Below are 60,948 nucleotides of genomic sequence, written 5' to 3'. Positions count from 1 at the left end.
TGCCACTGCCGGCCCTGGTGGGTGTTGTTCTGTATTGATGTAAAAGCATATTCTTTCGAGGATTTGTCCCTATTCTGAAGGCTGGCCTTCCAAGTGTCAAAAACTATTCTCAACTTATTAAGCCAGAAGTAGCCTTTAAATTTTCATCAAATACAAAAGTATTCCTAATCTGTGGACCTGGGTAAGGAGGCCCTAAGTAGACATGTATCAATTTTCTTGTTACAAGTAATTTACTGTTGTTTGTCACGATCTTAACTTATTTAATTATAATACTGCATGGTTGTCCTGTCATAAAGGATTAATTCAAATGAACTTTTTTCAAAGCTTGCTTTCTGTTGAAAATAATAATCAGGTGCAGAGTAGAACCTGGCTAACAGCTACTGTAAAATTTGGTATATAAATTGCACCGTATAAACTAGATGCTGTCTGATTTGAAGGATCTTCTGGGGGGAAAGGTTCTAACGGTCTTCCTGTGTGATAAGTAAGTTGATAGAGGCATACTATATGTCGAGTTAGAATGTGTAATGCAGTGTGTATTGTTCGAGTGTGTAGGCTATGTGAGTAGTCTATGTGGTTTCCAGTATTTGCCAAGTTACTGTAAAATTGTTAATTAGTTACAACTTCTAACTAGTACCATTAAAACGTGACTGAACTACTGAGTTACTCCCTGACAGTAGATTATTTGGGAAAGTAACTTTAGCCTTAACTCTCTTAACTTCAACACCTTTACTTTGGAAACTGCTGTTTGTTTTGTGCTTTTGTGACTCTGGGGATATGAGTTATGATAATCTGAGGTGAAGTCAAGACATCAGAAAAACAACTGTTATTAACAGGTTACCACAGAAAGCATTGTTAATAAAATGGACTCAGGGCTTATGTAGCGTCATTGTTATTGGTTAATGAGTTAGAATATAAGACTATATTGTACGGGATTACATTTTAAATTTTAAATATACCAAATTAAATTGAGATCACATAAACTCTTATTAGCAGCTGTCCAAGGTGCTGAATTTAAACTGTGGCCAAATTCTGTCATTCTCATGATGCGTTTAAGGACTACTAAGGACATTTGATATCTTTACAGTCAAAAGGAACTCATAAAGTTGTCAATAGATAAATGTCTAGAAATGTTTATAATAATAATAATAATAATAATAATAATAATAATAATAATAATAATAATCATACATTGTATTTGTAAAAGCGCTTTAAAAGTTTCTCTAAGACACTTGACAAAAAATAAATTATACAATAGATAAACAAAGGAAAGCAAAGCAAAAAACAAACAAAAACAAACAAACAAACAAATCAATCAATTATAGGTTAAAAGCCTTTCTAAATGTGGGTTTTGAGCCCGGATTTGAAGTTGGTGAGTGAGGGACAGAGTCTGAGGAGTTGGGGGAGAGAGTTCCAGAGGGTGGGGGCAGCGACAGAGAAAGCACTGTCCCCCCAGGTTATCATCACATCATTTTTGTTTTTGATAATTTTTTTCAGCTTGTGTGTGCTGCTAATTTCAACACGTTTTGAAAAACGCAGCAGGTTGACAGGAACAAGAACAAGTGTGGAACCTGAAATTGGACATATCTTGTTTTGACTCTCTCTGGACATTGAGTGGCGCTGTTACCAAATCTTTTTTTCTGAAGCGTGTCCCCTGGAGAGAGCTACAGAAAGCAGGGAGAGAGAGAGAGAGAAGAGCTGCGCCCTCTCCCTCTACCTCTCTGTTTCCTCCGTGCACAGCAGACTCTCTCCTCTCTCTCCCCCTCTCTCTCTCGCAGTGTGGATCTACAGGCGGCAGGTGTGTGCCACGACAGCCCACCGAAGGTTTTCATACTCTGAACACGTTTGGAACCGATTTTGGATACTAAACTGAGCCGTTTCCTCATGCTGCAAGTTGGCTGCCTAAAGAAGGCTACACCCTGGCACTGAGGATGTTGCAGTGGTAGACAGCGGAGCATCTTCTCCACTGTAACGCACTCAGCCGGCACCGTCAGCTGTTGCTTTGGCAGAGTGGGAGAGCCTGGAGCAAACCAAAAAGGCCAAACTATGCGACTGACTTTCTACCGGTAACCGTTTCCTGCCCAAGTCAACCGGGGAGCGGATGCGAGCAGAGGTTGTTCCCGAGCCTCTGACTGTTTTCTGCCGTGTGTCGGTGCCGGAGGAGCTGTGCCAATGGAGAAAGCGACTCCGACGCCCCAGCCCCAGCTCCAGCTGTCGATAGCGAAGACTGAAAGTCCGGCGGAGGATATCTCTGGTCTGACTGACGAGGAGCTGCTGAAGTGGACCAAGGAGGATCTGGTTCGGCGGCTGAGGCGGTCTGAGGCCGACAAGATGAGCGTGATTCTGGACCACGGGAATCTTATCCGGGAGGTCAATCGCAGCCTCCAGCTGCACTTGAACGAGATCAGGGGGCTGAAGGTGAGGGGGCGCGCATTGGTGAATGATGAGATCATAGGTTTGGAGCGCACCTGAGAACGCGCACAGCAGGAGGGATGTTCTACTGTTAAGATGTGCTCTGCAAACATATTGTAAGAATAGATGGTATCACTTAAGTTCTTTAGGCCATTGTGCAGGCCTGTAGCATAATTGTATATTGACCATGTGTGCACATATAGGCTATAGAGGCATGCTCAGGCTCTCTTTTGATAACTTGACTTTATTTAAGAGTTGGAAAGCAAGAAAATGTAAATAAACAGGAAAAAGATGCCCAAGACTAAAATCAATGACAGTGTATTCTTAAAACATAAGTTTAAAACATAAAACAAGGACATTGGAAGACAATAAGGCTAAAAATGAATCCAGCTAATACTCTTAAGGTTGGCTTCTCCCTCTGTAAATCTATAGCACAGTTCATTAAGAGCAGCTGGAGTCTGGCCACCAGATCTCTCTCCGTCTGAGAAACACAAACTTCACATTCTCAGAAAAATCCTGCTCATGCATCCAGAGTGTGTGTAGCTCAGTCTGCTTTTAGAACAACGTGGCATTTGCTTTATAACTACAGTACATGACAGCGTCCTCCTTTCTGCCTTCGTTTTCTGCACGCCTACTGAAAGAGATTCAGCGAAAGTGTCCACAATATTTACAGTTAAAGCAGAATCTCTGCCTTAGGTGGCCTGGAGCACATGGGGATCATTTGCCTTTCTTGGAGCCCTTGTCACCTCTCCACCCATCCAAGCTGCCTAATTACACAGGAAAGAGCTGGGGGTAGGAGAGGGAGAGGGAGGAGAGGAGAGAAAGAAGGAGCTCTTGGGAAGGTGAAGAAGGGACATTTAATTACACTTTGCTGGGCGTAAAATGTTCAGGGTGTGTAATTTCATTGGCCTAGCCCATTCTTATTTTTGTATGTGGCCTCTCCATCTCCTACAGAGCATTCTACACGATTTAGTTCCCTTTGAATGGTACACAGAGCCAATGCTTTGCTAGGTAAGACAGCTCGGATTAGGATTTCATTTTATTATGATTGCATAGAGCGTCTGACTGTTATCTAAAAAAGCATTAAAACCAATTGAAATAGGGACATACATGCGGATATACCTGGAACTTAAATCAATTGATGACAAACAATTTAGTTTTGAACAAAATCAAAAGCACATTTTTGATCTCTCTTAACTGATCCGCTCTGTCTCATTTTAGAATGCATCCAAAAGTTAAGTTAAGTATTTTTACACCCCTCTTTTTCTCCCAGGACATTAACCAGAAGCTGCAGGAGGACAACCGTGAGCTGAGGGACTTATGCTGCTTCCTGGACGATGACCGCCAGAAAGGCAAACGTGTGTCCAGGGAGTGGCAGCGTTTGGGGCGCTACAGTGCCAGCATCATGCGCAAAGAGGTGACCCTCTACCTGCAGAAACTGAAGGAGCTGGAGGTCCGTCAAGAGGAGGTAATCAAGGAAAACATGGAACTGAAGGAGCTTTGCTTGCTGCTGGATGAGGAGAAGGGAGTGGTAGGTGTAGGAGTGGGAGGAGGAGGTAGTGGAGTAGGGGTAGGAATGGGAGGTTGCCGCAACTCCATAGACAGTCAGAATAGTTTGCTGTTGGTGCCCGGGCATGGGCTCTTGATGAGAGACGTAGGAGATGGGAGCAGCACCTCCAGTGCAGGGAGTGCCGACAGCTCTGATCACCCTCATCATAAACAGCCTCACCTGGCTCCAGGGGTGGGTGGAGTCAGCAGCAGTGGTGGGGAAAAAGGGAGCCCTGAGCTTGTGCACAAACCCAGGTGTAGCAGCATCAGTGGATTAGCAGGTGGAGGAGACAGAGAGGTGTCCAGTCCCGAGCTTCCTCCTGGGCGCCACCGGAGTACAAGTCTGGAGTACCCGTACACGCTCCCCCAGATCTGCCGGCCCCGCTGTGGCTCCATATCTGTGCCCGACCACAGTCGATACATGCGGGGCCTCAGTCCGGAGAAGTATGGCAGGAACGTGGGCGGGCGTAGTCCAGAACAGCACCCCAAGCACCACAGCTCTGATCTCCTCCTGGGCCAGAGGCAGCACTTCCTGGGTCAGGGGGGCAGCGGGGAGTTCTATCAGAGGCACAACAGGAGCAGCATTAGCAGTACTGGCTGTGGGAGCCCAGAGCCCAGGCTGGCACATTTAGGGACCATTGAGCACCACGAAAAGGTCAAGGGAGGCAGCCCTGAAACTCATAGGCACCAGTACAGTATGAGCCCTGACCACGTGAAGTTTGGCAGCCCTGTGAGGGAGGGGCAGAGGAGGGCGGCCGGAGACGAGCTGTCGCCACATCATCGGAGCATCTACAACGGCATGAATGGTAGGTGTGTGTATGCGTGGCACTGTTTCTGAGTAAGTTAATTTAATGTGACCATCTTTTTTTGTTTTCCAAAAGAGACGAATATTCTAATATGATATTTCTTACTAAATCAAACCTGACAACCTGACATGCACCAGATGACACTTTAGCCCCTGAACAACTCAAGTTAACACAAAATAATCTTAAGGTTCAGCTAGGGCTGGGCAATGATTCGATAACGATAATAAACGTGATATAATTTTCCTCAATATAAATATAACAAATATTCAATAAAAGTTTGATACATTTAAATCTGTAATTACAAAAACATCACTCCGCCTGTACTCCATAGTCACCTTAAAGGGGAGTGCACTACTCACAACAATACTTTATAAATTGATACACAGTTTACAATGTGACATGTATTTCTCGTAATTTTATATCTAATTATGTAAATTACCCCAACCTGAGAAAAATAAGAATCTACACACTAAAACAATCTCATATACACAAAAGACCTGCTCCCTGTCAGCAGCGTCAAAAATGATGGATTCAAGAAGCTAATCAGAAAACTAAATCCAGATACAAGCTAATAACAGAAGTCTGGTTTCTTAAACTTTGAAATAATCTGCCTTTAAATTGAAATGAAATAATGATTTGATATATCCTGATAGTTATCAATATCGACTGATATTTAAAACAGTTAGCGTGATAACATATTTTTCAATATCGCCCAGCTTTAGGTTCAGCTAGGTTGCTATTTCTTCCCCTGTGTGAGGATACATAGGACTAGGGTTAGTGTAGACATCTGTTAGAATTAAAAAAAGCAGTAGAGCAGTGGTGGTGTTATTGGAAGACACCTACTGTATTTGATTGAGAAAAAAGATACTCTTCCTCTTTTTGACTGTTGCAAAATGTACAGCACTATTGAATTTTTGTCATCTCTTGAGGGATGTGGGTTGGCTCAATGGATGAGAGAGAAACTAAATTATTCAAAAATATTTATTTAACATGTCCTGTTTCTAAGTTTAACAGATTCATCTCAAATGAACTGTGATCAGATTTCAGTGTAATGTTTCCACTGTTGGCACGCATAAATAGGCACCCACATGCACTTCTTTGGCAGTAAATAACCCACATATCTTTGCTGCAATTTTGCCGATCCTGGTGAGATCAGTGGGAGTTAAGGATGTCAGAGAGAAGGAGGAATATCAAAGTAGCAACTTGGCTGCTGTTTAAATACCCCACAGTGGCTGATAATGATTTCTAGAGTCCTGGGAAAAAAAAGTGCTGAGTGGCACAGAGCTGGCAGAAGCTAAAGGACAAATTCCTCAAGGTGAAATATTTGCTTGTCTTTGAGGCTGAAATTACAAGAGAAACAGAAACAATCCAAACAAAGCACAACACCACAGGAAGGATTTCCATCCCCTCTCATGTAGTATATCCACAGTTCTGTGATATTAGTGCTCATATCCCTGAATGCTGAGTCATTTTAGACTTATTGATCACTTAGGGTGACATGTTTTGTTGTAAATAAAAAATAAAGCTCATACACAAGTTACTGGTAACAGATTGGGCTATCTGTGCTTTAGCATTCAACACATGAGATCAGATTACTCAACAAGAGGAGTAATGCTCAGTCGCTGAAACAGTTGTATAATGTCATCTGTGTCATTGATGATGTAATCTCGATGTCATCAGGGTTATCTCACTTTGGTTTTGAGACAGAAGGATTAGGATTGGAAGTCTCTGTTACCAAATTGTGTCACTGGCTTTAGGATGATAAATTACATCAGTTGCCTTGATGCTGGAGAGTAAAAGTCTTATCTCACCTTTGCTTCTTTGATTAAGGCCATTCTTTCTATAAACTGTCCTCTGCGAGTACCAATTATATTAAATCAGAACACTAAATTGCTGAAATGCTCCTTTAAAAATTACAAAACAGCCACTGTAGCAGCACAAATGCTGATCCAGTTGTAAACATGCTCTCTATGGCCATTTTACAATCTCCCCGGATTGCAGCAGATTATTACGGGGACACAACAACTTTGATTTGGATCATGATTCTGTTTCTATTCCTGCCCTCTGTGCACTCTGTCGCTCAATAAGAGATTTCAATCTTGATGTAACCTGAGACGCATAATGATGTCTGTAAAGACCACGCTGCATTAATGCCTTACAAATCCTTAATTGGTAAATGTTGTGAGTGCAGCACTCACTCACTCACTCACTCACTCACTCACTCACTCACTCACCCACTCGCCCTCCAGCCTGGTGCTTTACCAGCTGTGGCATAACTGCTTGTGAACGTAGCTCAGAGTGAATGCCTTTCACCAGATTCACAGAGTCATCATTAAGACTTTTTGTGACAGACATGGAGTGTGTGCCTGTTGCTTTAGAGTCATGTTGGTATATCATGACCGGATGTCAGAAAGCCTGTTTCTCTCCAACAGGGGGAAAAAAGGCTCTGACACGCCTCCTCTGACCTGACAAGGACACTTGCGTCAATTGTCAAAACATGATATTTACAGTAAGATGAAGACATGCAATCAACAATCAACTGGAGGTTGAATAATTTGCTTTTGTGCTGCAGTTACTGAGTCAAATCTGAGGAATTTTGCTGGTGGATTAAAACACACTAACACGCAGTAATAGAAGGGAAGTATTGTGAGGTAAGACAAGTAAAGAGGTCAGAATTTTTAGCCATGTCCGTGTCCGTCATCCACTGACCCATCCTTACTGCCATGTCCTTTTTTTGGACAGAGAGGGAATTTAATTCCTGTGACGATGTAGTACACTCTACTCGCTTGGATTATTCCCTAAGCCCTTTGCACAGTATTATTTCTTTTTTTTTTTTTTTCTTTTATGTGTGTGTGTGTGTATGTGCCACAGTGTACCATCCAGGGTCACTGTAGCAGTGTAGGTCTTTATTCAGACAAATGAAAGTCTCATGTCATCGTGCCACTTGAAAGCACTGAAGCTCAGGCCATTTCAATTCCTGACAAAGTCCAAAATGAAAGCAGAACAACACACCGACCTGTGAAGCCTTTTAATCAAATGTACATTTGACATTTTTAGGGAAGCTTATCACACATCACACCGGGGAAAAACCAGGGCCCTTAAATGACTGGAAGAACTGTGCTTTGCTTTGTGAAATGACAAAAGTGTTCAGCCAGATGAAGAAAGACTTGCATTCCCCTACAGTCTCATGTCAACAACAAATGATCCAGAATATTCAGCATAAGTAATGAGACTAAAAAAGCCTTTAAGAGAATTCTGGATCACCAAGTACATAAATTAGAGATACAACATCTGCACGTAGCTTTTAACTGTACAAGCTCCTGAATAACATGAAATATTGGCCATGTAAAATGATGTGTCTATGAAGCCTGTGTGGACTGTGCAAGGTGTTTTGGCCATATAAATAAAAAAGAAACCTTCTGTTTCGTTGTGACCTAAATCAAATTTGTCCGTCTTTCCTTGTGATAGATTTGCTCTCAGTCAAGATAATCAGCCTCGCACACTGTGGTCTCCTGACCCAGACTTCAGGGGTGAATGTTGGCTAAGCCTAACAGATCTCTGCACTGCAGAGGGTCTTTCTCAAAAAGACGAGAGACTTAATCATGTTTTCTGCTTTAGCAATCACAAGTTCTGCTTATTAGCTTAAGCTGCTCAGATGATCAGGAGGAGAAAAAGGGTGCATGAGGTAAAAAGAGGCATTACGATTTGTGAGAAAATCTCTGTCCTTGTGATTCCAATGAATGCCGCGCACCATCATGCACAGAGTGTAAAATGTAGTCTACAGTTAACTGATTGCAGAGCCCCGCACCCTTTAGTTATGTCGCAACACTTCATGCATTCTGTTTTTACAGTTAAAAATAATAACAGCAGTCTGCTGACAACCCAAATTTCATAGGTATTCTTGAAGATGCATACTTGATTTGAAATAGAGGTCTGAAAAAATATGACTCCTCCTAGTTGTGACCTCTTGTTTGTGTCTTTAATGTCAACTTTTCATTGCCGATCAGTTGAAGTAATACAGATAATTTACAAAAGTCTTACATACCAAAGCTGATGTAACATAACAAACAATGTCCCTCATGGTTTTGGTAGTTGTTAGCTTGGTATAAACATTGAATATTTTTTCCTTCAGGGACAGGTTGTAACATCTAAACCAATGTCATGCACCTCTGCATTTCATCTGATTTGAAACGCCCGTCAAGGGATGTGCATAAATATCAGCAATACATGCACATGAGACAATATAAAACACAAACAGAAATGTATATACATAGAGCAGAATCCAACAATAATACACAGAGACCAATACCTGATACAAACTGTAAACACCATAAAACAACAGAGACCAGATCATTCATGACTACAGGACCAAACCACCCATAAAAACTGTTTCAGATTGAATGCAAAACAATCCCATCCAGGATTCAGTTTTTTTTCTTCATGTATTGCAAAGATTGATTCTCTAAATAGAAAAGGCACATGTGGAAAATGAGGATTTATGTTTGGGCACCATTGATTTTCTCGTTAGATTTCTTCATGTGTTTCTAAGCCAAGAACTTTAAGAGGAACCACAACATCACTGAGCTATCAATGAGCCTAATTATATCAGAATTTATAAATGATTTCAAGAAACGTATTTATTTGATTTGATTGTTTTAACAGGCTTGATTGCTAGAGATGCATCTTGTGACCAAGAGGTAATACAATGACTTAAATGTCTAACCCCTTAGAGTTTGTGAACGCCAGACTCACAAGCCTAGATGTGCTTTTATAACCTTGCTAATCACTTTTAATTTCACTACAAGTTTTAGATGAAATTAATCATTAGACGATTTGATTTCTGATTATTATTCATCACATTCTGTCCTCGGTGTCCAAGAGGAGAATCAAACCAATGTTAAGTTTTGACAAAGAGATGACATTTGAGATTTTTATGATTGGGGATGTTATGATTTCCCCATGAAATGCTTTTTTAAGAACCAACAAATTGTCTTGACTATTTCACCTTTCAACAATCATTATTTAGGGCTGTTTTCTTAATAATAAAAATAATAATAATGCATTTTATTTATAGGAACCTTTCTTGGCATTCAAGGTCACCTTACAACATTAATAACAAACAGAGTTTAAATAACAAACAGTAAATAAAACACAATTTAAAGAGTTTTAAGTGAATGGACAGAGGAGTTGTGGTCAGATGGAGTAAGCCAGTTTAAACAGATGAGTTTGGAGTTTGGAGTTAAAATGTGGGAGTGAGTCAGTGTTGCGGAGGTCAGGTGGGAGAGAGTTCCAGAGCTGGGGAGCAGAGCGGCTGAAGGCTCTGCTCCCCATGGTAACAAGGCGAGCAGGGGGGACAGTGAGGTGGATGGAGGAGGAGGATCTGAGGGTGCGGACGGGTGTGGCAGTATGGAGGAGGTCAGAGAGATATGGAGGGGCGAGGTTGAGGATTTGAAGGTGAGGAGAAGTATTTTGTAGTTGATCCGGTGTGTGATGGGGAGCCAGTGGAGGGGAAAAAAGTAGTAACCAGTCCACACAGGAGCCAAACTGAAAGGTTTGTAGGTTATAACTTGATTCTACACAATCAAGAAGCAAACCTAAGCTTCTACCAGAACTCTAGATCATCTGCTCTTCATTAACATTTTTGTCATTGTTCCTTGCTTCAGCTTCATGGGAAACACCCTGTTCAGCTGGATAAGATGAGGAACACATTTCAAAAATGCTTTTGTGTTATTTTTGAGAAGTTGGGAAATAAAATTCTTAGTAGCTAACTGCAGAAACCTCAATCTAATCTGTTTGCTGTAGTGTAAAAATTGTGATGTGCACTTTTTAGTGCAGGCAGCTCCACACTGACAACTTTAATATGATCAGTGAAATAATCAACAGAGGAGACGACAAGTTAAACTATTGAATTTATGTGCATTAAATTCACTCGTGCAAATGTGAACAATCCTAACAGATTACATAATTAAAAACCCAATGCAAAATTTAAAAAACAACAATGACAACATTAACATACAATAAGCAAGATACAAAAAAACAAGAAAAATCACAATAAATCTTAATATAAATCATGGAAGTAATCTCTCATGTGCTTACAGTACATTCATCCAATCAATAAAATATAATAATAATAATAATAATAATAATAATAATAATAATATTATTATTATTATTATTATTATTATTATTATTATTATTATTATTATTATTATTATTATTATATAGATATTATTATTTCATAGTCCTTTAGAAATCACCATAATTTAAACACCATCTCATGTTATTTTGAGGAGCTTGATACTTTATTTCATACATGATGATTTCTGGTTTGATAACTCTTTCAATAACTTACATTATTTGATCACAACTATGCACAGTATCCTGTTTTCATTACTTAAGTATTCAAAATTGGCTGGGCTTTCATTTGACTGAGGTTTCAGAGATGGTTTTATGTCTACTTACTGGATGTCAAAACCGTGCTGTGGTCACACAAGCCCTTCAAAAGTGGATATCACTTTATTATCCTTCTGCCATGTTTAAGCCTCCAATCCTGCCTTTTGTTTTGGTTTTGCCTGCCATGCTCTCTTAGAGTGGCTTTGCTATAATGTGACAACCGCTGTTTTTGTGGAGGGTCAATAAGCGAACAATGGTTCAAACAAATACACTTTATCTTAACCTGAAGCTAAATCTTTAACATAATTCTATTGCAAACTTTACAAATATAATGTAAGTCAAACTCCACTTGGATTAAAACTGACAAACATTGTTTGCATGATTCTCCGTTCTTCAGCATAAAATATCTCTTGGAATTAACAAAGATCATCACGCTGTCTCATTGATTCTATGAATCTTTGTAACTGTGACATCAGTTCAGACAATTCAGCACCTCTGGCTGTTGTTCTGAAGTGCTACTGCTTGTTAGTGCAACAGGAAATCATCACTGCAGCTTTGGCCTCAGATAATGTTCTCGCTCTCCACTGTCACTGAGAGAGCCAAGCTATCTCACTTTCTTTTGCTCTTCTCTCCGTCTTCTCCCTCTCCTTCCATCCTAATTGGCCGTCAGAGTGAACAGCCAGCTGTCGGACAGAGAGTAAACTCTGATTATAGAGCCCTCTTTCCGGAGGAGGATGTACAGTTTGCCAGGCTGAGCCGAGGATCGAGGGGTTGAGGAAGTGTTTGAGTGGATTACTTACTGGCTGTTTTCTTTCCCTCATCTCTTTCTTCCTCTGTGTAACACATCTCTTCCTCTGACTCCACTCTACGGTCTTGGTCTTCACACATTTGCCAAGTCCATGGACGGGGAGCGTCCCCTTGACAAACTGTGAAGTCGCAGCCTAAGCAGCCTGAATAAATTCAAGTGTTTGTCACAATTGCTCTGCGTGAAAGGATTTTGGGGAGCATTAGGCTGCTCTAACTCCAATGGATTAGTAGTATTATTCACAGTTAGCCTCATGAACTGTGAGCATCCCAGCTTTCGCTATCACTTCATGTTCAAATGCTATAACGGCATTATGAAGATCATTTTTTTCTGACTCATGATTCTATATTTCAGTCACAGAAGATGAACATTACAAAACTAGATGCCAAAATGGCATCTGGAAAAAAGGAGTAGGTTAACTTAAAGCAGAAGAGAAGTGAGAACAGGTGAAAACTCTATAAAGAGTCAGATATATAATCAACGTTGAATTGAAACCCAATCCTCTTGTTGCTGTGTTTGGGGTCACTGGAGGAGTGGTACAGTTATCGGCGCAAAAACAGCGGACTCTGGCCTTTGTTTCCCTCCTGGCCAGGCGTGCCGTGCTGCTCAGATGGAGAGATGCTACCCCGCCCACGCATGCACAATGGTTAGCAGATATCATGGCTTGCTTAAAGCTTGAGAAAATAAGATTCTCACTCCAACATTCAAATGCACAGTTTATTGAAATTTGGGGACCCTTTCTGGACTCTGTATACAAACCTTTAAAACCATGATTCAGATGCAGCTTCATCATCTCTCTCTTTCTGAGGTAGAATTAGGTCTTTAATGGGACTGGGAAAGGTATTTCAAGATACCACTGGCAGTGACAGGGTAGGGATTGTTTTATAATGGTTGTTGTTGTTGTTTCTGTTTGTTTATTGTTTTGTTTTGTTTTTTGTTTACCTTTGTATTTTCTCTAACCTAAAAAGCAAAACAGTAACACAAGCTGTTGTTGTCCATGCCTCATTTACTTACCATGTGCAGTTACTGGTTCGTTCCCTTTGCATATGTCTCTCACTTTTCCCATGTAGACGTTACTGCTAACTGCATTTGGTGTTTATTTATAACATCCTCTGATATCATTGGCTGATCAACACTGCACTTAATGTACACCCTGTTTGTGTCTCAATAAAAAGATTTTGATGAAAAAAAGAGTCAGATATGAGGCCATCAGAGACGTGTTATCCTCAAGGTGGATGTCTTTATCCCAATCCTGCGAAAGGGGAAACGTTGCTTTGAAATGCTATCATGGCATTTGAATTTGTAATTACACCTGAGACCAATTATCCCAAACACCCTCGCCTTCAGGCCATCAGAGCAGCCATTAACCAAGGAGTGCATGATTAGGCATTTTGTTTATCTGCCTCTGGTGCATATCATTGTCATTTTTAATCAAGCTGCCGTCAGCTTCGGCTCTTTAAAGCTTCCGTTGGATCGACCAAACAGCCATATGTCACCTTTTGTCGTGTCAGACCGAAAGAATGTCCAATATTCTTTTGGTCCAATACTCATATTTCCTGCTAAAAACTCGTGACAGTGGTAATGTCATCGGGAAATGAAGTGTGAAATGTCTCTGAGAAGAGAACAAAATTATTTTCAGCAAGCTAAATTATAAATTAGGGAGAGGCAAGGAGAATGAAAATGTATGACGGATATAGCCTAGATTAATATTAACACTGCTGTGTGCATTGTGCTCCATTTTGGCACTCAAATGTGCATAAATATCAGGATTTCTCAGTATTTTGGAACATTTTGTGCAGTTTGGATACACACAAATTTCCCCCAACACTAGCTCCCTAGGAGCCATGTCAGCCACAGTGGAGGCTCCCCATGATCCACCAGCGCCGGTCCATCCCAAACACCAGAAGTATGCGACAAATGTTCATCAGTACACCCAGACATGCAAATCCAGTGGAATGGAGAAAAGTCTTTGTCCTCTTATGCGGTGCCAATGGGAAACGGCCCACTGAGCTGAGATGAAATTAGCTCTCTAGTCTAGTTAATTAACTGGAAGTTTAGTGGCTGCCATGTATGAGGGCAGTGCTGGGCCTGAGGGAACTTCTGTCAGTCCCAAAGTCACCAGCAGTAACCACATTTAGCTTTGTTACATGGACATGTACTTTGTTGGGCTGTAGCTGTGTGTCAAGCTGGGAGCTGGCAGTATAAAGGGCATCGGGTGACGGGGTGGTGGAGACGGAGGTGGGTCAAGCTGGACAGGTGGAAGGGAGTTTGCCATCTACAGAGGGAACCATACTCGGCCCCTCTCAGGGTCTTACTTTGTAACAAGGAAGAATGACGTCAGAGGACTTCACTGATTGAAATAAAGGTCAGATTGTATTAGAAAAAATCAGGAAAATTAGCCCATTTATAAACTGATTTAAGAGATAATGGAGTAGGGTGTACTCCAGGGCATAGCTACCTGTGATTGACAGGTAACTACCACTGGTCTGTCAGAGAGTAGTCCCTATCCTCTCCTCCACATATGGCAGCAGTAGATTGCCAAACTTTGGGCTTCAAAAGGGAGTCTCAAAAACCAATTTGCGTTGAATTGACTCACCACTTGTCTTTTACACTCTGAACAAAGCCATAAAAAAATGTATGTAATGTATTTTGGTGACAAACATCTCTGGCCCCTCTATTTGCTCTTGCAGTTTTATATCAAATGAATACTTCCTATGATAAAAGGTGAAGCCAATGTGTAAACTGCAGTGCTAAAACTGCAGTTTCTCAAGTGTCTACCTGAGGCTGGCTCCAAAAGCTAAGAAGACGCCATTAATACCTCTGTTAAAATGCACATCATTACAGCAGAAATAAACATGTTTGCTGCCTGGTAGACAAAAAGGGTTTTAGTCTGAATACTTCTTTTCTCTTAACTCATTCAATTCAAAGATATTAAGGTTGCAAGTTTTGCAAAATAAGAGGCGTGGCTGACTGGACGTACAGGCGAACACATTGTAGCTGAGCCTGCCTAATCTACCCTGATTGCCTCTTGCTAGCTCAACCAAAAGTAAAAGTTAGGTTGAGTCAGCTTTTCCAATAAGGCTACAGCCTGTGACAATTTAGGACAGAACTGGGACTCAGGTGCAGAGAATAGTCCAGCAGCCTGTTGCACCAGCAGTCCGCAAGTTGTGTCCTAAGTTAGAGTGTACAGTAATCACTAAACCATACGTTGAAACTAGTTAGTTTGTAACTTAAGTTGTGTCATTGTTTGGTTTCACCACAGAGACGTAAGGTTCATCTTAACTAGTAGGCCGTAACGTCCAAACTAACCAAAACATTGTTGCAGATATGACATTGACACTTCCAGCAGCCAATCAGAGGAAAGCACCAATTTTGATGCAGGGATATATATATATATATATATATATATATATATATATATATATATATATATATATATATATATATATATATATGTGTGTGTGTGTGTGTGTGTGTGTGTGTGTTATTTTTCGTGCCTAATCTTCTCGGAGCTGACCGACAGCTGAATCAAACTAAAGTAAAGTGATAACTATAGCCTAAATCTTAAATCTGCAGTGTCTATAATAACAGTGACTTTGAGTGGTAAAATTGTCAACTACAACATATGTTAATACTCAGGAGTGCAAATCTTGGTCATCATATTTTTCCAAAGGATGTACTCTCTCTCTTGGATATCACGTTGCAGACATAATCTAGCTGGGAGAACCATCTGTATCTCCTCATCCTCCAAATCATCCCACCTTTCCAAACGACGCGCCATGGCAGTTGATATACTCTACGTAGGACTTTACACCTTCTAGGAGCCAAGTGTTAGAATTACGTTGGAACTTAGGCTTACGTTGGAACTATCTAAGCTGGTGCAACACCCAAAATGTTAGTAAAGTGTAAACTTCATCCTAAATGAGAAATTACGTTCAAACTAGGCTACGTTTGAGTTTACACACAGCTGGTGCAACAGGCTGCTGGACACCAAATGCAGTTCAGAAGGCAGGTTTCTTTAATTAACAGTCCAGGGGTCATACACAACAAGTCTGTCAGCGAAGGCAAACAAATCCAGCAAGGGCAAATCCACAAAATCAAAAACAAAGATAACAAACAAAGGTCAGAAAACAGGCAAGCAAACACAAGGAACACAAGGCTTGAGTGCATGAAACCACTAAGGTGACAATGACAACCTGACAGGGGGTGGATCGAAACACAGGGGTATAGATACAGGCCAGGTTAATCGCATAAGAGGCACAGGTGTGCATGGAAAAAGGCGGGAAACCAAAACAATGGAAGGAAGTGACACTTGACATAACACCAGAACATCAGGGTTCCAAAAATAAAACAGGAAGTGACCTCAACACATTAAAACAAACTCAGAATCATATTATGCAGCCATCCTGGACCTAAGAAACCAATAGGAGATATTGCTAAGACTACATGCGTGTGCGTGTGTGTAGACCACACCCAGCAATATGACACAGTTGTTTTGTTCAGTACAGAGTTATGTTGGAGCTCAGTTTTGGCACTGTTGTGGATTCTTTGTGTAAAAAGGGCTGAAGTCGAATGATAAGAAGCTGTTACTGTTAAAGACTGATGAAGAGGAAATGTTCTTCATCCTGGGTCTGAAAGAGGTTCAATTTAGAGCAACGAGAGACGGGTGGTCATACCAAACCAGGGAAATGCTACAAATACAGCCCCTGATCACTACATGGAAACTGATGCATGGATTCAAAAGGATAAACGTCTTTATTAAAATTCCTTTTCATGCTTTAATGCTTGGTCTGTGCTAACTGCCTGTCGTGTTTGGCAGCAGTAAGGAGTTTCGTTGCTGCTGTCATCACTGTGAAGGCTTAACAGCCTACCATCTGTTAAAACAGGGATGGAAAGTGAGCAAACTTATCAGAAACATAACATATCAGAACTGCTGGAGCTGACAGCATTATTATTCCTGCCTTACACGCCACCTAGGATACAGTATCCACTTCCTGCAGCAGAGATTCATACACTGCCATATTGTGAATTAGTTGCTTTTAAATTAATCTTATTCCTGATGAGCGTGACAACAACACAGATCCTGAATCTCTCGCTCTATCACTAGTTCTCTTTCAAAGATGTCTTTTGGTCTGTGAGATTTCCTCTCTGAGATATTAAAATCAATGTCATCCCTCCCGCTGCTTCAGACTGAAAGGCTCATCCTCTAACTCTTACAGTAAAAACTACATTTAATGACCTCTTTCATCTGGCTTTGTGAGAGAATTAGCTGCGAGTTAAATGTGTGAAAAAAATGGCTTTTGCTCCTGGAAATGATCATTTTCTGTTGCTTTCATAATTATTTCTTGAAATGTGGGTTGTTAAATGTGTGGGTTCTTCTAGCATAATTCATAAGTACAACTATTTATTGATGTGTCTTTAAAGGTTCTAATAATAAGCCTGTGACATAGTCTGTGTTCTCTAACAGAGCTCTAAAAAACAGACTTTCACATCCTAATTAAGGAAGAACTGTGTGAAATCTTCAGTATGTCAAGAGCAGAGAAATGTACATTTTTGCTCACACTTCTATATAACCCTGCAGGCGCCTCACATCGCTGTTGATAACAACTCCTTCCTCAGAATGTAGGTGATAAAATGGGACATAAATTCCATACTTTCACCCATTGCATTGTATTTCTCTTAAAGGTTACATATCACGCTTTTTTCATCAATATATATTGGTCTAAGAGGTCCCCAAAACATGTCTTTAAAGTTTATGCTCAAAAAAACACTTTGAAATCAGATTTTGGCATGCCTGAAAAGCCCTCTTCTTCAGTCCTCCTCAGAACACCACGCCCCCTCAGGAAGTGGATGTGGTCTCCGCTCTCCAGCACGTTGATCTAATGTTTACATGTTGGCTGAATATACACCGCTGCTCAGAGATCACGTTACTTCAACCCTCTGAATCTGATCCAGAATCTGATCCTGACAGAGAGGCGCCTGTAGCAGAACCTTCTGAAGGATTGGTCACAGATTTAGTGTTTCTTGTTGTTTTATTTATCAGTATGTTGACGTGTGTCTTGGTACACAGCTACGAACATGTAGCTATGTGGCTATGCTAACTAGCGCTAGCACGTATCCATGATAAATAAAAATCATCCACTAGATCTTCAAATCTGCAGACGTGGGGAGTAAAACCGATCTCTGCCAGAAAGGCAGCAGGACCTTTTTCTGAAGGATTGGTCACAGATTCTGTGTTTCTTGTTGTTTTATTTGACAGTATGTCGACGTGTGTCTTGGTACATAGCTACAGCTACAGCTACAGCTATGAACATGTAGCTATGTGGCTATGCTAATTAGCTCTAGCACTTATCCATGACAAATAAAAATCATCCACTAGATCTTCAAATCTGCAGACGTGGGGAGTAAAACCGACCTCTGCCAGAAAGGCAGCGGGACCTTTTATGAAGGATTGGTCACAGATTCTGTGTTTCTTGTTGTTTTATTTGTCAGTATGTCGACGTGTGTCTTGGTACACAGCTACAGCTATGAACATGTAGCTATGTAGCTATGCTAACTAGCGCTAGCACTTATCCATGACAAATAAAAATCATCCACTAGATCTTCAAATCTGCAGACGTGGGGAGTAAAACCGACCTTTGTGTTTATTAAGACAGCCTACAACTAGAATGCCTCCCTCCAAAGCTCCTTGTTAGCACACATTTGTGCAGGTAATGAAAAATGGAGGGGGGATTCAGTATTATTTTATACAGTCTATGGGCTGAACAAGCTCCAAGCTCTGACTCCGTGACAGACCGGATATTGTTGTTACGTAACAAAAACACGGAAGTCTGAAACGGCTCGTTTTAGACACATTTACAGAAAGGTGGAGAAATCAAAACAGGGGCAGAATGGATTTTTTTCATTCTCGGGGGGTTTGTAGACATGCCAGGGACACATATTTCAGGTAGAGAACCATTAAAAAGTCAATTTTGCATGATATGTCACCTTTAATATCTGTTGTTGCAGTATTTCTAAATCATTTTCTCTAAAGAAGAAAGGGCTCTCTAGCATGACATGCTACAGAAGAGTTGTTGTTTTCATTAGTTAAGACAAAGCTGGATGCATAAATAAGGCTCAGCCTGAGGACATGGGTCATCAAGGTCTGAAGTCTTGTGGGAGGAGAGGAGGCAGAAGTCATTAAAAGTAGGTCATTGGCTCTAAGCACAGAATGATATGTTGTTAAAGATCGGATGACGTTCGACTTTTTTACAACTTAAATAACCAATATTCAGCTCGTCCTATGAGGGCCTACACACAAAAAGAAAACTCCACAATCTTCTACAAACAGTATTCCTGCCCTGTTATATTATTAAACAGCATAGAGGATTGATGAGCCATAGCATGTTAAAATAGGACAACAACTGTTTTTCTTGCAAATGTCTTTCTAAATATTTAATTATCCTTTGAGAGTCACCAAAGGATGCATGCCACAACAACATGGACCCTCGAAGGAAGTGGAGGGATGATGTGGGGGCTCGAACACGCTGGGCAAAAGCAGCAAAGATGACTTGTGTTCTCTTTTGTTCAACAATGAATCTTACAGAAAAGCTTAATTTCACAAGGGGGACTATAAAGAGAAGGACCAGACCTTAACCACACCTCTTCTGGCACTCTTATAAATTCAAACCTATCCCTCTCCTCCCCTTTTGTTCTCGGTTATCGCACCCCGACCTCCCAACCCTCTTCTTTCTGTTTCCCTATACGTCATGCCTGGGAGCTACAGCAGATCCCCTAATAAGCTTCCCCAAACCAGCAACAGCTAGAACTTCAACCTCAAATTTAGAACCCCTATTCAAATTGAATCAGTAAATCATAACCTCCAGACTGGACTACTGAAACTGCATCCTTTACGACCTTCCCTCCACTGACCTCCAAAAACTCCTATATGTCCAGAACTCGGCTGCCTGGTTACTCCCCTACTCCCACTCCAGAGCTCACATCACACCCATCCTTCAGAACCTCAACTGGTGGCTCCCCATACAGCCCCGAATCAACTTCAAGATCCTCCTCATCACCTACAAAGCCCTCAATAACCTCGCCCCCTCATACCTGACCGACCTCCTCAAACGTCACTCCCCATCTTGCTGCCTCAGATCATGAGATGCCAATCTCCTGTCCCCTATCACCAAGTCTAAGCATCACACTTTAGGGGACAGAGCCTTTGCCATCGCTGCCCCAACTCTCTGGAACTCTCTCCCTCCACACATCCTCAACTCTGACTCACTTCAGTCATTTAAAAAACACCCCAAGACCACAACCTCTACTACCGTCCCACCTCTGTCTTTGTTCTGTTCTGTTTTATTATGCTTTATTTTTATTTTTAATTTAAATTTTCTGTGAAGAGACTTTGAGTATTATGATAAGCACTATACAAATCCGATCAATTATTATTATGATCATTGTCAAATTCCATCCTGTTGATGCTGTGGTCCTTGCTAGTGAATCAGGATTCCAAATTTGAACCCCATCCCATCATGCTCTCTGAATTATTAGCAAAACTACATCTCTGGTAACATTGCAAATGTCTAAACTTCATGCATTGTTTTGCACTCGGTTGCATCCTCTCCATTTTGATATATTTGTGTCTGGCTGTGTCCCCGAGAAAACCAAGGCAGAGCAACTGCACACAGACACACTCACACCCAAACATACAAAACCGCACACACTGTGCTCGTAGGTCTGATCAGCCTACAGGGCACCAATTATCCAGCTCTACTTCACTGAATTTCATGCTCTCATCTCTCCACAGTCTTTCTCAGCCTCACCGCAGAAACCACAACTTCAAGTTATTTGCTGTTCCTTCCTGCTGCCATCACTCACTTCATTACAGTTCTTACTCAGCAGTCAGGAGACACTTAGTAGACATTAATTAAAGCACTTTATATGACAACTTTTGTTCATTCTGTCATGTATTTTATATACCATGCATAATCTAATGTGACATCAAATGCAAGCTTGGGTGATAAAACTGTAGTTACAGCAACTTTAAGTTGAATTTCAGAGAAGATAGACACATTTGATTAACATAAAATATAAATAAAAACATTATAAAGGCATTGAAGTGAAAGTTAAGTCTAAAACTAACAAGATTTCTAGTATAAAAGTCGCAATAGGGGAAATGAGATCATCAACAAGGCAGGATGGCCATCTACCTGCACTGTTATGTAAATGAGTCAACCTGCTTCTTAAGAGGAATCGTTACACATTTTGGGAAAGGTGTTTCCTTCCTCTCTCTTCGAGGGTTTGATTGATAAGACTCATATGTCTTTGGCACACGATTTGGAAGGCACTTTGCTAGCGTAAATCGAAGACTTCTTGGGACAAACAAATAAGGGTGTGATGATAGGTGAGATCAAGCAAAGCTTTCTGTTTTCCTCTGTGTCCAAGCCTCATGCTATGTGAGGCTGATTGTCTCCCTGATGCAGGCAAGAACAGCCCTTTTAACACTGAGACTCAGTAACACATTACAAATATTGCCATTAAAAAGTTAAGCTTTTAGCTTTCATATTGCCAGTATAGGATTTTACTCAATTTTACACAATTGCAAGAGCAAGAAGGCACAAGCCTAACACACAAACTGTGTTGGCTATGCTATTTTCAAAGACACTAGTTCTGATTCTGTAACTTTCTCCACTGCTGGCTCTGCCCAGAAAGCCTTCACTCCACTATTATGTCTACACATCTTTTACACTTACGTCAAGGTGGAACAGAGATGTGACATTACCATGAAATGGGCAGTGTATAAAGTGCTTAGGGCCTTTGTCTCTGTCATGTAATTCTCAGAAAATATAGACCTGGGAATTTCCAGGAGGTAGAACCCTCCCCTATGTAAAGCATCTTTTCAGCTATGTAAGCCTGGCTTATACTTAGGATCGGTGCTGCAACCTACCCTAGGTCCCCATAGCTCCCTTACCTACGCAGAGGCCTACGCACATAGCCGATGGGCACTTCTTTCGAAATGTAACTGCTCATCGAATCAACGTGGTCCGCTAGCCCTGTGATTGGTCCGCTCAACGGTATTGTATTTCCTGCATATACAGCATTTCTGGAATTGCCCCATATTTCATCTCCTCTGACGTCTCCTCTCACTGCTGTATGATAAACAGTAACATCTATCAGCTCTAAATTAACAAAATACGTTTGGAATCGCTGTGAAAAAGCAGGCAGAAAATATAGCGGAAACAGGAAACAGGCGGTCGATCATCATAGGGACCACACTGCCCTCAAGCGGCTGTGGAACAGTGAGTAGAGTCAGTCGTCTCTCAATCAGGAGGTTGGCGGTTCGATCACAGCTCCAGCAGTCACATGCCGAAGTGTCCTTGTGCAAGACACTGAACCCCAAATTGCTCCCTCTGTTGTTCAGCAGTGTGTGAAAGTGTACTGAATGAGATTAGCTAATACTGATGGTCCCTTACATTAGCAGCCTCTACCATCAATGAGTGAATGGGTATGAATGGGTATGAATGGGTGAATGTGACTAGTAGTGTGTAAAAGCGCTTTGAGTGGTCAGACAGACTAGAAAAGTACAAATCCATTTACCCATTTACCAAGCGTTTTAGCAGAGTATTGAAGTGCGACACGGACATATCAACGCACAAGTATGTGGCGCTCATGTCTGCGTCTCCCACTGCTGCATAGGGTCAACGCAGAAGTATAAACCAGGCTTTAGTGTCGTTTTGTGATGGTATTGAAAGTCAAACTAACATTTTCACTATCATTTAAAGCCTCTTACATTTCCCAGTCATTTACCCTCTGTTAAACGCTCTGTCCTTCTATTAAAATAATGATAGATTCAAATTGCACCAGTCAGGCCTCAAAGGTGTCTCTAACACTGACTGACAGTTAATGCATCCATTACTGACTTCCTGTGTAGTCACTCAGCATGTCGGTGCTCCAGTCAATGACCACAGAGATGAAATTCCTCCGACTTGAAGTGGTATCGACTTGAAGTTTTGCCTCTCATGTCTTAGCTCTTTCTGCGAGACTCTGTTAGCTACAGACCAAACACTGACTTGACTCCGTAAATATCCTGCATTGTGTTTCCTCTTTCTGTTTGTGCTGTGGGCACTCATAATCTCTGCATTATGCATTCAGAACTTGCCCTCACGCTCCAGAGTTGCACATAACAGCACTGCAGCTGCCCAAGGGACATCAAGACAAGTAGCTCTCCTGCCAGGCAGCCTCACTGGCTGACTGACTGGCTGTCTCTCTGATTGTCTGACTGACTGCTAGCTAAACGGAAGGTCACTGATCTACCATGCATCTCCACAGGCTTTCCTGCCCAGCCAGCCTGAATAATTTATGTGGCAGATTTTTAGGAGATCTGAGGGAACGGCCATGTGAAATTACCTTGCATTGATCCTGTAAGTTGAGAGAAGACGGGGAGAGAGGCGGGGGTGACAGATCAAAGAAGATTGAGAGATCAGGAGCACTGAAGAGAGCCGCTTCTTGTGTATACTGGCTTGATTCAGAAATCAATAAGAACTTGATTACTTGTATAAGTCATATGAAGTTGCCACATATTTGTTTTTCAGAGCTTCTCTTTTCTTATTTCTCGGATTCTGGCTGCCTTAGCTAATATTTTGCAACTTTTGTGACCTAATTTTTGTAAAAAGGCGTTCTGATTTTGCCCAAAGCACCTTTAAACAGCTCTACCCTTATATGAACTGTAAGGTTATGAGTATATATCAAGTTAATAATTGGTGTCTGGCGAGGGAGGAGAGTCCCTCATCCAGAACAGTGATTTATTCAGTGTGGGAGCAGTGTCTCCCAGGCCAATCTAACAGATCTCTTTGTGGAGAAATTTAGAGCTTTCCACTGGAGCCTTGGTATACTGTGGTGGAATTTAAGGGAGCTTAGGCCCCACATTATTCTGGAGTAATCACATTATCTGTATACTCGTGCTCTGACCCTCATACAGCTCCCTTCCCTCCACACATCACTCACATCCTGCTAAATCCAATTTTGGTCTTAACTCCCTGCCCTAACTAAATCAACAAACACCGTTAAAGTGAGCTGTATGTTTTCACGCTCTGTTACTCTCCTTCAAGAGTTCACCGATGCTGGGGAGCATTTGGAAAGAGCAAGACACATATGACATTATGAAGTTCACTTAAAAATGATTCATTTGCTTTTGGAACTCGTTTGCTGTTTGTTAACTGGAAGCTCATCACATGATGCTAATCTGTAGACTTGTGGACTTGTGACTCGTGTGTGCTGGAGCGTCAGTGTGTGTTAGCTGACCTTGAGACAGCATATCTTTTTGGAGAGCTTATTGTTCTCGTGCTGGAGGAGCTGATTCCTTAGGCCAGTATGGAGAATCTATATGGTTTCCATCATCTTTCAAGTTATCTTTTCTTTACGGAAATATTTTTAAACCACTCATTCCTTGTGTGCTCTGACGCCTTCCTGTACCGTTGTGAGATATAATGCAATGAGACGACAATATGAAGAATGTATCCGATCCACACATCCCAGTCAGAGTAATGAGCAATAATGAGCATCAACCGTCATACAGCACGATGCTGACAAGACCTTGCAGACATGTTTATTATGAAAAATGAATCTAGATCTGGAACTAATCACACTGTACAGTGAGCCTTGTATTCATTTTAAACTCATTTATTAACAAAAATGTAAGTTTTAAACTCCACAATGTTAACACATTCCAAAACTGTGTGGATGACATGGCTGAACTACTCTTGTGTTTACTTTAATCCATCAGAGTATGTTCAGAAAAAGTTCTGCTGTCACATCTACCATGAAAATTGCTTCAGACTTTTTTGTGTCGTTTCTGTTGGGAGGTTTTTGACGGACCACCGACACCTGCAAGAGGACAATCAATCCACATACAGTCTGAGACAGGCAACAGCTTCAGCTGGCAATTAGGAGCCATTGTTTAGAACAGGTGCACAGGACATCTAAATTATAAGATGTGTCATTTCTGAAAGTAAATATCTAAAATTGTATTTTGCTCTGCCAAGGAAACATGCTAGCAGATTAGCTGAGTAGCAGTTCAGCAAGTTAAGCTACCCATAGGCGATAAAAAACATAGACGTAGTCTCTGGTCACCCATTGGTTTGCTGAGAGATGTGTTAAAGTCAAACAATGGTGGTCACCATATAGGAAATGCTAACACAACCTAACTTGTGAGGCACATTCACAGAGGTGGAGATGAGGAGGGCTTTAGCTTCGTGACAAATGAGGAATGATGTCTTAAAGGATGCGTTATAAACAAATGAACCCCCTGAATGACATATATACAAATGAGCTCTACCCAGACTGTTATTTGAACCAAGCTATACACATGTTTAACCTCAGCAGAAAAATAAGAATTTAAACACTTGGCTTTATGGTAATTCCTTGGCTTTTGCAGCCAGTGGACACTGGAGGAACTGCATTTCTTTTTACACTTCAGAACTGGCTTCATTATTCTGCAATGTACGGGACTGTTTGAGCTACCTGGCTGTTCACATGACACTCATCTTGCATATTGTAGTGGTCCGTCCAGAGCAAGCATGCCGGACACAGCCCTGGTGGTAGGTCAAAAAATCCGTCTCCCCCATTCAAATGAATGGGGGAGACGGATTTTTTGACCTACCACCAGGGCTGTGTCAAACTTTAAAAAATAAATACACGCCGTTCGAATGTTTCTCACATCCGTATGCTGTGGTGATATGTAGTTAGTATTTGACTGTTTTGTGTTCAAGGCCTCTTTTTTTTTTAAGTTTCTTTTTCGTTAGTTATTAGAGGTTGAAAAATGGGGTTTTACTTCCGGGTTTCCTTTGATTCACAGCCGCCGTAAAGGGAAACTTCAAAGGGCACACAGCGTCTTGTGACGCTATGCTGTAGGGCGGAGCTTATTACAAAGGCTTCACAGGCTCTGGCTGCACAATGGCGGCACCCAGGATCTGGATTTTTTGGCTTCAGAACCGTACAACGGGAAGAAGCGGAGCAACGCTGTCCATTTTTATTTACAGTCTATGGTCCAGAGCATCCGCTTGAGGCTGGTTGCAGAAACACCGGAAACCACATGCACAACAATTCAAAAAAGAAGATCTTTGCAGCAGAAATAAACATGTTTACAGCCTGGTTCAAAAAAACGGCTTGGGTCTAAGTAGCTAATTTCTCTATAGGCAAACACTGTATGGGGGGTGAATTTTTTTCTAACAACGGTTCAGAAGATATTATGATTACAAGTTTTTGCCCAAATAGGGACATGACTGACTTGATTGACAGGTGGGAACACATAGCTGTTGGCTAGGAGGCTCAAACCCCACCTCTTTACCTCACACTCTTTTGGATGCATTCAGCATTTTCAATATGGCTGCCACTGACAATTGGCTTCAAAACAACGCACAAGAACAGATGAGTGGATATTACGTCCATTATTTATACAGTCTATGGTCCAGAGTGGAGGCTGGCTAATGTTGCGTGGCAAGATTTTTATTAAAGCAGTGCGCTAGCTTTGGAGGTTATACTTGAAAGACACTTTGGCCATGCTGACATGAACCTCCTCAAAAATATAACTTGCCAGTGTCATATTTACCCCATGTAGAGTCCATAAAAACAGTTTTCTAAAGCCCTATGAAAATGTGGATAATAAAGACATCATTAACTAAGTTAAAGGAAGTCTTACTCTGCCTTAAAAAAGAGCAAGCAAAGCTGTTTCCACTGTATTCTTTCTGCTGACAAGCTTTGTATCACAGTCACTCAGAGTATTGAGTATATTAGTTTGGATATCTCAGGCAAGGTGCTCAGTGACCAGGGGGGTCAACAACCATGAGTTTGTTTTGAAATGTAATCTCGTCTAGAACTAATCACATTTTACAACAGGGAGGATGCTTGGCCAAATATTAATTTTCAGAACAGATTTTATTTCTAGGATCCAGTCAAAGCCGTAATCAGAAACTGCAGTGATGTCACTGATAGACCACTTTTATATCGATTGATCGGAACATGTTCAGACAAAGTCCTGCATTAAAATGCACCACTGAGGCAGCCAGCAGCTCCACTTCCTGTAGACTTTCGGAGTGTTTGTTTGCGTTCATGCGTTCCTGAGGATGTGAGATGTGATCATGTGTTTTCATCTCTCTAACCGCTCTATGAGCTTTGCGTTAGCCGTGAAATCAATTCAGTTCCACACACCCTGACCTCCAAATGAAAATAACCTCCAGCCCACTGCTGCATCCCCGGACTCTTTCAAGAGGTTTTATTTCTGTGCCCTCTTGCCACACACCCCTCCCCACATGAAGATAAACAGAGTGAAGGAAGGGGCGGGGACCTTAGTAGAGGTGGCTTCTGGAATCTTTAACAGAACTCGGCGGTCACAAGAGCGTTATGAATCTTTAATGAGAGATGTTAGCGCCAAGGAGAGGAAATGTGCTGAAAACATGATTATGGGCTCATGGGGAGGGAACCATTAGTGAGGAGAGAAAGAGCAAGAGAGATATCAAGGAGCGAGAGGATAAAAGATTTTTTTCAAAGGGGAAAGGAGGTAAAGAAGGATATTTTTTTTTTTTAAGCTTGGAGCGCTTAAGGCAAAGATAGTTTTTCAATTCTACAATGAACCAAGTTTTGAGTAGATGTATTTACACAGACAGAGAGAGTGAGGGCAAATATTGTGTGTTGACTCTAAAACTGCTTTAAACTAACTCTGTTTGAGCTGAATATTAAAAATATTAAAGAAGCACAGGAGTCTGAGGTCAAGGTTGTCATGACGGAGAAAAGAAGCCTTGGAGTAAAAAGAAAGTAACTTTGAGTGTGAAAACTACTAAGCGAATACTTGTGAACTTCTGTGGGCAGCGGGTCTCCAAAAAGCCTTCATTAATGAATACAAAAGTTTATTTTCAATGCCTTCCTCTTCATTTGTTGTCCCGCTGACAACTTGGTGCATGTGAACATAGTTTGAGTAAAGAGATGATTCTACAACAAGGTTTTTAACTGCATTTATTACATTGTCCTGCAGTTATTAATTATTCGCTGTGTATGATTGACTATTTGCCTTTTCACGGACAGCACATATATTGAAGTCAACTATTTGGGTTGTATTTCAGGAGGCTGCTTGTAGCTTCTTTGCATTTCAGTGTGGATCATTTTCTGTTCTTTAAAAAGTGACTTTGGACAAACATCTTTTAAGAGTCCTCCCTGAACGTTCAGCAGATTCAAATGTTGCCACTGTTATATTAACTTTCAAAGTTAAAAATGTAAAACAACTTTGTAATATTTCTTATGGAGTCTTTTATACTAGACGTTGCAAAAGATGTGATTATTGGAGATAACCAAGCGGCAATCTCCGGTTTCAAAATATGAAGCCCATGCAGAAGTGTTATAAACTGCAATTCATCGAGTATACACTTGAGGCTGGCTGCAGAAACACCAGAAACCACATACACACCCATTCAAAGAAGACCATCTTTGCAGCATTAATAAACATGTTTACAGCCTGGTTAAAAAAATGGCTTGGGTCTATGTAGATAATTTTTCGATCGGCACACACTGTACGGGGGGTGAATTTTTTTCTAACGCTGCAATTTCCAAGATATTGAGATTATGAGTCTTCCAATGAGAGGCACAGCTGACTTGATTGACAGGTTGGTACACTGTAGATGTTGGCTAGGAGGCTCAAACCCCGCCTCTTTACCTCATACTAAGTTTGGTTGAGTTCAGCATTACCAATATGTCTCCCGCCGACAATTCGCTTCAAAACAGCGCTCAAGAACAGATGGGTGAAGTCACCGATACTACGTCCATTATTTATACAGTCTATGGAGATAACCCTCCTGGGTTTGATGAAAGCCTCTAATGTTTACCCCACTTAGCCACCCCTAAAAAGTCAGTACCCAAGTTTTGCCACGTCAGTCAAAAAAGCCTGACTCCGCCCCTGTAAACAAAAAGCTAAATATTAGTCAGTCATTATCTAAGTGGTCTGAGAGTTCTGTCTTCTTAGCTCCTCACAACTACTCATACAAAAAAATGTGTTCATTACCTTCAAATTGGTATTCATCTGAACAGAATCATCTAGAGAAATCAAGTTAAGCCAGTCTGCCTTTAGGTGTGTGTACAGTTTCACATTCAGCCACACTAAGTGTCACTTGCATCACTGCAGCAAAAAAATGAGACGAGAGGAGAATGTGGAAAAGTTTTAAATGCTGCTCTGTATGATAGAAGAGGAAGATGATGATGTACTCCTGAAGCTCCTTTTGACTGCTGATGTCTCAGCTAATACCTGACATTCAGTGTTGAGCAGGCTACTTGTAAAAGTATTCAGCTAAGCTATCAGTTACTCTGCATTAATTAGGCTTCGTTGCATTGAAGTTCACAATGCTTTAAAAGATAAAGGAGCCTAGTATGGTTCAGAAAAGTAAAATACAGTAAAAAATAGCATGAGCAGAACAAATTCTGTTCACTTGTGTTCTTCCCAAGAGTACTGCTCTGATGTTGTATGAAGTTTGAGCCAGAAGGTGATCAGCTTAAATGGGCAAAAAGATACAAGCAAAGAACGGCCTGGATCAGTCCAAAATATTAAAACCTGCCAACTAGTATTTCTAAATTTTGCAAATCAACATGTTATAATTGTTTTTTTGTAATTCATTTTTGTGAAATGTCTAAACAAAAAAAATGTAGGAACTGTAAGTTTTCAAAAATCTGTCTGGGCTTACTGTAACCCCTTGTTTCCGGTATATTTGCTAAGCAATGCTAATCACCTCTTGGCTACAGTTCCATACTTTTTTACAAGAGTCATTTTTCTTTGTTTGACCACCTTAACACATTGACATTACTGCTAATCATTTAGTGTTCTCTACACATCAAAACAGCACATTTAAAGCCCAACTCTCCCTCTCTCTCTCTCTTCTTGTCACAGCTTTGATATCAGCCGGCTGCTGCACCAACAACTGTAGAAATGTCAAGCTATGGGACAGGTAAGAGCTCTTGTCTGCCGTGTTTCTTCTTCATACATCTCTTTTGTGTCAATTTGATATTTGACAAAGGAATAACAGCCCATGAAGGTCACTTTGTGCTCTTTACATGAGGGCCTGTAATCCTGTAATTAGCTCACATTATTCTGTTTCCTCATATACTGTGAAGCTGAGCCTGGACACATTTACATCCGACAGTTTGCTGTGAGAGTATTAATTCATAAAAGAATGACAACCAGAGATCTTTAAACCAAGACAATAACAAAATGATTGAACATTTTATTTTGCCTTCCTCCTCATCATTAGGGTGATGAGCACATTAACTCTGACCTATATTCTGTCATAATCCTCTACCAATGCAGGGTCGGTCCTTGAGTTGGTTCAGTGCACTGGCTCCAGATGAGTAATGTGTTTGCATGCATAGTCTGGCCAGGGTGTAATCACAATGGGTTTACAGTGGGACTACAGAGTTAGAGGTGACCCTATCGTGTCCCTGTGTGTCTCCCACGTCTTCAATCAGACCCAGCAGGGGGGCAAGATGGCTCTGTTAATATTTAATGACTGCGAGACAAGACATACCTGCCCCCAGAGAGCAGTCACGCCCCCTCTCTTGCCACTCCTGTCACACAAAAAAGAACATACTGCCTCGAATGATCATGACGATAATTCTCAAACCCTCACATGGTCATTCTCACATACATCCTGACCTAATCTAACTGTGGAGTCTCCCTACTTTACTTCATCATCTCTACTCCAAATGCCCCTCACTCAGCCCACTCTGCTCCACACATGCTGTAAATATCAATGACTTAGGTGATGCGAGGGGAAGAAGAAAGTGTACTTTATGTCAGTAGAAGATTTACTGGCATGCCACAAGTATATGCTAACAGTGCAGTCTGAAGTCAGGTCCCCTGGCTCTCTGCTGAGGCACAAACAGACGCAGGTGGGAACAAAAGGAGCTGTCACTGATAAGAAACACAAAAGACTGCAGTGAACATCTTTATCACTGAAACTGTCTCTTTCAATGACTCTATGTATCTTTGGATCTTTATGTCTATCTTGTCCGTCTGTCTATCCATCCATCAAGCCAGATATTTAACCATCTATTTATCTTTGTAGCTAGCTTTTTATCTAGCCACTATTCTATGCATCTATCAATCATCAGTTCATCTTACTTCTTTAATTTGCTGTGTAATTCTTTACAAAAGCTTACATGACTTGTGAGAAATAAATCTGAATGGCTGATTCGTTTGAACCAAAATCTATTTATTATTTCCTTTTAAGCGTGCGCCCCATATACAGAGGCTGTAGTCCTTATTGCAGTGGTTGCTTGTTCGATTCCCGGCCTGGACCCTTTTTCTGCATGTCTTCCCCACCTCTCTTCTCCCCACATTTTCTGTCTCTCTTCAGCTGTTCAGCTATCTAATGAAGGCAAAAATTCACAGAACTATAAGTTACACTAATAGTTTTTATAGTAACTTACATTAAAGCTAGGGTTGGTAGTCACGGAAAACTAGCATTCATTTGAATGTAGCATTTCCTCAGGACTCCGTCTAAATCTGACTACCAACCCCAGCTTAAAAGAAAATGCTAATGCAACTGTATCCAGAACTATGAGGATGACTGCCAGTTCACTTTCAGGCTCAGTTGCATTCGTCTCCAAGTCTTCTTTGTGCAGCTTGTGCGTCACTGTAATTATAAGACCCTTTTCTTTCCTTTTCTTTCTCTCTACAGCTTTGATGCCTCCTCTTGACCCCGACTTGAGCAGCTAATCTCCTCAACAAGAGGGGGGGTCGCAGTGGAACAGCCATGCTGTGTCTCTGGCCTTGAGCGTCACGAGGGTCCCTGGACTCTACCCTCCATGGCTCCAGATTGGTCCGTCGTCCGTGGATCATCTGTGGGTCCAAAGCCCTGAAACAGCCTGCCTCCATGTTTTCATTTCAACATATCGAGAGTTTGAGAGTACGGAGGGTGGGGGGTGAGCGTGGTATGCTTTAAGTAGGGTTGGTTAACTCCTGCAGACTGCTGCGGTCGGAAGGACCAGAGTGGATATCTCTTCCTGCCAAATATGACATGGCTACCTACCAGAGAGCAATCAGAGACAGGGAGGTACGCCGGGAGAGGAGGATGGGAGAGGACTGTGCAGTGTATATGCTGTAGCCCTCTGTTTACAAATGAAGACCGTCGGTGGAGAAGCACAGAAATTGAACTTTCTACACCCTGCTGTTCTAAACTTGTATCATTTCCTATCCTCTTCCTCTTTTCCATTCCTCTTTTTCCACTCTTCTCCTGCTCTCATCATCCAGAGATATCCATCATCAAGTGTGTAATGAGACTGCTGTAATCTAATGTTCTGTCTCTTAATCCCAAATCCAGTCGATCACATGATTGCTGTTGTCTTAAACCTTTTCAGCCATTTCAAGTGAACTAACAAAACAAAAATCCATATTTGTCAAATATGTTCTAGCAAAGTGAAAAAAAAACCTCTTCCTGTGTCTTAAACCGAGATGGTCGACATAACTAGCTGCTGACAGATGTTCTAGTTCTATAAGATGCAATGTTCAGGTGTAATTTCTCTGTTTTCTGATCTTCTTTGCTCCCTTAAAGCGCCTATACTGAAGCTGGGGATAAGACTATACGTTTCTCCATGTTCTTTTTTACAGTCCAAGTAAAAAAGTAGATTATTGGATTAGTTTTCTATATATCTCTATATATAAATATTATATGATTATTATTTTTGACTTACTGGTATTAGATCTATTATATGAAGATGCATATGATATATATATCAAATAATAAACAGACTTCTTTATGTAAAAGTGCATCACTTGTTCATGTTTTTTCAGTGTGCTTTGGTGACTCAAAAATGAGTGTGTTGACCTTTGACCCTGCAGTCAAAGGTTACTCTGGACATGTTGAGGAGATTATTATAAGGTTAGGGAATAATCTATAAGGTATGCATAAGAGCAGCAGCAGAAAAAGATCAGAAAAGGTGTTAGTTGTTTCTCAGCTTTAAAAACCTGTAAAATGAAACATGGATTACAATCCACCATCAGAACATAAAAACTGAGCTCAGCATATCAAACATGACATTATGAGATGTTCCATCATCCTGTTAGATCAGAGACAAAAGGGTCAAAGTGAAAAATATCCTGTTAAGTCACTGAAAACGTAGCAGTCAGTTTTCCTTCCTCTTCCTCTGCCAAATTCCCTCACATCCTGACCAGCAGGAAGAAATCCACTCATGGTTTAACATCTGCTACACTGCCGGAAATATCCCACACTGCTGTGTGTGTGTGTGTGTGTGTGTGTGTGTGTGTGTGTGTGTGTGTGTGTGTGTGGTGTGTGTGTGTGTGTGTGTGTGTTTTGGTTTTGGCCCCAGGACAGGGCTGACGATTCTGTTTATTTGTAACTGTCAACAGGAATTCTTCATTTGTGTTGATTATGGCGCCCCCTGTGGACACCTGAGATACATCTTCTTTTCTGTTTTGATATTGTCCTGTACATGTGTAAGTGGTGTTTTCAAACAATATGTCCCCCCTGATTTATTTCAATACTCGTGCAAAAATCTTAGCCAAGGAAAAAGTTAAAATAGTCTGTTTTTGGTAGCATGCAGTTAATCAATTCAACCAACATCCATCCCCTGTCAGGTGTCGGGGGTTTTAAACATCACAAATAACTATATGGAAATATTCAGTCATGTCACTGATGGTGTTGTTTGGTTTTGTGTATCATACAGTTAGTATTAATGTCAGTTTGTTTCATAACCAGCTAAAAGCTTCCCAAAGTAGCATTAAAGGCAAACACTAACAATGAAAAACATCTCGGTCTAACTTCTCAACACTGTCGCCCCCAAACCTTTAATTCTTCATTAAAAATATAAACAATTACAAACAGCTCACAAATATATTTTGGTCTATTAAAAAACAGACTGGATAATTTCTCATAACAACTCACCACTATTTTATGCAAAGATTATTCAAACAGGCTTAATTATGGCATTTGTTAGGAACTACTTACAGCTGTGGAATAACACCATTAAGAACATAATTTACAGAAGCAGGATGGTTGAAGGCTTTTCTTAAAATGAACTGCAGTGTCCATGATTATTTTAATGAAGGAACATGTTATTCACAGTAAAGTTGATGCTTCCTGAAGTGTTTTTATCTGATTCTAGTTTGCTTTCGCTCGTTAGCTCTACACCACGCAGGGATTAGCCACCACAGGCTGTAGCTGCACAGATAGTACTTACTAGCATCGGTATTTTTTAATTTGTTTACAAAGTGAAGAATTAATAAATTATCACTCTCCTCCGATAAGAAATCAACTTTTTGTGACCAAGGTTAGATTTGGTCATGCCCAAAGGAAATAAATGAGAGCCAGGACAAGGTCATCACAAACACCTTTATGTGTGGTCTTGTTTTTTCCCAGTGCTCTGAAAGCTATTAAAACTGATCTGGTTTTATGCAACGCTCAGAGTGATTAGGGTTTTCTCATTTACACTAGGAAATGTCTTTAATAACTGAGGTCTTTGCTGTGCTGGTGTTTAAATCTGAAGACTTGGCACTGCTCTCACACACTGTCTTCTCGTGGGACGCCCCGCTGGGCCATCTGGGGATCGACTGGCTGACTGAATTGAGTGATCGCCTTATCTGTAAAGCTGTTAAGTAACTGTTGTTGCAATGCAAAAATATTTGATGACTGTGTTTACAGATGCATTTGATAAGTGGAAAGCTTGCTTGCATGCTGAGAATAAGGAGAGAGATTATTTTGGTAAACATTGTGCACAGGAGTGAGAAGAAGAAGAGTGAACATGTGTGAGTCAGAGCCTTATCATAAGTATGTTTCACGTTCCATTAACATAATCATAGACTGTATAAAACATGTATGTGGTCTTTTTGAAATTAGCCTTTTTTTTTTAAGATAAATTTTGAAGGCCAACGATAGCCGTCACCATATTGGATAAACGCTGACTCAGCTAAACCCCGGTCAACATAGAAATAGTCTGAGAAAGTGCAGCCGAGGCAAGTCTTCTAGCCTCCTAGCAAAATGCAACATCACACCCATCATTCTACTGTGTCCCTTATAATGCAGATCAATGCATGACTCAAAGTCTTAATATCTTCAAAACCGATGAGTTATAAAGCAATTCTGACACAAGGTAGGTTGGAGGACCTAGAAGCAGACTCGCACACAGGAGCAGGTGGTTTCGAAAAGAGTTTACTTAGAGTTTAAAAAAAAAACAACAGGAAACTGTACAAAACAAAATCACTCTCAAAGATAACTAAAACTGAGAGGCTAAACCTGAACCACAAAATAGGCAGGAAAAAGACACAAGAAATAGCTCACTGCTTCTATTTTGCTAAATAGCTGATGTTCTCACAGTGGCCTGCTGCCAGCACACAACCTATATACCCCTCTGATTGCTAATCTGCCTCAGCTGTGAGCTGAGAAGGACAGAGCACACAGGTGTGCTGATCCTGTGGCAACTGAGAGGGAAAGAAGAGAAAAACAAAACCCAACAGGATTAATATGTTCATAAGAAATAAAAGTAAATGAAATGAACAGAGTCCAACACTCACAGAGGAGGGATCGTGACAAATTCACCAACTGCAGAGTATGTAGAAATGAAGGACCAAGCTATTCAGATCAAAATACTTTTTTCTTTAACCTGTTAACATATTTTATTTTAATATAAAAATTGGCAGTTTACTATTGATTTGAATAGGGATTCCTTGACTTTCAGAGCCAGCCTCGGGTGGACATTGAGGGAACTGCGGCCCCTTGTTCTTCCACATTGGCTTCTTTTCCCAACACTTCAAGTAGCTGTTTGATTGTAACTCATTGTCCCTTTGTTTGTTTTGTCCATCTAATTAAGAAAAGTTCAAACACTAAAATATCAGGATGAATTAAAGTGTACATTTTGATAGTTCACAGATTTTCCATGTACTTACATAATTTCCTCACCTATGTGTGTGCAGATTCTCCCCTCTGTGCACGTGTGCATTTATGAAGGTGTGTTGAAGTAAATGTGTATGAACATGTGCACATTTATGTGCTACTCAATATGCAGAGTCATGTGGGTGGTGTGTGCATTCAGCCAGCCAGCAGGTTGATTAAGACACACCCTGGCCTGCTTACCCCTGAAGAAGAGAAGAGAGAGAGAGAGAGAGAGAGAGAGAGAGAGAGAGAGAGAGAGAGAGAGAGAGAGAGAGAATGTGTTTGTTTTTGTGTGTCCGTGTGTCTGTGTGTTCATATTGATTTATGGACATCTGTGCCTGTTTTGCAGTTTCTTTTTTTTGTTACAGTAGTGTGTTTGTGTGTATGAGGAAAATGTATTGGCAAGCTGCAGTTTATATGTTTGTGTGTGTGTGTGGGTGTGTGTGAGAGCATGCAGCGCCACTGCTCTGCTCTGCTGCATTGCAGCATGTTATGCCCATCCCGAGGTCGCCGTCGTCCTCCGCCTTCCAAGGTCACAGCAGGTCAATCCTGCCCATCTGCATACCCAACCGATACATGTGTGGATCCATAAACACCTCACCAGATCTGACGGCTGTTAAAGCAACAAGACACCGGCTAGAACCAGAGCTGCAGATCACCATTCTCAGACTGCTGGTCACAATAATCTCTCAACACTGATATCAGACATGTAATCTACCTAGATGAGCGGTCGATCAAACAAGAAGAGCTATCAACACAGGATGAACTGCTGCAGCACACACATTCAACATGCAAATACATGCAACACAAGTCAAATATGGTGACACTTTGACTCAGGCGTCGTTAGTCTGCAAGAATTTACTGTCAATCTGTGGAAGATGAGGACTTTTACGAGGGCGATCAACAAGCATGTGGAGACGAGGATTTATGACCAAAAATGTCCTGCTGCGGATTCATCAGCAAGTGAGGTCATTACGCCTCACATATCATTGACTGAAATAACATGTGGAGGAAATACATACTAAATAAAAAAAACCAGACACTAGTCATAAGAATGTGTGTGTGTGTGTGTGTGTGTGTGTGTGTGTGTGTGTGTGTGTGTGTGTGTGTGTGTGTGTGTGTGTGTGTGTGTGTGTGTGTGTATGTGTGTTAAGTAAACACAGATAGTATCTTCTGAAATCTGACTGTTGTGCTGTACACTAAGTTCACGTATATGCATAGACGCCCTGAGAGATTCCTCCAACACTTTTTCTTTGAGAAGAAAACTCACAAAAAATTGTTTTTGTGGATATGTAGAGTTTATAGCATAAAACTCTAGTGACTTGTTCTTCTTTGAGACGAGAAAATAAAACAATAAGGGTGTAGTCACCTCTGTTTGTACAATTTATGAGTATTGATTAAAAATGAACATCAGAAAAGCTTCCAGAGAAATATATATCACCACTAGTGATTAAAAAACAACAGTGCTGTGGTGTTATTCTTCTTTGCACATGTGCAATAACAAAGATTAGTAAAGGGATCAAATAGCATTAAATCAATGCAGGCCAAGACCAGAGAAAGCTACTAAAACTAGTTTTGCTGTATGGAGCTTTAGTCTCATTATTTTTCTGTCTGGCCTACAACTGTTCTGCTTTGGTTGGACCCACCCCTGCTGTCACAGTTTTTGTCCACAGCATTTTCTTTTAAAGAAATCTCATTAAACTGACTGGATTTCAATAGCACCTGACCCAGATACACCTTAAACTCTGAGAGTGGAGGAATCATTCCAGTGTACGATGAGCCTCAGCAATGACACAAGCATCAGAGCTCCAAATGTCTGCTTTAGAACAGCAGTCACATCACGTTTTAAATCACTTCATATGTTGTCATGAATTTTGCTGTACAGCTTTGTTAATGCTGTTTCTGAAATGTAATGTTGAGACAGCAGGACAAAGTATGGACCAAAAACGCGGCATAACCTACATTCTCTACCTCGGAGACGCTCGTTGTCCAGAGTAATGACTTTATCCACCATCTCTGTCATTTTTTTTGGCCTTGTTGATGCCTCGAAAATGTTTTTTCTTCCTTTTAAAGTCCAGTTTGTTGCTTCAGCAGATCAGACTTTCCTTTGTTAGTGAATTCCATTCCATGTTTAGTTGTTTGATGTCATATCAAATTGGTAGTTGCACACACAGCTCTACTGCAACCGCCTTGCGGAAAAAATCATACTGCATATATTATCAGGTGCCCGTTCAACTGTTTTCACTTTCTAGTTAGAAATATTTCCACACTGCTGACATTTTAGCCAAGGGTTGCTAATACTAATGCTAAAGTAAAAGACTATCCTGTGTTTATGTTTTTGTCTTTTTGAACCATTCACCCCTGGAGAGTCACCGTATAGACTGCAGCAAGTAGTCGTTGTTGTTATCTGTCTGGCTGTGCACACTATGTGTTCATGCAATAATGTTTCAGCTGAGGCTGGAGTTCTGCAACGATGTCCTGTTTATTATTTATCTATTTATTGACTGCATAAAGTTAGGGTAACCCAGAATGCTTGGTTACACTAAGTTACTTGTGCATCAGATTGAGCTCAGAGACAGCTGGTGTAAATGAGCGGGGTGAGATGATTGGCTCAAATGCTGATCCTTGATAAATTAAAAAATGCCCCAATTGTCTCTGATCCAACAATTGAGACAAGGATCAAGATATCCCCACCCAACATGTTTCCTTTCTCCTGAGTGGTCAAAGAGATCAGTTATTACAAAAGCTGGTCTGTAAACTGTGATGGATGTTAACAGCAGGCTGTCTATGTCTCTTCCACCATCCATCATCTTTTTTAGAAATAGCATTATTAGGTAAAACTATGATGGACTTCTTTTTGAAAGAGTTGTTTCATAAGTCTTGGCATTGAACTTGATGAGTAATATTGTGATAATGCTGGAAGGAACCACAAACAAAAACATGCCTATATAACCTGTGTGGTAAGCTGTTGTAAATGTACGGAGACACAGTTGTATTCATTTTGAATTAGAGGTATGATATCATCCCAGGAGTCCATTTAAAAACCTTATTAATAAACATTTCATCAATAGACAAACTCTCACCTCAAATGCATGCATACGCTAGTTCTTTTTTTTTTTTGCTGCCGTTGTAAAGCGTGACAGTTTTGGCATAATTCAAAGAAAAGAGAACCCTGGGAAATGTAGTTTGTGACAGCTAACTGACTTGTCTTCTGACTGTGTAGTGCCTGATGTGGCTTCAGGGAGCTGTTCAACAAGGAGTGGTTTGTTGTACTCAGCCTCGGCTCAGGATGTTCAGGGTTTTATTACAATCTCTCAGCAGGAGGATTTCAGCGGAGCTATCAATGATTTATCATCTTGGATACAACGGAAACAACAAATAGAGCCCCCTGTGATTTACTTTAACAAAGTAATGTCTCAAATTTCTCTGATATGAAACAACTGTTTGTTTATTTTAATGGCTGGCACCCGAGTGAGCTTCCTGTTATTCAGTGTAAACCGCTTCAGACAGGTATGTATAGGAAAAACACATGCGGCATTCAAATTTGATAAGAGGAAGTATGAGAATACAGAACAAAAGAGGAGCACCGTCAAGCTGTGCTTATGTAAATGAATGCACAAGATGTATGACGTCTGGAAAAGGTTTGATTGTTTTATTGTCTGTGACTCACTACAGGACTATTTTTGTCAGCACAAACACTTTTGTGAAGTGATAAATGTGATCATAACACCGTGTCTGCTTTTAAGTGAAAAACCAAAGCTTCCTCTGCTTTCTGTTTGTGATCATAAAATAATAAATCCTTTGTGATCCGAGCCAAACATCCCACTGTAAACAAAGATCAACACAGTGTCGTAGCATCACAATAAAATGTGTTTAACTTCTTCACCCTCATGTAGGTCACCATCATGAGCAGGAGAATCATATCAATGCTACATGCGTCTTAGACTGGCTTGATAATGACCCATCCCTGGTTCAATAGCAGTTAATTACATCCTCTAATAACTTCACACAGCAGGCTAATGGCTAACAGAGATAACACATCTCTCATTACCACTTCTCCATTATCTTGGCTGGAGCAGAGGATTTATTAAACAAACAGGGCACAGTTCATTGTGTGGACACTTGCCACATTTGTATGGTTCCTGCTTCAAAGAGCCGCTAATGTATTTAAATCTGTAATGTGTACGTGGCATTAACACACATTTCACAAGTGAGATAATTACATTTTCTGATCACGTGACCTGAAATGAAATGGGGTTTCATTGTGAAGAAGCCAAGAAATGGTCATATTAACTCATAAAATGATATATCTGTAATTACTGTGTAACAACAGTGGTATAGCAAGAGTTGGCTGTCTCTGAATACCTCATCAGTTTTAATTTCCTGGTTAGAATTTCCTCCATGTTAATATTCGATTTATTACTCAGCTCTCTTACTTATTACCTGGTGTTGTTAAAGGCACAGTGCATAGAAAATGTCCATATTTAGAAGTATCTAGCAGTCAGATTCTAGATTGAATGCCACTCTGCTCACCCCTCCTGCGGTGAAGCTACGGTGGCCTCCGAGGACTAGAAGCTTATGTGATGCATTGTAAGTATGATCCTCCATTTTGTCAAGTTTTTATTGTCAAAAAATCAATCAGAACAAGTTATTTTGCACACAGCAACCACTCTCATTCTTCCTCCCCCAACCGGTGCATTTTGCGCAGCTACTCACTAAATGTAAAAATGCAAATGTTACTATTTTGTCTGTTCTGAGCTACGGTAGAAACATGGCAGTGCAAGATGTTGGTCTCTGTAAAAGGGGACTCGCTCCTATGCAACAGGAAAGGCTCATGAGTTAACAAAAACAATACAATTTTATATTCAGCCAGAAAATAATCCCAACAGTTTCACTTTGCATTGGGTCTTTGTCTAACCCTGTTGGGATTCTATTTCGCATTACCACCTGCTCATGATACATTATCCCTTATGTATTACCCCAAGAGCAAGTGGTGGATGTGAATAGACCACAGAGAAGATAGCAAAGGGAAATAAGTTAGTAAAGGGAAGATGATGATCTATGTGTAGGTTTATATTTAACAATGTGTTTGTATTCAGGGTTCAAGTCAGTCCACAGAATCTGGTGCCCTCCGTGATGACCTACATGACCCATGCCTTGAGCTGGCCCTGACCTGGACATTCCAAAAGTTACACACCAGAGTCGCTTTACTGCAGGAGGAGAAAACACTAGAACTATTTTTTCAACATATATTATACCTCCACAACTAGTGAAGTATATAGAGACAATAAGACGAGACACAGCCACTCAAGTTATGTGCTTTAGTGACTCGACTGAACTGATTGATGGACAGATGGGTTGATTGACGGTTCTGCGACAACTAAGCCACATAATCACGTATCTTTCTCGCTGTCTTCTGTGTGTGGTTAGAATCTAATTTACCAAAGGAAGCAACAAATCATGCAATCAGTTATTTACACCGTCAGCTTTCTGCAAGAGATGGAAGCTTAAAAAATGCAGATCAGAGATGAAATTGATGTGCAAACTACATCTTCTAATTTTCAGAGAGTTTTTGTGATGAGTTCACACTTTTTTCTTTTTTTTTTTCGGAGGAAACTCATCATTCCATCTTTTTTTTTGCATCAGTATATCTGTATAATCTGTATCTGCTGGAGGAGATTTTCCCAACCAAAATGATTCTCACAAATTGAGCAAACATTGCATTTCCTTTCACTGAATGCAAAGGATGAGATGTGTTATAATTTACACTCTTCCATAATCCCCGTCTTTTGTCATAAATACCTTATCTGATCAGTATCTATCTGTTCATAGTTGAAATGTCTCTTATCAGTGTTTTATTGCCTTCTTTCTCCCTGCTTACCTCTTTCTTTCTTCCATTTGCTCTGTTTTCTGAGTGGGTGCACAGAGTTGGGACCAGTGAAGTGAGATGTTAACACAATGCTGACATGACGTGACAGCAGTGGAGGCAGGCAGAGGTAGGAGCTGAACTCAGAGGGAGACCAGGGACTGACTCATTGAGACAGGGGTGAGTAGAAGAGACCAGACCCCGCAATGCTTCATGAAACTGCCTCCACCTGCACTTTTCCACATCGTTCTGCTGCTACATCTTGCATTATCACTGGCTTTTCTTTGTTAGTATTAACAAGAGATACAGTATGTGTCTAATTAATCATTTTGAATCTAAAAAGTTGATGTTTTTGTTGGCTTGTATTACCATTTTAAAGTGCCACAGGTGTTTCTGGTTTTCATTTTATCAGTGCTTGAGAAATAAGAGTTTTGCCACCCATAGCAGAGAATTTAAACAGCTAGCTCTCCATTAAGTTGACTTCTTAATTGTGGCTCAGAACACTTACCTACCACCTACTATTACCTGAAGGTTTCTCAACTTCATCCTGGTGGGCTGCACTTGTGTGATCTGCTCTGTTCTGATTGAAGCAGGAGGTAAACACCTGTAACACTCACAGGGAGTGGGCATGTTGATGACGTCCGTTGCAGTGAGCAGAGTTTTGAAGTTTCATTCTTGCCTCAGTTGCCTGTATTACATTTTGTTCTGCTGTGTTTGGACTGAAGACATGTACATATTGAAGGGATGCTGACCTAGGACCAGTCAAAACTAGAAGAAGACTCTGAGTGCTCGACCCAGCATCCCACATATCTGCACAAGGAATAAATAACACAAACCAACAGAAAAAAATACAGATAGAAGAAATAAGGGAGCTCATAGAGTCGTATGCACAAAGTCATTCTCAAACTGAACAACACCAACACAAACTGAAATCTATCAAAATGGACATTAGGGAGTTTTGAAAACCAAAACCACTATTAACAAGCAGCAAAATCATCAAGAGAATTCACCCATTTTCACAGAACTCCACAGCTTTGACAGCTCAGAGCTGACAGCCTCATCTACACAACACCTGAGAGCAATCGGCGCTTGAAGGGCAGGGGGCAGTGCTGTGTTTCTGTCAGACATATGCAATAGTTGAGCCAAAATGAAACCTTAAAATCAGCTCACTGTCTGAGCAGTGTCTGATCATGGAGGACTCTCTCTCGCCTTAGGGCCCTTTCATTAATCATCCTGCTAACAAAATGCAGCAGCATTGTATTTTTCTTATACGTTTTGTAATTGTATCTTTTTGCCTTAAATACGCCTACAAGTCTGACTGTCTACACTTACACCTGATAAAAGCATAAACGTTACACCCACATGTAACAAAAACAGAACAGAACCTTGAGTTGGTCTCATATTTCTCCTCTAAGTTGGATCTAGGGTTACACCCAGTTGATTCACTTGGCATCTGGAGTCCATTGTCTCCTTCTACTGCAAATACAGCAAAGGAAGAAGAACCATTGTCTGTATGATTATATGATGCTGTTGGTTTGGTCACTCCAGAGACCCTCAGCTGCTACAGTTATAATGATGGTAAGCGGGTAACTCCTTTGTTATTCCTTATTGTATTCTGTAATTAGCTACTTTAATTTGCTGACGTTAAAACAGAATGTGTTGTCTTCCACTAAGACCAGGACAACAAGGCTCTGTATGCAGTCCAAGGCACCATGATCAGCCCAAAGTGGTTGTGTTACAAGGAAAATATCTGATGTGGTTTGAGCTATGTGTGGCCACAATGCTCCTTGTTCAGGCATGGCATAGATAACAGTCAACAGTCAGGCTAGAATAGGGAGGACAGTAAAACACAGCCTTAGGGGGTGTTGTCTATGAGAGTCCGGGAGGTGGTCCTGATGCTGCCTATACCCATACAGGTCTGCTCACCAGGGAGTTTGGGACCAAATCACAGAAAGTGTTCTCCTGCACAAAGTCTCTGAGGTAAGACAAGCTTTAATATAAATGTTAAACTACGTAGTCATGTAGAGGAAAGATGCAGATATCACTCAAGAATGGATGGTTTTCCTGTTTGTTGTCAATAATAGATTTAAGTCCAGCCAACATGTCTCTGATATTGTAGCTCTCAGGCTGCATCAGTAAGATCTACATCAGGTCACGAGACTACAGGCTGGATCCTAAAAAAAAGAAAAGAACAGCTGTTGCAGTAAGTGTTAGTGGGACAAAGGTAGAATAAAGTGAACAGTCTTGGTTTCACCTGTTAATTTCATATGTTTCAAAATGGCCAGTCTCATGTATTTCGTATCTTACAGAGTTCATAGTGCCCTATTACCCCTCTAGAACGCTGTGCTACCAGCATGCAGGCCTGCTTGTCAAACCTAAAGTCTCTAAAAGTAGTATGGGAGGTATAACCTTCAGTTATCAGGCACCTCTCCTTTGGAATCATCTACCAGTCAGAGTCCAGGAGGTAGACACCCTCTCTACTTTTAAGTTTAGGCTTCAAACTTTCCTTTTTGATAAAGCTTATAGTTAGAGATTGATCAGGCTTGGGCCAGCTCTTAGTTATGCAGCTATAGACTTTGACTGCCAGGGGAACTGACACACTGACACACTGGGAACCTATCTCACCTCTCTTCCCACCTCTATCACTTACTTTAACTCTCCCTGTCCCATTAAAGGTACTAACCACTGATCTTTCTGGAGCCCCTGAGCTACCTTGTCTCGTAGGTTCCTCTGAGTTACTGCCATAGATGGCCTGCTGCTCTGGACGTTCCAGACTCCAGCTGCTACACATGTGCTGGACTCCAGTGGCAACAGTTACTACTTCTACTATCCAACCCCACCTCAGTCTCAGCAGATGTGTGTCTAACATGAGTCTGGTCCTGCTGGAGGTTTCTGCCTGTTAAAGGAAGTATGTCCTTGCCACTGTAACTTTCTAAATTATACAAAGTGCTCTGCTCATGGTAGATTAAGATGAGATCAGACCGAGTTCTGTCTGTAAGAGGGAACTGGATCTCATCCTGTGTTCATGTTGAGTCTTTGTTAATAATATAACAAAGAGTACCGTCTAGACTTGCTCTGTTTGTAAAAGCGTTGATAAAAGTTGTCTGAAAAGTGAAATTCTTCATATAGCCCAGTGAAAAAAAAATCTGATATTTTCTATTAAAAAGGTTAATAAATAAATTTTAGAGTAAAAAGAGTGTGATTAAAATGTATATTTAGCTGTAAAATGTGTGTTTTATATTTTGAATTAATGAAAGTTCATAAGAAAGTTTAAAAAATGTATTGATGTATTTTATTTAATTTATGTTGTTTAAAGTCTGTAAAGTCCTTTAAAAGGATACCTCTCTGGAGAAGTGCACCTGGTCACTGACGTAGTTTGAGGTGTGTTAATTGGCTCATGTGATGCGCATGCGGTGACGTCATGAGTGAGCGTGCTGAAAGGCAGAGTTAACGAGGCATGCAGAGGTTTGGTCCAAGTGGACTTTTTGCACAGAGTTTTGTGTTTAAACTTTGTCTCTGGTTTATAAGCACGGTAACCTGTAAGAAGACTAAATAACAAAACTTTGACAAGAACTTTTGATGTGATGCTACATTGCTACAGTGATTAAAACGTGGACAGACTGCAGCTGCTGCTAGATAACCCAGCTCGACCCAGTAGCTTTGTTTGGACTGTTTTCGGCCTGGAACCTGGACTCTACAACCAGATAGCACTCTGAGACACTTTGGATTACCGCCTGATCTGATGATTCTGTACTCTCGCCTTCATCTGGAGGCATAAACTACCCTGTGGACCTCGCATCTGTAAAAAAGGTACTGCCCTGATCTTTTATTTTGCTCTGTTTGATTGAAGCGATTGCTACGTTTTTGCAGGTACAGGCCTGCAACAAGGTTCTTATATGCAGAATATAATATTTTGCTGGCTTAGTCTAAAGTTTTAACTGATCCTGATAAAGTGTGTGTTTTAGTTTATTTTTGAAACCTTAGGGGAAATATAAGAAATACACTTATTTTGTTTGAGATTGAAACTGAATAAGTTTTTGTTTTAAATGTGTCGAAGTGTGATTTAAGTGAAACATTGTTGACAAAGAAATTGAAACGAATTAAAGGTCAAAGGAAATCTAAATATTTGATTTTTGCTTTGATAATTCAAGTAAGAAATCAATTATTTCGACTTTAACAGTGTGTGATTAGTATTATTTGTAAGGTACATTTACAAGGTTTAAAGAGACGGTATATTACAGAGGGACAGGTTTATTTTAATGAGTTATACTGAATTACTGTACTCAAATACTTAGAGATAAGAACCCCTTTCTACTTAGTTAGGGAGTAGACATATTTTTAATTTGCAAGCAATAGAATGAGCCCTCCTGACTTTCAATATCTAAAATCTTTTTGATCAAAGATGTGTCAGTAAGATAAGTCAGTGTCTTCTCAATACACTGGGTGCACAATTATTAGGCACGTGAGTATTTTTGTGAATATGTTAAAAACTATGTTAACAGTCGTTTTTAAATTTGTCAAGAAGTCAGATAGTGAATATATTTCTTCAACTGTGTGGTTAAAATTATGCTTTTCAAATTACATTGGCTGTGTTTTTAAATAAATGCAGAATCTGCAGAAATGAGTGTTCCAAATTATTATGCAAGTTGGTGATAAGAGCATATAACTTGTGAAAATTAAAAACTGGGCACAATTTTAAACATTCTGTTGATTGAATATAATAATATTTACTACAACTGTATTCAAACTTCAACAAAAACAACAGTTTTCTTTACATTTGTATACAAAATAAAACTGTTAATGTCTTTTAAAACATTTCAAATCTAAAGTGATTCTCAAATGTCCAATATAACCTCCTTTTCTTTCAGTGAGGGTCAGAGGTCACTGGTAAACTGATTTAGTGTGGTTTCTGATGACTTCTCTGCTGACTCTGTGAGCTGTACCTTGTATGGCTTTCCAAAGATGCTCGTTTCAGCTATATTTCTTGCCATTACTGTAAATTATCTTCTTCAGTATTGACCACAAGTTCTCAGTCGGGTTGAGATCGGGTGAGCAGGCAGGCCAGTTCATGAGGCGATCCTCTTTTGTATTTTCCTGCATGGAGGAAAAGACATTCAGCTAAAGTGAAAAAGATGCTAGTGTTCATGCATGAGCACAATGCACCGTCACATGCCTCATGTTATTCCCAGGACAGGACGGCATCTCAGGGCTTTAAAGAGGATCGCCTCAAGAACTGGCCTGCCTGCTCACCTGATTTCAACCCGACTGTGAACTTGTGGTCAATACTGAAGAAGATAATTTACAGTAATGGCAAGAAATACAGCTCAAAAAAGCATCTTTGGAAAGCCATACAAGGTGCAACTCACAGTGTCAGCAGAGAAGTCATCAGAAACCGCACTAAATCAGTTTACCAGTGACCTCTGACCCTCACTGAAAGAAAAGGAGGTTATATTGGACATTTGAGAAACACTTTAGATTTGAAATGTTTTAAAGACATTAACAGTTTTATTTTGTATACAAATGTAAAGAAAACAGTTGTTTTTGTTGAAGTTTGAATACAGTTGTAGTAAATATTATTATTTTCAATCAACAGAATGTTTAAAATGGTGGCTAGTTTTTAATTTTTACAAGTTATATGCTCTTATCACCAACTTGCATAATAATTTGGCACACTCATTTCTGCAGATTCTGCATTTATTTAAAAATACAGCCAACGTAATTTGAAAAGCATCATTTTAACCACACAGTTGAAGAAATATATTCACTATCTGACTTCTTGACAAATTTGAAAACGACTGTTAACATAGTTTTTAACATATTCACAAAAATACTCACGTGCCTAATAATTGTGCACGCAGTGTATAATCATTGACTTAGTCATGCAGTAAAGTCTGTCTATGCTTCCTGATGCCTCTACAATCATAAGAAAAGCTGAGGGACCACAACAAGCTTACATTCAATCCACATCATACTTGTTGGTCTCAAACATTAAGAAGCTAACTGGAATGTCACAGGCGGGTGGAGGCTCAGCTGGACGAGGAGTCACTGAGGGAAGTGGATCTGAACTCACTGATTGCTTGGAGGCGTAACATATAGTGTCTGCACAAACAGCACCTGATACAACAGCAACAATTATTATTTCTTTTCATAATGGAGGAATGCCTTGAGTTGATTTGATGCTTAATCAAATCTAATAGTGCTGCAACAACACATCTGTGAAGCCACTGTGTGTGTCTTATATCTGACAATATGGCTTTCAATCCGTCCCTGTCATAGAATTAATTACTTAAGACCGTCCCTACTGACACCAGCAATGAGCAAAACAACCCAGATGCACATACAAACCACGTGGCAACCTCCGGTCTCAAACTATGAAGCCCATGCGGAAGTGTTATAAACTGCAATTCATTGATAATCCGCTTGAGGCTGGCTGCAGAAACACCGGAAACCACATACACACCCATTAAAAAAAAGACGATCTTTACAGCAGAAATAAACATGTTTACAGCCTGGTTCAAAAAACAGCTTCAGTCTACATAGCTAATTTCTCTATCGGCACACACTGTACAGGGATTACTTTTTTTCTAACGCAGTGGTTCAGAAGATATTAAGATTACAAGATTTTGCCCGAATAAGGACATGACTGACTTGGCTGACAGGCGGGAACACAGCTGTTGGCAAGGAGGCTCAAACCCCGCCTCTTTACCTCACACTTCGTTTGGTTGAGCATTTCCAATGTGGCTGCGGACGCAGATTGGCTTCAAAACAGTGCTCAGGAACAGATGGGTGACGTCACGGATACTACGCTCATTATTTATACAGTCTGTGATACAAACACAATGTAAATATGAGACTTATATCATGTGATTATAATTCTTATGATAAGAGCTAAGACTATGCTGCTTTCTGCCCACCTCAAAGAGACAACACATGATTTGATGATAGTAAATCAGTCCCTCCAGGAAGTTGCGATTTCGCGATCCCAACTATCAACGCAATTTCAACCAATCAGCGCGATTTTTGCGCAGCCTTGCAATTTTATACAGTCACTGCAACTTTCCCGCCAATCACAAATTTGACCAATCACCTTAACCTCAGCCCCTGTACGTCATCGGTTTCGTCATCAATTTCACTTCCTTGGAACATTAAATCCTCAGATGATCGGCACTTTTCAACAGCTAAACACGCATGGAGAACAGAGAACACGCAACTTTTACCGCAATTTTTTCAAAAAGCTGTCGCAAAATCAGGCTTTTTGGGCCGCAACAATCACAAAAAAATCCTGTGAAATCCTGGAAATCTATTTTTTGTAAACCTTTTTATCACTTCCTGAAGATTGATCGTTAAAAAATACTAATGATCTGCTTACATTGGTTTAAATGGTCTCTAATGATGCGGATACGGAAATCAGCATATCATGGGTAAATAAAACAACACTACTTCAGAGCATAGCTTGCTAACTTTTCCATGGGGTGCCATTTAATCTCCCGCAGAAAGGAAATCTATGGACAAAATGCTAAAACCAACAGGGTCCCATTTCAGCGCCTTTCTTCACTTTGATAAGGCACAGGGGTGCACTCATGCGCGGACACGCACACACATGGACGTAAACACATATACCCAGAAGATGAGGATAAGAAATAAAGGGCCATCTTGGACCGTTTCACTATATTAGTTTGGCTTCGGGGCTTGAAATAAAGGATGAGATGACTCTCCTGGGATATTTTTGATGACTTTGTCCCCTCCTGTTCTTTAGCACACTGACACTCCAAGTCCCCTCATTTCTGAGGTTTTATTATGACTTTAAAAATAGCTGCTCCCCGACAAGCATTTTTTAAAGCAGACTGCTGCCGAGATATTTGAAAAAGTAGAAGCAGTGATCGGGGTAAGACTTGAATGAATGCACTAGAGAAAACAGATATAAAGTTTTTGAATGTTAATTACAATGATTACATCTCTTAATTAATGAGTTGTTCTTGGTGTATAATCATGGTGGAATAAATGTTCGTCACAGGTTTTAATGGGTTATAATTTTCTTAAAGGCTGAGTCTATTTAGAATGACTGAAAGGTCAGATCAAAGGCTTATGAATCATACTACATGTAGGCCAAAGGACCAGTTCAGACTCACTCTGAGTAATCTGAAATGATAAAGGATACTCAGAAGTTGGATTCAAATATACACTGATTTGAGCGTGGAATCCCCAACCAGCATACACACACAAATACAATAATCTGTTAATCTGCTTGCACGTCAATATGCCATTAGTGTCATTTGAGATAGAAGGGAATAGGTATCATTCCTATGAGACCTTCAGCCCTGCAAAGGCTTTAGGCAGATTTGTTTGGGCTTATCCCTCTGGTTGATGGAGAGACTCTGAGACAGAGAAGGAAAGAGAATTGCAGGGCATAAATAATGGGTAAGAAGGGGACCAAAAGAGACTGAATGAGCAGGAGTTTGGATGAGATTAAGTGGGTGGGTCCCTGTGAGGCTAACAGTGCACATCAGTGATCCTGCACTGGCTGAATAACACCTCGGTCGCCTCCACGCCATGCTACACTGATGTAGGAATTTGTGGTAAAAAGCCCAAACAAACAAATTACAAAGTGCATAAATGAACATACCTTTCAGAAGTTGGACATTTGTGTACTTAAAAACCTTTTATTGATTGTTCAGAGGAAGTATATTTTATTAAATTAAGATACAGGATCAAAGCCAAAATCATCAAAATTAAAATACAAAGGTTCAAAATATTTACATGTAATGTGTATAGAATATATACTACAGTTTACATACTCCTCTTTTTTTTAGATGCACCAGGAAAGATTTTAGTTGGTGGAAATCATTTAATTCATTTCTCCTTCTTTGTATTCTATTGTTTCCCATCGTGTTTTTTCTATTCTAGTCCGGTCTTGTCAAGCCTGTCAATGTGAGGCTGCTGTGATGGGCTAACGCTAGGAGGGAACATCAGGGGGTGTAAAACAGTGCGGATGGTGTGAAACAGCGGATGACGTGTAAGGAGCTCTGGGACTAAAATCAGAGAGCCAGAGACAGGCTGAGGCAGCCGTCCTGCTGCCCAGCAGGCCTCGGCCTCATTAGAATCAGCAGCAGTTTGGTTCTGTGTGTGTGCGTGTGTGTGCGTGTATGTGTGTGAGAGAGTGTTAGTGTTTTCATGTGCTAGCTGTGAGGCCCAGTGGGCAGGAGCAGATGCTCCATCCTCACACTCAAACTCCCCCAATAGAGTGTGTTTTCTCTGCTTGAGTTGGGCTTTTTGCTTGCCTGATTTTTTCTGTCTATCTCTCTCTCCCTGTCTCTCTCTCTCTCTCTCTCTCTCTCTCTCTCTCTCTCTCTCTCTCTCTCTCTCTCTCTCTCTCTCTCTCTCTCTCTCTCTCTTGACCTTTCAACCTCTGATGCTTTGATATACTTGAAGTACAACTTAAATTCTCTCTCAACTCTATACCCACACTCCCATCACCTTCCTTCTCTCTACAGCACTTTCCTTCACAATAGATCAGGGGTTCCCAAACTTTTCAGCCCGCGACCCGGAAAATGTCAGTGCCAAAGACTCACGGTCCCCACTGTCCCTCAAAGTGATTAAATGTGGCTTCATTTAGCTGGTCTGGAGAAAATTACCCTACCTATATGAGCATGTGTCTGTGCTTCCTGTGCTGTTATGAATTAACCTACTGCTACTGATGCTTCTGATAATGAATTGTTCACTAACCCTAAACTTAGGAGTCATCTGACAAAAAGAAAGGAAGAAAACTCATTACACTTTCTATTTTCAAGGTTTTATTTCAAGGTTAGCTACTATTTTTGTCAATATATTTTACGGTAATGGATAAAATGAAATATTTTTAGATAACTTAAAAAAAAAACACTCTTGAAGATATCTCACGACCCCCCCATTTGTGTCTCGCGCCCCCACAGCGGCTCCCAACCCGCACTTTGGGAGCCCCTGCAATAGATTACCTCGACATATTTGTTCAAAATTAAAAAATGTGTTTACATTTCTCCACGTCTCCTGTATTGCACCACATTGTTTTGAGTACTTACTTGCACAAACCTCATGTTGTGTGATGCTACACTTGTCAGTAGTTCCTAAGGATCCTCATACCAGAGGGTTACCTGCTGACCTATGATAATATGATTGTTCTTCCAAGCAGAGCCAAACCATGATGATCCCTGCCCTTAAACACACGGTCCTCACTTTGACGTCATAATGACTTGACTGGCACAAAATGTGTAGTCATGCGGTTGACAAGACACATGTTACTGTTATTGAAAGTTCAGATATCACTCACAGCAAAGCTGCAGTGTGTTGTTGCAATTTCCCAGACTTTACATTTCTTCTGCTTGGTGCTATTTCCCATAATTTCTTAATTTGGTTTCCTCTGTTGTAATTTAAGCTCTGCACAGTATTATTGCACTGTGGCTATCTGTAGATAAACCTCTAGTCAAGAATAAAACATCTCATATACTGTCACACATTTCCATGGGATTTAGTTTTAAAGTAGGATTGTTTGACATACAAGCTAAACAGTTTGCTGCAAGTGGAAGAACACATCCTGTATGTGATGTGTCAGAAGAAGTGCCAAACTAAATAGTCTCCAGACAGCAAAGTAATGCACTAAAAGCTACAATCAAACTTACAAACATTCATATTTGAGTCGCACTTTCTTAAAATGAACTAAATTACATGGTACCGTTGACCCTGTTTGTGGTTTAGCTTAGCATTAGCTCAGCTGGCTATTTCATTGGCCAGTTTATAAATAGTGATGAGCTGGCAGGTGCCCCCTGTGGGTAATACACTTACAAGTACCTCATACAACTTCACAAAGAAAGAAAAAAAGAGTGCCATAGTCCCCTGAGAATGAATCCTTCAGATTTGTATGTCCCACTGACTTAACATACATTATTAACCCATACATTATGTGGGGGCATGTCGCAACACGACACTTCCACTAGATCTGTGTCCGGTCCATCTCTGATCTGCTGTGGTCCGGCTCTGTGCTCTCTCATCCGTCAACACCCACTGGTTGCGTTCTCAGAACGCTGTATGGAGCAGGACCGCCAGACAGCTGGAGTCATATGACTGAGGTTTTCCCGCGACAATCACTGAATCAAGGATTCTCCTCCTCCTCTCCTCATCCATGTTGTCTTTATGGTCCTCTGAAAACCTTTGACTTGATGACTCCAGGCCTGCCTCGGTTCAAAATGACATTTTGAAAGTTAACCAGATATTTTCATTTTATTTTGGTGCCTGACTTCCTGTCCCGCTCCATCTACTCTGTGGTGATTGATGCGTCGTGCTCCGGCATCCGGCAAAAATAGAAGTCTTGTGTATCTGATCCGTTACATTCCGACCTGCCAGATCAGAGACACAGCTGGAACGCAAAAGAGCGGATCCAGTGGAAGTTAACACATTGACTAGAATTGAAACCTATCAGATCTGGTGCCGTGACAAATAGGAGACGGACTGGACACGGATCTGGTGGAATTTGGCTGTAACATGCAACCTGATAGATTTACATACAATTTGGTAAAACATTTGTGCTTTCAGGTGTTGATATTTGAACTCCTGATACTTTCTCTTGCTCCTCAACAAGGTTCTAACTACACATTCATGGTCCCCAGAAGATGATTTATTTTAGTCTTTAGTATTTTAATACTGATATTTATTCTGTTTGACACAAATCTTTCAATATCACTTTTATGATTTGAAGCTTCAACAGAGTAGTTTCATAACCAAATATGATGTAGTTTCATATCAACAGTGTCGTTTCATAACCACAGAGTCCATACAGAGGTACAATAAGGACAAACAGTGTGAGGTGAGGCTGTGGGGAAAAAGGAAACCAGCTCTCAAAAGGGAGTCAGCTCATATTGTTTTGTACAATAGCCAGCTCTAAGAGATGAGTCATCCTCAACCGACACATCACTACTCCACATCGAACAGTTTGGCTGATTAACACTACTTCTGGCTTGCCTTAGTTGGCTTTTAAATTGTTTGCCACCCTTGCATTTGTACAATGCATACAGCCAGCCTTACCCCACACCCTTCACCTCAATCTAACAGGACTTTAAGTGTAGAGGATCTGGCTACACTTATTGCAAAATGCACAAAGTACAAGTTTATGCATTGAAAAACAAATGTTTGGTTCATCATATGGTGTGACACATTATTTGGTTTCCACTTTTAAAATTATGAAAATGAAAGGCTTAGCAGGCCATAAAAGAACAAGAATTCTGCAATTTCTTGACAGAAATTACCTAAAAAACTTTGAAAAATCAGGACCAATGTTTTACTTGATGTAAAGATGAGGAAGAATAACAAATTGATAGGGGCGCTGGGGGCATAGCAGTTTAAGCGTCCCACATATGGAGGCTATAGTCCTTGTCGCAGGGGTCACCAGTTCGACTCCCGGGCGGTCCACCATTTACTGCATGTCTTCCCCCTCTCTCTGCTCCCCACATTTCCTCTCTCTTCATCTGTCCTATCCATAAAAGGCGAATAAAGCCCAAAAATATATCGAATTTACAGACAGAAATTGTCTATCCAAATAATATTCTGATAAATTGGTATGGCAAAATAAAAAAAAATACTCTGAATGTCCATTTCACACCATTGAACAATTTCAGGCAGCCGATTATCAAACCAGTGAATAAGTTCAGAATCTAATCCAAATTCTAAATACCACATGTATGCAACTTAGTGTTTCCATTTTGAATTTTGAATTAATAAAAACAAATCACAACTTCAAGATTAAACGTAATCCACTCAAAGGTCTCAGTGCTCCTGTTGCTCTCCCTGCCGATAACACCAGTTGTGTGTGTTTGCATCGAGACTCTGATCACTGTCCATCACAGTTTGGCGCTGAGCTGTGAGGCAGCTGTCTGTAAAAACACAATGCCCCAGTGAGACAGGTGTTTAAAAATAATGTTTGTTGGTCAACATGGTTTCAAGGGGTAAGACTCTGATGTGGAAGTCAGCTGATTGACATTCAGCAAAGAGTGACATGATGTCAACACTGATAACACTCCACTATAACATGACGTTTAAAACATAGGGAAGCTTTAGCGTAATAAAAACAAAGCCACTCCAATATATATCAATCTATCTATCAATCAATCAATCAGACTTTATTTATATTTATACAATGACATTGTAACACAAAGTGCTATACATAAAATCAACTTAAAATAGAATAATTTAAGAAAAAGATCGCACCCCCAGCCCAGACCCCAAACCCACCCCACAATCCTAAGGTTAAGAACACAATATATGCAACAATAGTAATAAAAACAATAAAAATGAAATAAATACATGAAAAATTAAAAAGAAGTTTCTGAACAAACTGAGGAAACACTCACGATATCTTAATGAGGAAACACTGGAGGTAAAATAAGATGTTAACACTCAACACAGGAAATTAAACTCACCAAAATAAAATACATTTGTAAGATAATAAAACACTAAAACATTAAACCATTAAAAGAAAATAAGATGCTATACTTAAAAAAGAAAATGGATAAGTGCATAAATAAATAAAATAGAATAAAAGTGACTAAAATTTGAACTAGATAATAAATAAATAAATAAATAAATAAATAAATAAATAAATAAATGAACTGTCATGATAATGAAACCCAGTTAAAAGCGAGACTAAAAAGGTAGGTCTTGAATTTGCTTGCAATAGAAGCCTTGTCTGTGTTAGCATGCGAATACATCTGGAACTTAAAGGATGCTTCCAGTCAGGCTTTAATGGTACACATTGGGCACACACATACAGTATTGGACACACTGTACAAAACACACACTAAAGGCCCCACCCCCCCTTCCCTCTTATGTTTTCTGTCTTGTCCACAGCCTCCTCGCCCCCTCATATCTCCAATGAAAAGCTTTATCATCTTGTCCGAGCAGCAGTGTCAACAACCCGGGCTAAATGGCCTTTCCCAGGACCCATTTGGCTCCACATCCATTAAGTATTCTGCCACCCTGATGGGAGATAGCGGCAGAAGGAGAAGGGGCGATATGTCAGCGGGGCAGACCAGAGATAGACCGACTCTGGTGGAAATCTAAACTCTGGTGCGGTAGATGGAGACAGTGGTAAGAATAGGGATGCTGGGCCTCCACACCAGTAAATATTGAATGGAAGCTGTTTACTGACCTGTCAGAGAGCAGTATTGATTCCTCCTTGTGTCCACTTTAGAGGTAAACAACACAACAGTACTAAACACGGTCCTGTGCCCATGAGTCTCTGTGAATCAATGCATGCAGACGCAGAGCGCTGTTCCTTCATTTGGAAACAAACATCTGAGGTGTAAATCATGTGCATGACAGCTTTACTGTCCATGACAACTGTTTCATCAGGGCATCTGTTTCATTCGGATGTGTCATGTTTGATCAGTGTGTGTGTGTGTGTGTGTGTGTGTGTGTGTGTGTGTGGAGCCAGAACTAGAGACCATGATGTTACCTCCACCTCAGGGGTTAAATGCTTAAGGTCACAGCCTGACTTCAGGACAGCTCAAGGATGTACTTAACACAATGATAGAGTAGAGCACTAGAGGTTTAAGTGCTTATTGAAATCTTGAGATGTATTCTGTGTTAATCAGCCTTGAAAGGTGGGAACTAATACTTGTGAATGCAATTTGTCAGAGCTTCGTCTTTGTGCGTATCTGTTTTCTCATCGACCTCTGGCAAAAAGAAAAAAAGAAGCCACATTTTGTAATCACATCGGTCCGATTATATGTACCTCTATACTAAGCTTATAACTCATACTTGTGTGATATTTTAATTTCATCTCACACAAAGTGCATATTACTTTTGACTTGTAAATTGAGCCGTTTGGGACTTAGTTAAAGTGAAACGTGCCACTCAAAGCACAGTTATGTTGTTATTTTCCATCACAGAGACATTAAGAGAAGGGAGATGCAGTCATGGCTTATTACAGTGTGCCAAAGGGAAATAAAACAGCATGCTATAAAAAAATTAACACATTCCTTTTGGACTTTAATTGCATTGCAATAAACACATTAAAGCTGACAGCTCTATAAAAAAATTACAAGATTGGCTTTAATCCCAAATTTTCACAAAGTTTTAAAATTCCTGTCAAATTGAAATGTTTTGAGTGCCAGCTTGGCCCGGTGGTTAAATTGTGGCACTTATACAAATGCTGCTGTCCTCTTCACAGTGGCCACTGGTTGTACTTTCAGCCACACCTTTTTTTTTCACCCCCCCCCCCCCCCCTCTGTATTCATACACTTTCTACCTCTCTTCAGGTGTCCTATCTGTCGCACACTTGGGCACAGTATGGGATTTTCCATGTGTGCATGGGTTTGATAATAATTTTTACTCCAAGTCTTCCTCTGGAAATACAAAATACAAGCACATTAGCACATGAGCCAGCCTGTTACAGTAGCTCTTGTTCGTTCTTTCTTCTTTCAACTATTTTTGCCGTCTTTTTTCTTATTTCATTTTATTTTATTCTATTTTATTGATCATTATTTTATTGATCTTTATTTCTATTTCTTTCTTATTTTATTCCTTGTCTATTAATATCTAACTTTCTTACATTCTGTTAATAAGAGCTCTGTAATGACCGAATTTCCCTCTCCGGGATAAACAAACTATTTCTGTTTCTGATTCTGATTAGCATGGCTGCATACTGAACATCTCAGTCTTCTGAATGACATGTGTACACCCGTGCATCCGACCCCCAATGGCCCGAAAATGCCTGTGTGAGCCTTACTCGTTTTAATCATAAATAACCTACTAAAATACCACAGATTCTTTCAGAAATTAATATTTACCACATTTACCACAAATAAACATGAGGGATTGGGATGTCAGTGTCCATTCACATTCTAAATAGTGTCCATATACACTACCAGTCAAAAGTTTGGACACACCTTCTCATTCAAATGGTTTGTATTTATTTTAATTATTTTCAACATTGTAGATTAATACTGAAGACATCAAAACTATGAAATAATCTGGTTTTGCCATAATCTGGATTACAACAGTAGTCAAATAGGACTATCCATTGTGTACTAACCCTACCTCTGAACAACACAACTGATGGTCACAAACACATTAAGAAGGCAAGTCATTCTACAAATGAACTCTTGACAAGGCTCATGTTAATTAGAAACCATTCCAGGAGACCACTTCATGAAGCAGACTGAGAGAATACCAAGAGTGTGCAAAGCTGTCATGAAGGAAAAAGGGGGCTACTTTACAGAATCTAAAATATAAAACATATTCTGCTTTAACACTTTTTAGTTCATTAAATAATTCCATTTGTTTTTTTCATAGTTTTGATGTCTTCAGTATTAATCTACAGTGTTTCAAATAATTAAAATAAATACAAACCCTTGAATGAGAAGGTGTTTCCAAACTTTTGACTGGTAGTGTATGTTTGACATTATTACGGGACCCACATATAAATAAAGGCAAAAATACCCGAAAGACAATATCTTGAGAGAAAAAGTTGATGCAAATGTTGAACTTCCAGATAAAACTTGCACATGATGGGGTTCTCCTTTGTTCTGATAAGTTTGGCTTATAACCACCTGGCTCCTGCTTTGTTCTACACACATCTCCTCTATCTAACTGAATAAGAAATCATATATCGGCTTAAATCACAGATATCCCAAAGTTAGTCAAATTCTGTATTGATCAAGCAAAGTTTAGCGTTTTATTCTGATACTTAACAGTGGATTGGAAATGAATGGGAAATGGCTAAATTTATACTTTTATTTATGGAAAGGTCTTAGTTAGACACACACACACACACACACACACACACACACACACACACACACACACACACACACACACACACACACACACACACACACACACACACACACACACACACACACCCTTGCACAGATGGCATTGAGCTACCAAACAGGCTTGCCAGACCATCAGGAGCAGTTGGGCAATGGTGTTCTTACCTGCGGACACTTTAATGTGTGAACAGGAGAGGAGGCAGGATGAACTGCTAACCCTGTGGTTAAATGACCCACTCTCTCTACATCCTGCGACAGTAATGCAACCCCAAATATGAATTTCTGAAATGAAATGTCAGCTGCTTTTAATTATAACAGCAACATTCCCAATTTAAAGCAAAGATTTCCAGACAGTGGAAGAAAACTTGAGGCGTATTTATGCAGAGTGTATACAGAGATTATAAACTAAGCCTCTGACACCATTTAAATGTAAATACAGTTCTCCATATATAGTTTAAGCATCAGAGTGTATCTCGTACAGTACTGTGCCTGCATGTGTTCCCTCAGAGAGCCAGGTCTCTGGGTTTTTCTCCTGCAAAAACAGGCCAAGCTGCTCTTAAAACGACCACCATGGTGGGAGATTTATCACACCATCTGCACACCAGTAAAAAAAGAAAACATTTGCTCCCCTCCCTCCATACATAAACTGCTGCCTTATACCGAGGGGCATCGCATTTATCATAGCATACTTTATCCTACCCCCAAAACCCGGAAATGGGGTAGTGTAGTCACAGGAACATTTATTGCACTTTTATGCATCAGTACAGATGTCTAGTCGAACAGGAGTCACAGTGATGGCTAATCGTAAACTGTCAGTTACAATTATCTTCAGGTTTGTTTCAAATGTCTACAGGTTGGGTATTTTCTGACCTGGAGGCAAAAACAAAGGAGTGTACGCTTCAGTTCGGAGGCTCCAGAACATCAAGTAGATCAAGCTACTTTTGTTCGTGTGAAATAAATCAAAGCAGACAGCCTGTCATAGGAGAACACACGGAATATCACAATAGTAATCCCGCAGGTTGGGAGAACCAGCTGTCTGTTCACATTTGTCTGCATGACCTCTTTAGTATCTATGACACGAGGGTGGACTTTTATAAATGAGGCTCTCACCACGATGCTTTGTGGTAATGTTGATACCATGTCATCACTAGTCTAACTCACATAGGATCATGGAGGACAGGGCTCGAGGATGTCGCACCGGCTGTACGGCTGCGCCAAAGACGACAGGAGAGCTCTCCAGCTGCAGCCACACACGAGCCACTCATGGCTCTTTAAATAGAGGTACTCATAGGGAGGTTTGAGACAAAAGTTGGTCTTGACATGATGCTGAGTGAGAGGACACACACAACAAAGCACATACACACTTCCCCTTCTATTTCAAAACACACCCTCAAATCAATAGCCTGATTGAATTTGGTTCTCCTCTCCGTGCTCTCCCGGGCTCCTGTTGATTGGGCTTGGCAAACGAAATGCGGTGTGTATGTGCACCAGAGGATTAGACATGATAAATGTGTGTTGCTGTCGCTGTACACACAACAAAGTAGTGAAGGAAATTTAATTGTTCAAAAGCTCTCCGGTACAATCAAAACGAAGGAAACATATTCTGAACCCTCTCGACAAATCACTTCTCAAAATGTGAGCAGAAGGTGGGACTGCACTCACCTGGACGCTGGTTAAATCTAGCAGAGGAAGTCACTTTTAGCTTGTATATATAATTAATGTGGTAGCTTGTTTTGATTTGAAATGAATTATCAGTTAGTTAGGAATAAACTAAAGCCAAAAAATCTTAAACTGAGGAGTAGGGATGGGCATTTCAAGACAAAATACTATTCGATAATCATTGGCATCTATTAGACAATTATTCGAATAATCTCCCCCCTAACACAACTCCACACCTGTTCCGTTAACATCCTGTTTGTGTTGCAGTCATGTTAACCAGCAGCAGGATGAGGTGCTGCTAGTAGCATGCACTGTCAGCGTTTGTCTCGATCTTCACATCGTTTTTTCTGTGATGCAGCGTGGCGTGTGTGTATACATTTTACAGCCATGCACAGTTTCTGTAAACATGTGTAGTAGTGTGAGATTCAGAAACAGAGAAAATCGCAGCGACTTTAATGCAGTTAGCATTCTTCTTCTTTTTGCTAATGCGGTTAGCAAACTGCTTTAAGACGCTCTATAGCTACGGTCTGGCGGGAATACTGTATTAGAACCAGGCACTGGTCAAAACAGTGAAAAATTGTACTTTTAAAAAGAGAAAATATTTGAAGATTTTTTACAAAGTGAACAAATATTTGAATATTTGAAAATCATTGCTCATCCCTACTGAGGAGGAAACTTTTAAACCACTGTGAGTGGTAATAATCCTGCAACATATACAAAGACATACATGACAGGCCATTTTTTTCACAGCGCGAGGCAATCTTAA

At 40.4% G+C, this 60,948-nt stretch overlaps 1 protein-coding gene and 1 long non-coding RNA gene across 3 annotated transcripts in view; both read left to right on the top strand.

The window, feature by feature from the left end:
- Window positions 1-1,689: 1,689 nt before the first annotated feature.
- Window positions 1,690-32,736, top strand: ccdc85al (coiled-coil domain containing 85A, like). The gene is made up of 4 exons (XM_034687841.1): window positions 1,690-2,415; window positions 3,683-4,763; window positions 29,867-29,924; window positions 31,656-32,736. The coding sequence occupies exons 1-4, from the start codon at window positions 2,170-2,172 to the stop codon at window positions 31,672-31,674; spliced, it is 1,404 nt and encodes a 467-aa protein (XP_034543732.1). The 5' UTR covers window positions 1,690-2,169; the 3' UTR covers window positions 31,675-32,736.
- A 12,364-nt stretch (window positions 32,737-45,100) lies between these two features.
- LOC117816469 overlaps window positions 45,101-60,948 on the top strand; it is a 17,300-nt gene continuing 1,452 nt past the window's right edge. Inside the window, exons 1-2 of one of the 2 annotated variants that reach the window (XR_004631961.1) lie at window positions 45,101-45,537; window positions 55,597-55,836. This is a non-coding gene — a long non-coding RNA (uncharacterized LOC117816469). Of the gene's footprint in view, window positions 45,538-55,596; window positions 55,942-60,948 lie in introns of both variants that reach the window. The other variant, XR_004631962.1, reaches the window with a different exon arrangement.

This window comes from Notolabrus celidotus, chromosome 7 (genome assembly GCF_009762535.1).
Source record: "Notolabrus celidotus isolate fNotCel1 chromosome 7, fNotCel1.pri, whole genome shotgun sequence".
Classification (NCBI taxonomy): domain Eukaryota; kingdom Metazoa; phylum Chordata; class Actinopteri; order Labriformes; family Labridae; genus Notolabrus; species Notolabrus celidotus.
Note: the sequence above shows the minus strand (reverse complement) of the source record. Positions and strands in the feature narration are given on the sequence as shown.

Excerpts from the sequence above, each read along its gene's own strand:
- ccdc85al (XM_034687841.1), top strand. The coding sequence starts at position 2,170 with ATGGAGAAAGCGACTCCGACGCCCCAGCCCCAGCTCCAGCTGTCGATA. Across the intron at positions 2,416-3,682 it reads ACGAGATCAGGGGGCTGAAG|GACATTAACCAGAAGCTGCA; the intron begins GTGAGGGGGCGC and ends TTTTTCTCCCAG. Across the intron at positions 4,764-29,866 it reads CATCTACAACGGCATGAATG|CTTTGATATCAGCCGGCTGC; the intron begins GTAGGTGTGTGT and ends TTCTTGTCACAG.